The sequence below is a fragment of the Mustelus asterias genome, chromosome 1 (assembly GCF_964213995.1).
Source record: "Mustelus asterias chromosome 1, sMusAst1.hap1.1, whole genome shotgun sequence".
In the NCBI taxonomy this organism is placed as follows: Eukaryota; Metazoa; Chordata; class Chondrichthyes; order Carcharhiniformes; family Triakidae; genus Mustelus; species Mustelus asterias.
In genome coordinates, this window is record NC_135801.1 from 190,129,135 (window position 1) to 190,201,223 (window position 72,089).

General features: G+C 47.8%; 1 protein-coding gene across 2 annotated transcripts; it reads right to left on the bottom strand.

The window, feature by feature from the left end:
- Positions 1-13,777: 13,777 nt before the first annotated feature.
- Positions 13,778-52,815, bottom strand: LOC144500872 (RING finger protein 145-like). 2 transcript variants are annotated; one of them, XM_078224349.1, is made up of 10 exons: positions 52,368-52,815; positions 42,974-43,082; positions 39,213-39,304; positions 37,320-37,555; positions 35,952-36,130; positions 33,363-33,503; positions 29,097-29,279; positions 28,121-28,268; positions 22,291-22,647; positions 13,778-16,880 (listed from the first exon to the last, which is right to left on the bottom strand). In XM_078224349.1, the coding sequence occupies exons 1-10, from the start codon at positions 52,534-52,536 to the stop codon at positions 16,203-16,205; spliced, it is 2,292 nt and encodes a 763-aa protein (XP_078080475.1). In that variant the 5' UTR covers positions 52,537-52,815; the 3' UTR covers positions 13,778-16,202. The 2 variants fall into 2 exon arrangements, with proteins under 2 accessions (XP_078080475.1, XP_078080483.1); XM_078224357.1 differs by having other exon boundaries at positions 52,397-52,521.
- Between the last annotated feature and the right edge of the window lie 19,274 nt (positions 52,816-72,089).

The following is a 72,089-nucleotide window of genomic DNA, read 5'->3' on the forward strand; positions in this document are numbered from 1 at the left end:
GGATTAAACTCCATCTGCCACCTCTCCGCCCAATCTTCCAGCCTATCTATATCTTGCTGTATTGCCCGACAATGCTCTTCGCTATCCACAAGTCCAGCCATCTTCGTGTCATCCGCAAACTTGCTGATTACACCAGTTACACCTTTTTCCAAATCATTTATATATATCACAAATAGCAGAGGTCCCAGTACAGAGCCCTGCGGAACACCACTGGTCACAGACCTCCAGCCGGAAAAAGACCCTTCGACCACTACCCTCTGTCTCCTATGGCCAAGCCAGTTCTCCACCCATCTAGCCACTTCTCCTTGTATCCCATGAGCCTTAACCTTCTTAACCAACCTGCCATGTGGTACTTTCTCAAATGCCTTACTGAAATCCATGTAGACGACATCCACGGCCCTTCCTTCATCAACCGTTTTTGTCACTTCCTCAAAAAACTCCACCAAATTTGTAAGGCACGACCTCCCTCTTACAAAATCATGCTGTCTGTCACTAATGAGACTGTTCCGTTCTAAATGCACATACATCCTGTCTCTAAGAATCCTCTCCAACAACTTCCCTACCACGGACGTCAAGCTCACCGGCCTATAATTTCCTGGGTTATCCGTGCTACCCTTCTTAAACAATGGGACCACATTCGCTATCCTCCAATCCTCAGGGAACTCACCCGTGTCCAAAGAAGCGACAAAGATTTCCGTCAGAGGCCCAACAATTTCATCTCTCGTCTCCCTGAGCAGTCGAGGATAGATGCCATCAGGCCCTGGGGCTTTGTCAGTTTTAATGTTCCCTAAAAAACCTAACACTTCCTCTCTTGTAATGGAGATTTTCTCTAACGGGTCAACACCTCCCTCCGAGACACTCCCGGTTAACACGCCCCTCTCCTTCGTGAATACCGATGCAAAGTATTCATTTAGGATCTCCCCTATTCCTTTGGGTTCTAAGCATAATTCCCCTCCTTTGTCCCTGAGAGGTCCGATTTTCTCCCTGACAACTCTTTTGTTCCTAACGTATGAATAGAATGCCTTAGGATTCTCCTTAATCCTGCCTGCCAAGAACATCTCGTGACCTCTTTTTGCCCTTCTAACTCCCCGTTTGAGTTCTTTCCTACTCTCTCTGTATTCCTCCAGAGCTCCATCTGTTTTCTGTTGCCTGGACTTAACGTACGCCTCCCTTTTCATTTTAATCAGATCCTCAATTTCCCTGGTTATCCACGGCTCTCGAATCCTACATTTCCTATCTTTCCTTTTTACAGGCACATGCCTATCCTGCAGCCTTATCAATAGTTCCTTAAAAGACTCCCACATGCCAGACGCGGACTTACCCTTGAACATCCTCTCCCAATCAACATCCATCAATTCCGGCCTTGCGGACTGTCCGTGTGGAGTTTGCACGTTCTCCCTGTGTCTGTGTGGGTTTCCTCCAGGTGCTCCGGTTTCCTCCCACACTCCAAAGATGTGCGGGTTAGGTGGATCGGTCATGCTAAATTGCCTCTTAGTGTCAGGGCGACAAGCAGGGTAAATACATGGGCTTACAGGGAAATGATGTGGAGATGCTGGCGTTGGACTGGGGTAAGCACAGTAAGAAGTCTCACAACACCAGGTTAAAGTCCAAGTAATGGTCTTTGCATGTGTTGATGGACTTTAACCTGGTGTTGTGAGACTTCTTACTGTGCTTACAGGGAAAGGCAGGGAATAGGTCCTGGGTGGGTTTGTTGTCAGTGAAGGCTCAGTGGGGCAAATGGCCTCCTTCTGCACTGCAAGGAAGTCACCCTGTGTTTACCCTCCAGCCTCACTGTGCCTGACACTCTCATCACTCCTTCAGGAAGCGTAAAGGAGAACATGCCCCTGTCTACATCAATGGGGACAAAGTAGAAAGGGTCGAGAGCTTCAAGTTTTTAGGTGTCCAGATCACCAACAACCTGTCCTGGTCCCTCCAGGCCGACACTATAGTTAAGAAAACCCACAACGCCTTTACTTTCTCAGAAGACTAAGGAAATTTGGCATGTCCGCTATGACTCTCACCAACTTTTACAGATGCGCCATAGAAAGCATTCTTTCTGGTTGTATCACAGCTTGGTATGGCTCCTGCTCTGCCCAAGACTGCAAGGAACTGCAAAAGGTCGTGAATGTAGCCTAATCCATCACGCAAACCAACCTCCCATCCATTGACTCTGTCTACATTTCCAGCTGCCTCGGCAAAGCAGCCAGCATAATTAAGGACCCCACGTACCCCGGACATTCTCTCTTCCACCTTCTTCCGTCGGGAAAAAAATACAAAAGTCTGAGGTCACGTACCAACCGACTCAAGAACAGCTTCTTCCCTGCTGCCATCAGACTTTTGAATGGACCTACCTTGCATTAAGTTGATCTTTCTCTACACCCTAGCTATGACTGTAACACTACATTCTGCACTCTCTCCTTTCCTTCTCTATGAACGGTATGCTTTGTCTGTATAGCGTGCAAGAAACAATACTTTTCACTGTATGTTAACACATGTGACAATCATAAATAAAATCAAATCAAATTATCACATCACCCGCCACCTGTCCTGCGTTCTGTAAGGTGTGGCATGTGAGCATTATTCTTCCTTTCAGTGGATAGCCTGAAGCTGAGGTCACCGTGGCCACTGCCAGAAACTCAGGCACACTAACCAGCTGGTGCTGGTAAGGAATGAGTGGGAAATTGGCACTCCCGACTTTATTAATTTGGCTCTTGACACATCCACAAGTCGCAATGTAACACAGCACATTAAAAGCCCAGAAAGAGGCCATTCAGCCCAACTGCTCTCTGCAGGCATGCTAACTCTTGTGAATTCATGACTAGAGACACAAGACCTAGACAAAATTAAACTTAATTGGCAGTCTCACGAGAGGCCTTTGAAATCTCAGGATTTTTAAATATTCATTCGAGGGACATGGGTGTCACCGGCTGGCCAGAATTTATTTCTACCTGGTTCCGTCAGAATTGGAGAGGGTTTCGAGAATAACAGGTTCTTGAACAAATACAGAGGCAGGGATGGGAAAGGACAGAAGATAAGGTCTGTGATTGGGTAAAAGGCAGGATTGATTCAATGACAAACCGGGGGGGGGAGGTGTCGGAATCATCAAAGCAAAATACTGCGGATGCTGACAATCTGAAATATAAACAGAAAGGGATTCCCAGCTTGGGTCACTGTCTGTGTGGAGTCTGCACGTTCTCCCCATGTTTGCATGGGTTTCTTCCGGGTGCTCCGGTTTCCTCCCCCAGTCCAAAGATGTGCAGGTTAGGTGGATTGGCCATGCTAAGTTATCCCTTAGTTTCCTGGGATGCGTAGGTTACAGGGATTAATGGGGTAAATTTGTGGGGATGGGACCTGGGGTGGGATTGTTGTCGGTGCAGACTCGATGGGCCGAATGGCCTCCTTCTATGATTTCTATGAAGATGCCGGAAAGACTCAGCAGATCTGCCAGCATCTGTGGAGAGAGAAAGAGAGTTATCGTCGAGTCTGCTCCGGTTTCCTTCCACAGTCCAAAGATGTGCGGGTTGGGTGGATTGGCCATGCTAAATTGCCCCTTAGCATCAGGGAGAATTAGCAGGGTTAATACAAGATGGTGCTGAAGCGAGGCAACTTCTTGCAAGCTGTGCCCAGCATACTTTCTAATTCTATCTTTTACTCTCGTTCTATGCTTCTAAAACTTTATTCTGACTCTTTTAAACTCTCTAACAATGCTTTGATGCAATATCTTCCCTGCTGCTGTCAGACTTTTGAATGAACCTACCTCGCATTAAGCTGATCTTTCTCTACACCCTAGCTATGACTGTAACACTACATTCTACACGCTCTCCTTTCCTTCTCTATGAACGGTATGCTTTGTCTGTACAGCGCGCAAGAAACAATACTTTTCACTGTATGTTAATACATGTGACAACAATAAGTCAAATCAAATCAAATCCTGTATATTTTTCCCGACAGAAGAAGTGGAAGAGAGTATGTCCAGGATGTGTGGGGTCCTCGATTATGCTGGCTGTTTTTCCGAGGCAGTGGGAAATGTAGAAGGAGTCAGTGGATGGGAGGCTGGTTTACGTGATGGACTGGGTGAAAGAATGACTCGTAAGTTGCCGTTTGACCTGGCAGGAATGCTTGGACCTGTGCAGTGTGAGGAGGGAGGAGGCGAAAGGGCAGCTGGTACATCTCTTGCTCATGAATGTGCTGGGGAAAAGGGAAGGTGAGTGTTGGGGGTGATTGCAGAATGGACCGAAGTGTCACGGAGGGATAAATTTGTTTGTTCTTCAGAAAGTGGTGAGGAATGGGGTTGAGGGGGGAGGGGGGAGATTTGTTTGATGGCAGCATCACACTGGCAGTGTCAGATGCTGCCGGGGCGGCCGGTGAGAATGAAACCATTTGAAAGAGGAACAGGCGGAGGCCGTTTGGCCCCTCGAGTCTGCTCCTGCCATTCAACAGGATCACGGCTGATATTGAGAATTCGAGCCTAGACCTGGGAGAGGAAGGGTCGCGAGCAGAATGTGGGAAATGAGGGAGACAGGGTCAAAGGCTTGGCCAACCCACAGAGTGAGTGAGTGTGGTGGGGTGTGCAATAGGCAGGGCTGGGCCGGGCCGGAAGAGGGGGTGGGGGGGGGGGGGGGGGGGGGCAGCAGAGAGGAAGTCACATTGGGAACACTGCTGTAGATGGTTGCCTTGTCCAGAAAAATGTAACACAGACAGATTGTCTTTAGTAATGTTCATTGAGGGGTGAATATGATACAGGATACCAGGGCAAACTCTCCTGCGCTTCCTTTAAAAGTAACATTATTTAGACCTTCTTGGTAGGGCAGAAGGGTTCTCGGTTTAAAATCCCTTCCGAAAGGCGGATTCTTAGAAAGAACAGAGAATACTCAGTTAGGATATTGTATTATAACATTCCAAATTCCTTTAACAAAGAACAAAGAGAACGAAGAAAATTACAGCACAGGAACAGGCCCTTCGGCCCTCCAAGACTGCACTGACCATGCTTCCCGTGTGAACTAAAACCCCCTACCCTTCCGGGGACCATATCCCTCTATTCCCATCCTAAACATGTATTTGTCAAGACACCCCTTAAACCTCACCATCGTATCTGCTTCCACTACCTCCCCCGGCAGCGAGTTCCAGGCACCCACCACCCTCTGTGTAAAAAACTTGCCTGGTACATCTCCTTTAAACCTTGCCCCTCGCACCTTAAACCTGTGCCCCCGAGTAATTGACTCTTCCACCCTGGGAAAAAGCTTCTGACTATCCACTCTGTCCACGCCCCTCATAATCTTGTGGACTTTCTTGTAGACAATCTTGAAGACATAGAACTTTTCTGCATAACTTTAAATGCTGCGGGCATTTGTTGTGGAGGATCTGTATGAGGGATCTGCAAGTTGAATCAAACACCATTTTCTGGAAGCGAACCTCATCCTGGTTCAGCTGCACCATCTAGTGGATACAACAGAAACTGCAAAAACCATCAGCTCTGTGCAGGGTGGGAATGTATTCATTAGTCACTGACCAGGCTTTTATTGGAATGTTGTGTATGCAATGAGAATTTACACTGATGTATTCCAATGCCCCCTTTCCCCACTTCCTCACCGCCCCCCAACCCGCCTCCGATCCTTAGTGTCAGCCTGCCTCAGTTGGAATGTTTAGTTTTTTTAAGTTTACTTATTAGTGTCACAAGTAGGCTTACATTAACACTGCAATGAAGTTACTGTGAAAATCCCCTAGTTGCCAGACTTCGGCAACTGAGGGAGAATTTAGCATGGCCAATGCAGCTGACCAGCCTGTCTTTTGGACTGTGGGAGGAAACCGGAGCACCCAGAGGAAACCCATGTAGACACAGGGAGAAAGTGCGGACTCCGCATAGACGGTGGCCCAAGCCAGGAATCGAACCCAGGTCCCTGACGCTGTGAAGCAGTAGTGCTAAACACTGTGTCACCATGCCGCCACAAGTTTACAAGTGCCATTCCAAGACTGGCCCTCCCAGATCACTGTCTCGGACCACTCACAAACTCAGTGACTTAACTTGAACTCGGGGCTGAGTTTGCAACTCGACAAATTCTCCATCACTAAGACTGCCGACTTCCACCTCAATAACATTGCGCCACTCCACGCCTACCTCGACTGGTGGCACAGTGGTTAGCACTGCTGCCTCACAACGCCAGGGACCTGGGTTCCATTCCCCGGCTTGGGTCACTGTCTGTGTCGAGTTTGCACATTCTCCCCGTGTCTGCGTGGGTTTCCTCCGGGTGCTTTGGTTTCCTCCCACAGTTCAAGGACGTGCTGGTTAGGTGATTTGGCTATGCTAAATTCTCCCTCAGTGTACCCGAACAGGCGCCGGAGCGTGGCAACTAGGGGATTTTCACAGTAACTTCATTGCAGTGTTAATGTAAGCCTACTTGTGACTAATAAATAAACTTTAACTTTAACTCATCTGAGGATGGTCAAATGGCAGATGGAATTTAACCCTTTGAAGTACGATGTGATATAATTTGGAAGGAGTAAATTGACAAGGAAGTATTCAACCAGCAGCATGAGACTAGGAAGTTCTGAGGAATAAAGGGACCTTAGCATTCTTGTCCAGAAATCACTGAAGGTGGAAGGGGATGTCAGTAGGGTGGTGAAAAAGGCATATGGGACACTTGCCTTTATCAATCGAGGCACAGATTACAAAAGCAGGAAAGTCATACTGGAGTTGTATAGAATTTTGGTGATTTGATTTGATTTATTATTGTCACATGTATTAACATTCAGTGAAATGTAGTAACATACAGACAAAGCATACCGTTCATAGAGAAAGAAACGAGAGAGTGCAGAATGTAGTGTTACAGTCATAGCTAGGGTGTAGAGAAAGATACAAGGTAAGTCCATTCAAAAGTCTGATAGCAGCAGGGAAGAAGCTGTTCTTGAGTCGGTTGGTACGTGACCTCAGACTTTTGTATCTTTTTCCCAAAGGAATAAGGTGGAAAAGAAAATGTCCAGGGTGCGTGGGGTCCTTAATTATGTTGGCGGCTTTGCCGAGGCAGCGGGAAGTGTAGACAGAGTCAATGAATGAGTGGCTGGTTTGCGTGATGGATTGGGCTACATTCACGACCTTTTGTAGTCCCTTGTGGTCTTGGTCAGAGCAGGAGCCATGCCAAGCTGTGATACAACCAGAAAGAATGCTTTCTATGGTGCATCTGTAAAAGTTGGTGAGAGTCGTAGCGGACATGCCAAATTTCCTTAGTCTTCTGAGAAAGTAGAGGCGTTGGTGGGCTTTCATAACTATAGTGTCGGCATGGGGGGACCCGGACAGGTTGTTGGTGATCTGGACACCTAAAAACTTGAAGCTCTCGACCCTTTCTACTTCGTCCCCGTTGATGTAGACAGGGGCATGTTCTCCTTTACGCTTCCTGAAGTCGATGACAACCTCCTTTGTTCTGTTGACTTTGAGGGAGAGATTATTGTTGCCGCACCAGTTCACCAGATTCTCGATCTCATTCCTGTACTCTGTCTCGTCATTGTTTGAAATCCGACCCACTACGGTGGTGTTGTCAGCAAACTTGAAAATCAAATTGGAGGGGAATTTGGCCACTCAGTCATTGGTATATAAGGAGTGTAGTAGGGGGCTGAGAACACAGCCTTGTGGGGCACCGGTGTTGAGGATGATCATGGAGGAGGTGTTGTTGCCTATCCTTACTGATTGTGGACTGTGAGTTAGGAAGTTCAGGATCCTGTCACAGAGGGAGGAGCCGAGCCCCAGGCCACGGAGTTTGGAGATGAGTTTCGTGGGAATAATGGTGTTGAAAGCTGAGCTGTAGTCAATAAATAGGAGTCTGACATAGGTGTCCTTGTTATCGAGGTGTTCCAGGGTTGAGTGCAGGGCCAGGGAAATGGCGTCTGCTGTGGACCTGTTGCGGCGGTAGGCAAACTGTAGTGGATCCACGTAGTCCAGCAGGCTGGAATTGATTCGTGCCATGACTAGCCTTTCGAAGCACTTCATAATGATGGATGTCAGAGCCACCGGCCGATAGTCATTAAGGCACGCTGCTTGGTTTTTCTTAGGTACCGAGATAATGGTCATCTTCTTGAAGCAGATTGGGGCCTCAGATTGTTGTAAAGAAAGGTTGAAGATGTCTATGAATACCTCCGCCAGCTGATCCACACAGGATCTGAGTGCACGTCCAGGTACCCAATCCGGGCCAGTTGCTTTCTGTGGATTGACCTTCAAGAAAGCTGCTCTGACATCTCAATGGTGGCCCCAGATACAGGTTCATCCAGGGTGGAGGACATGGTCTCGCTGACCTCTTGCTCAAAACGGGCTGGAGTACTGTGTGTAGTTCTGGTCGCCAGATTATAGGAAGGATGTGATTGCACTGGAGATTCACCAGGATGCTGCCTGGGATGGAACATTTAAGTTATGAAGGGAGGTTGGATAGGCTTGGGTTGTTTTTGTTGGAGCAGAGAAGACTGAGGGGCGATCTGATCGAGGTGTACAAGATCATGAGGGACATGGACAGAATGGATAGGGAGCAGCTGTTTCCCTTAGTTGAAGGATCAGTCACGAGGGGACATAGGTTCAAGGTGAGAGGCAGGAGGTTTGGGGGACTGTGAGGAAAAACCTTTTTACCCAGAGGGTGGTGACGGTCTGGAATGCGCTGCCTGGGAGGGTGGTGGAGGCGGGTTGCCTCACATTCTTTAAAAAGTATCTGGATGAGCACTTTATGACATTCAAGGCTATGGGGTTGTGCTGCTGAATAGAATTAGGCAGGTAGATTAGGTGTTTCAATAGAACATAGAACATAGAACATTACAGCGCAGAACAGGCCCTTCGGCCCACGATGTTGCACCGACCAGTTAAAAAAAAAACTGTGACCCTCCAACCTAAACCAATTTCTTTTCGTCCATGAACCTATCTACGGATCTCTTAAACGCCCCCAAACTAGGCGCATTTACTACTGATGCTGGCAGGGCATTCCAATCCCTCACCACCCTCTGGGTAAAGAACCTACCCCTGACATCGGTTCTATAACTACCCCCCCTCAATTTAAAGCCATGCCCCCTCGTGCTGGATTTCTCCGAAGGGCCTCTTCTGCACTGTATGATTCTATGATTCGCTGCGGAGATCCTTACCCCAGAATTAGCTACCCCAAGATGCGACTTGTCCAATGCTCTCCTGGCAGACCTTCCCTCTTTTACGCTGCTTCAACTTGAAGTCACCCAAAACTCTGCTGAAGGCGTCCCAGCTCACTCCCATTCCATGAAAGTTAACATGAAGGTGCAGCAAGTAACTAGAAAGGCAAATGGTACAGTGGCCTGTATTACAAGAAGGTTTGAGTACGAGAGTAAGATAGACATGCACATGCATCTGTGCATGCTTCGATTCCAACCATTATTTTGTAAATTGAGTTTGTGTCTTTAGATGCCCTGTTTGTGAACAGAACTCCCACTTACCCGACGAAGGAGCAGCGCTCCGAAAGCTAGTGGATTTTGCTACCAAATAAACCTATTGGACTTTAACCTAGTGTTGTGAGACTTCTTACCATGCTTCAATTGTAGAGCCCCGGTGAGACTGGAGCATTGCATGCAGTTTTGGTCCCCTTACCCAAGGAAGGATGTTCTTGACACAGGGAGTGCAGCAGACATTCATCAGACTGATTCCTGGGATAGCTACAAGGAGAGATTGCCAGACTGGATCTGTACCCTTTGGAGTTTAGAAAAATGAGAAACAATCTCACTGAATCTTACAAAAAAAATCTTCTGAGCAGCGAGACAGGGTAGATGCAGAAAGGTTGTTTCCCCTCGCTGAAGAGATCCAGAACCAAGATTAAAAAAATCTCAGGATATAGGAGACAGAGGGTAACAGTCGAAGGGTCTTTTTCCGGCTGGAGGTCTGTGACCAGTGGTGTTCCACAGGGCTCTGTACTGGGACCTCTGCTATTTGTGATATATATAAATGATTCGGAAGGAGGTGTAACTGGTGTTATCAGCAAGTTTGCGGATGACACGAAGATGGCTGGACTTGCGGATAGCGATGAACATTGTCGGGCAATACAGCAGGATATAGGCTGGAAAATTGGGCGGAGAGGTGGCAGATGGAATTTAATCCAGATAAATGCCAAGTGATGCATTTTGGAAGAAATAATGTAGGGAGGAGTTATACAATAAATGGCAGAGCCATCAAGAGTATAGAAAGACAGAGGGACCTAGGTGTGCAAGTCCACAAATCCTTGAAGGTGGCAACACAGGTGGAGAAGGTGGTGAAGGCGGCATATGGTATGCTTGCCTTTTTAGGACGGGTATAGAGTATAAAAGCTGGAGTCGGATGATGCAGCTGTATAGAACGCTGGTAAGGCAACATTTGGAGTACTGCGTCCAGTTCTGGTCGCCGCACTACCAGAAGGACATGGAGGCGTTAGAGAGAGTGCAGACAAGGTTTACCAGGATGTTGCCTGGTATGGAGGGTCTTAGCCATGAGGAGAGATTGGGTAAACTGGGGTTGTTCTCCCTGGAAAGATGGAGAATGAGGGGAGATCTAATAGAGGTATACAAGATTATGAAGGGTATCGATAGGGTGAACAGTGGGAAGCTTTTTCCCAGGTCGGAGGTGACGATCACGAGGGGTCACGGGCTCAAAGTGAGAGGGGCGAAGTATAACTCAGATATTAGAGGGATGTTTTTTACACAGGGTGGTGGGGGCCTGGAATGCGCTGCCAAATAGGGTGGTGGAGGCAGACACGCTGGCATCGTTTAAGACTTACCTGGATAGTCACGTGAGCAGCCTGGGAATGGAGGGATAAAAACGATTGGTCTAGTTGGACCAAGGAGCGGCGCAGGCTTGGAGGGCCAAAGGGCCTGTTTCCTGTGCTGTACTGTTCTTTGTTCTTTGATAAGAGGTAGATCATTTAAGAGTGAGATGAGGAAGAGGGTGTATTCATGCAGAGGGTGTTGGATCTTTGGAATTCTCTACCTCAGAGGGTTGTGGAAGCTCAATCGTTGAGCTTGTTGAAGACAGAAATCGATACATTTCTGGAGGCTAATGGCATTGAGGGATATGGAGATAGTGCGGGAAAGATATTGGGGTAGATATAGATCAGCCATGTTTTAGTTGAAGGGTGGGGCAGGCTCGATGGGCTGAATGGCTACCCTTTTCCCATGATCCCTTCGCACTCCTGTGCTTGCTGAGCTAGACTGGCTCCTGGGGTAAGCAACACTGGGGTGACTGTGAAATTTGCACATTCTCCTCATGTCTGCGTGGGTTTCCTCCGGGTGCTCCGGTTTCTTCCCACAGTCTGAAAGATGTGCTGGTTAGGTTGATTGGCCACGCTAAAGTGCCCCTTATTATGAGATGTGTAGATTAGATGGATTTAGCAGCTAAATAAGTGGGGATATGAGGATAGGGACTGGGTAAGATGCTCTATCGGAGAGTCGGTGCAGACCCGATGGGCCAAATGGCCTCCTTCTGCACTGCAGGTATTCTATGATTCTAACAAATTTATTGATACATCTTTCTTTTCTTGGCGACTTCAAAATTATCTTAAAAATATATACAAGGTAAAGATTTAACACCCACTCAAGCCATGACTTGCACAGAATTTCAAGCATTCAGAAAATCACAGCAACCTTGTTATCTCTAAAGATGCACTAATACCCTTGCGACTGCAGATATTCCAAGGAAATGCATAAAGGCCTCTCTCCATTTCTCAGGCAAAGCCCTGGCCAACACAGATCATGGGGGCGATTCTCCCATCCCACTGCGCTAACATTTCAGCACAGCGGGTTGGAGATTCCAGCTGCACCCAATGAACGGGAATGGCACTGGGCATCCCAGCCTGCTCACGTCTCCCAGCACCGGATTTCCGGCGGCATCACATCTGGGCCGGAATTGAGCGGGGAGGCGCATAAATTATGGAAATGACAATTCCCATATATTTTAAATATCATTAGTGGGCCCAGGACTGACGTCTCCAGACCCGTTAACCTCTCCTCCCCCCCCCCGCCAGGAATGGTTCACTCCAGCAGGGTTTACAGTAGCTCCCCACTTTCTCACTGCAGTGGGGGGTGGTGGGGTTCGAGGCTGGACCGGGACATTTTTTTGGGGGGGGGGGGGGGGGGCGGGGCAGGCAACGATCAGGTGGGTGGAGAGCTGGCGTTGCGAGGATACAGGGGCTGGCCAGCGATCGAGAGGCCGCCAGTGCAGGGCTACCGCACTTGCACTGATCTCGGCGCTGACATGCGCAGTGGCCCACTCAGCGCTATGCTGCCAGCCTCTCCAGTGGGAATAGGCCCGCCTCCTTGTTTTCAATGATATACAGGCGTCTGCAGTGCAGAGTGGGAGATTTATTTCGCGAAACACGTTGAAAAAAACCAGCGTGATTTACTCCAGTTTTCACGCAAATTTGACACAATTCCGGCCGCTCTGTTAAGTTTATTTATTCGTGTCACAAGTAAGGCTTACATTAACACTGCAATGAAGTTACTGTGAAATTCCCCTAGTTGCCACACTCCGGCGCCTGTTCGGGTCAATGTACCTAACCAGCACGTCTTTCAGACTGTGGGAGGGAACCGGAGCACCCGGAGAAAACCCACGCAGATACGGGGAGAACGTGCAAATTCCACACAGACAGTGACCCAAGTCAGGAATCGAACCCGGGGCTCTGGTGTTGTGAGGCAGCAATGCTAACCACTGTGCCACCCGAGTGTCTGTCAGGACAAAGGGCCCTGAAACCTCTAGTAGACTTATTAACAGATGAACCATCTCAAACCATCCTGAGCAGGAATATACATCCTTGGTCCACGCCAAGGGGAAGAAGTGGGAGTTGTGTCACATGACCCCCAAGCTGCTAGAACCTGTAATATTGCCTTGAGAAGCTGAAGGAGGCAGTCTGGCATTTCCCATCAAAAGCAGCAGAACCAGAGCTCTGATAAATTACCTGCTCCCTCATTCACACTGGTTCTACTGACACTTCTGACCTTTTGTCCCAGTGCCTATCACAAGACTAATTTATCTCTATGTGCTGCTACCATCGTGGAAGCCATCACTACAGTAAAAGTGGATTATCCCTCATCAACTTCAGCCTTTTTTTTTTGATTCATTCATGGGACATGGGCATCGCTGGCTGACCAGCATTTATTGCCCGTCCCTAGTTTCCCTCAGAGGGCAGTTGAGAGTCAACCACATTGCTGTGACTCTGGAGCCACACGTAGGCCAGACCAGGTAAGGACAGCAGATTTCCTTCCCTAGAGGACATTAGTGAACCAGATGGGTTTTTCCGACAATCGTTTCATGGTCATTAATAGATTCATAATTCCAGATTTTTTTTTTACTGAATTCAAATTCCACCGTCTGCCGTGGCGGGATTCGAACCCAGGTCCCTTTTGAAAGAATACACCATTAGATTTTTGATTCTGGACGAGAAACAATAATTCTCCGTCTGTGATCTTTGCCCTGTACCTCATGGACAGCACGGCGACACAGTGGTTAGCACTGCTGCCTCACAGCGCCAGGGACCAAGATTCAATTCCTGGCTTGGGTCACTGGTGTGGAGTCTGCACATTCTCCCCAAAATAAATGGCGGGGCAGGCTCAAAGGACCGAATGGCCTACTCCTGCTTCTATTTTCTATGTTCTCCTCATCCACCCCACTAAACCTCAATTTAAAACGTTGATTAGATTCCCCCTTGAATTGTCCATCGTCCGGGGAAAGGTGGCCACGTTTATGCAAACGGCCCTCATAATTTAAACCGTTAAGAGCTTCAGGAGGCCCTCACGCAGGTCGTGCCCAATGCAATACACTGTGAGGTGTAGTCACTGATATAATTTAATTGTAGAAGCACAAGGAATTAGCACAGCAGGAATAAAATAACTTTCCAGTTACAATTCGACTCCCCCAAAAAACATGCACAGGTCAAAACATCCGGGTGAAACATTTTAAAATGCAGAATATAAGAAACTGTCGATCAAGAGAAGAACATTAACAATACAAAGGCACAAATCTGGTGTACTTCAGTAAATATGGAATCAACCATTGCATCTCGAAAAAAGAAATAACAGAACTTCCTTGTGCTGAATCAGGATGTCAAACGAGTGAGATTCCTGGACTTTCACTGGCTATTGCCGCCGTTTCCCCCCCTTGGCCTATTGGAAGATGGCATGAGAGATAAATAAGGGAATCTGCAAAGCACAATATCACTTCCTCCGCCATTTCCCCTGGCTACCAGTGGAAGGATCAAATGGGTTTTTAACCTGGCGGGAATGGGGTGGGGGTGGGGGGGGGTCTTAGGGTTGTCACCCCTATTGGACCCATCAATGGAGGTTTCATCACATGACCTCTAAACCGTGTGCGCACACAGATCCACCATTGGTAGTTTAACCTGTCAATCTTAACCTTCCCTCTCACAGATTGGTTAAGAGAATAGACCAATTTGAATCGTAGAATCCCTACAGTGCACAAGGAGGCCATTCGGCCCATCAAGCCTGCACTGACAACGATCCCACCCAGGCCCTATCCCCACAACTCCATGTATCTATCCTGCTAATCCCCCTGACATTAAGGGGCAATTTACCGATCAACCTAACCTGCCCATCTTTGGACTGGGAGGAAACTGGGGCAGCCGGAGGAAACCCACGCAGACACGGGGAGAACATGCCGACTCTGCACAGTCAACCAAAGCTGGAGTTGAACCCGGGTCCCTGGCGCTGTGAGGCAGCAGTGCTAACCATTGTGCCACCGTGCCGCCACTAATGACATTCCAATGACATCCAATGGAAACTCAGGGAACAGCACATCACCTGTTGGCCAGATACTCTGCTATCTTCTCGGTTTAACATTCAGTTTAACAATTTCAGATCATAAACACTGTTTGCGATCGCAAAAGCTGGTAAAGGTGCTGCTATTGTCATTTACACCTCCTCTAGTCCCATCTTTTCTCTATTTATCGTCTCCCTTTGCTCCGACACCATCACCTTTGACAATTAATCTCTCCTGCCTTCCTTCCACCCTATCCACAGAGTTTCCTTTTTGCGTCTCCCCCCGCCCCGCCTCACTTTCTCTGTCATTGTGCTTGCAGTTGTTCAAGAGGGCAGCTTGCCTCCACCTTCTCAAGGACCACTAGGGATGGGCAATAAATGCTGGCCTAACCAGTGAAGCCCACATTGTAAATGATTATTTAAAAAACCCTAATAATCTCTCACTTTTTCCGTTCTGACCATGGGGCATTCACTTGACACGTTCTTTATTGAGAAAGAAATGGAACCAGGTCTTTTTCTGCTTGTAATTCAGATTCCCATGTTAGTAGAGGTAAGTGTGGTTGTCCTGAGATATATTGATAAAAGGGGACTGTGCGTCAATGGATAGGAGATGCAGGAACAGGAGAAAAATGAAGGCTGATGCATACTATCTACAAGATACACTGCAGTAACTCATCAAAGCTCTTTCAACAGCACCTCCCAAACCCGTGACCTCTACCACTGAGAAGGACATGGGATAGAGTCATAGAGGTTTACAGCATGGAAACAGGCCCTTCGGCCCAACTTGTCCATGCCGCCATGCGTGGGAACACCACCATCTACAAATTCCTGTCCACATCACGCACCATCCTGACTTGGAACTAGAATCGCCATTCCTTCATTGTCACTCGGTCCAAACCCTGGAACTCCCTCCCTAAGAGCACTGTGGGTGTACCTGCACCATATGACTGCAGCAGTTCAAGACAGCGGCTCACCATCACTTTCTAAAAGGCATTTAAGAATGGGCCATAAACGCTGGCCTAGCCAGCAATGCTCACAACCCATGAATAAATAAATAAAAATTGGGGTGGCAGAGAGGGACACCTTATTTTCACTTTGTCATTCCTGGGTAGCTCAGGCTTCTGACATGGTGCCACCAGTGAGGTTCTACACGGCAGCAACCATGGTGAAATACGATACCTGGACAGGAGCCAACATACTCAATGTGTCATACTTAAGTGAGGCCATAGATAGGTTGGTTCAACTTTGACCCCTTCCTTTCCTGACTTCTCAGTAACCAAGTGACTTCCAAAATGGCTGCCACTGAATAATGGTCAAACTGAAATAAAGGTCAGCATTCAACTTTCCTATATATATATATATATATATAGAAATATATTGTGCATGGTCTGATTGCCAACAAAAGCCAATTGTGTTTTAACTGTAACACAAGTTCATATCTTTTTATCTTCTCCCTCATTTCCCAAGTTTTAACATGGTCAACTCTCTTCATCCTGTAAAGTTACTGCTATTCCTGAGGGGTCGTTGCTTTCGGAAATGGGTAAAGATTCCCCACTTTCTGTCGGTGTTCCTGTTGTGTCTGGAAATTGTTTCAAGTCCTGGTCGACAACTGGTGACTCACTGCACACAGTGTCCATTTTGTTCTCTCCGTCTGTGCTCAGTCTGCGGCCTAACGCCTCGGAAGGAGTCTTCTCGCAGTTGGGGCTCTCTTTTCCCGTTGCGATCTCCACTGAGTCCCTTTCCTCCAATTCTGGAATTCCGGATTCCCAGTCCCCACCCGAAGATTCGGCTTCTCCGGATTCTGTCCTGTGCGGGGATTCTCGGCCTTCGTGTTTGCACGTGGCATTCTCCTGACAACCGCACTGCAGTTTCCCGCCTCCGTTGGAATTGGGCCCAAAGCCTGCGACCTCGGCCTGCTCTTCGTCACCACCGGAAGGTGCAGCAATACCAGTTGGATCCCCGTCTTCTGGAAGGACCAGTTGCTGCTCATGACCCTGCTCCTCATCCCCAGCCTGTTGGGGAGGTTCTGGTGGAGGAGGCGATGGGTTTATGAGTTGGTGGCACATGGGGCATGTCTTTTGCACGTACAGCCACCGTCGCAGGCAGGAAGAGTGATAATAATGTCCACACACCGTCACAACAGCCGCTCTCATGGCCTGAGGGGGAAAAAGCAAAACCACAAGGGGCAAACACTATTATATATATCACAACCACAAATGCAAATACTTCAATCTCCATTTATTCCACTGCCAGTGTTCCGTGGCAGCAGTGTGTACCATCTACAAGGTGCACTGCAGCAACTCACCAAGGCTCCTTCAATAGCACCTTCCAAACCCACAACCTCTACCACCTAGAATGCCAAGGGCAGCAGATACATGGGAACACCACCACCTGCAGGTTCCCCTCCAAGTCATTCACCATCCTGACTTGGAAATAAGTCCCGTTCCTTCACTGTCGCCGGGTCAAAATCTTGGAACCGCACCACCCCTCCCTCCAGCAGCATTGTGGGTGTACCTACACCACATAGACAGCAGCCATTCAAGAAAGTCATAAGACCATAAGATACAGGAGCAGAATTAGGATGTTCGGCTCTTCAAATCTACTCTGCCATTCAATCATGGCTGATAAGTTTCTCAATCCCATTCTCCCACCTTTTTCCCATAACCTTTGATCCCTTCACCAATCAAGAACCTATCTATCTCTGTCTAAAATACACTCAATGACCTGGCCTCCACAGCCCTCCATGGCAATGAATTCCATAGATTCAGCACCCTCTGGTTGAAGAAATTCCTCCTCATCTCGGTTCTAAAGGGTCCTCTCTTTACTCTGAGGCTAAGCCCTCAGATCCAAGTCTCTCCCACTAATGGAAACATCTTCCCACATCCACTCTATCCAGGCCTCTCAGTATTCTGCAAGTTTCAATGAGATCCCCCCTCATCCTTCTAAACTCCATCGAGTACAGACCCAGAATTCTCAAACGCTCCTCATACATCAAGCTTTTCATTCCTGGGATCGTTCTCGTGAACCTCCTCTGGACCCTCTCCAAGGCCAGCACATCCTTCCTTAGATACGAGGCCCAAAATTACTTGCAATATTCTAAATGTGGTCTGACCAGAGCCTTATAAAGACTCAGCAGCACATCCCTGCTTTTGTATTCTTGTCCCCTCAAAATGAATGCTAACGCTCACCACTGCTTTCTCAAGAGCAATTAGGGATGGGCTATAAATGCTGGCCTAGCTGGCAATGCCTACATCCCATAAAGGAATAAAGATGTCTGTGGGAGCAACTTCACCGTGAATACCCCAATTGAGAACTACTTTAGGTTTCCCAAATCAGCAGAAATGGCTTCTCTCTATTCTGTTCCCTTAATATCCTGAAAACTTCAATCGAGTCCTCCTTTATCTTTCTAGAGAATACGACAATGTTTTGTGCAACCTCGCCTTGTAATTTAACCCTTTTGAGGCCAGGTTACTCGAGCTCGAATGGCCAGGCAGTGAAAGACGGAGCTCGAACCTAGAAGTCTATAAACTTAAGCAATTTTACTGGTCTTAGAGACACACCTCACATGTCATGCACCTCCAGCCTAACAGCCACACTTTCAGTCTCCCCCTATATAACGAGCACAGGAGAATTCCCAATAAATACCCATCATGTATTAGAATCCTTTGAGATGTTAATGGGTAGGATAGATAAAGGAGAGCCAGTGGATGTAATATACTTGGATTGCCAAAAAGCACACAATAAGGTACTGCACAAAAGGATATCAATAAGATAAGAGCCCATAATGTTGGGGGTAGCATGGATAGAGGACTGACTAACTAATAGAAGTCATGATGTGGAGATGCCGGCGTTGGACTGGGGTGAACACAGTAAGAGTTTTAACAACACCAGGTTAAAGTCCAACAGGTTTATTTGGTAGCAAATACCATTAGCTTTCAGAGCGCTGCTCCTTCGTCAGATGGAGTCATTTCCACTCCATCTGACGAAGGAGCAGCGCTCCGAAAGCTAATGGTGTTTGCTACCAAATAAACCTGTTGGACTTTAACCTGGTGTTGTTAAAACTGTTACTAACTAATAGAAGACAGAGTTGGGATTAAAGGGGCATTTTCAGGATGGCAACCTCGAACTAGTGGAGTGCCACAGAGATCCATGCTGGGGCCACAGTTATTTACATTATATATTAATGACTTGGATAAGGGAAGTGAATGTACGATTGCTAAGTTTGCAGTTGACACAAAAATAGGTGGGAAGGATAACGCAAAGAGTCGACAGAGGGGGAAAAAAATTAACAGGTGGAATGTAAGGGAGGAAAAGGTGAAGTTCTGCACTTTGGTCGGAAGAATAGAAAAGTTGAATATTATTTAAATGGAGAAAGACTGCAGAAAGCCGCAGCTCAGGAGGATTTGGGGAACCTTGTGCATAAATCACAAAAAGCTAGCATGCAATTTCAGCAGGTAATTGGGAAGGCAAATGGAATGTTGGCCTTTATTTCAAAGGGAATTGAGTCTAAAATTAGGGAAGCCTTGCTGAAACTATACAAATCACTGGTTATTTATGTGTGTCACAAGTAGGCTTACATTAACACTGCAATGAAGTTACTGTGAAAATTCTCCAGTCGCCACACCCCAGCGCCTGTTCGGGTAACACTGAGGGAGAATTTAGCATGGCCAATGCACCTAACCAGCACGTCTTTCAGATTATGGGAGAAAACCGGAGCACCCGGAGAAAACCCACACAGACACAGGGAGAACGTGCAGACTCTGCACAGACAAGTCGGGAATCGAACTAGTGCTAACCACTGTGCCACCCCTAGTTAGTGAGACCACACCTGGAATACCGTGAACAGTTTTGGTCCCCTTATCTAAGGAAAGATATGCTGGCATCAGAGGCAGTCCAGAGAAGGTTCACTCGGTTGATCCTGGGTATGGAGGGATTTTCTTGTGAGGAGAGTTTGAGTAGGTTGGGCCAGTACTCAGTGAAGTTTAAGAGAATGAAAGGTGACTTAATAAACCTACTGGATTCTCAGGGGGCCTGACAGGGTAGATGATGAGAGGTTGTTTCCCCTTGTGGGAGAGTCTAGGACCAGAGGGCATAATCTCAGAGCAAGGGATTTAGAGATGAGGAGGAATTTCTTCCCTCAGAGGGTAGTGAATCTGTGGAATTCTTTACCACAGAGAGCTGGGTTGTTAAGTATGTTCAAGTCTGAGACAGATTTTTGGGAATCAAGGGTTATGTGGACAAGGCAGGAAAGTGGAGTTTGAGGATTATTACATCAGGTCAGTCATGATCTCATTGAATGACAGATCAGACTCGATGGGCTGAGTAGCTTATTTCTGTTCCTATGTCAGGGTCTTATTTATGATCCTATTTATCCTTGTGGGAGGGAAATCTGCTGTCCTTACCTGGTCTGGCCTGCATGCAACTCAAGACCAACTGCAATGTGGTTGACTCTTAACTACCCTCTGAAATGGCCTAACCACACAGTTCAAAGGTAATTAGAGAGGGGTGACAAACACTGGCCTTGTCAGCAATGCCCGCATCCCATGAAAAACAAAAGCAAAAAGTGTGGGCTAACCCAGCCATTGTGCAGCAAAAGCATGATCTTTAGGCAAGTCCTCAGGGTGGCACAGTGGTTAGCGCCACTGCCTCAGCACCAGGCACCCGGGATCAATTCCAACTATGGGTCACTGTCTGTGTGGAGTTTGCACATTTTTCCCGTGTCTGCGTGGGTTTCCTCCGGGTGCTCCGGTTTCCTCCCAAGTCCAAAGATGTGCGGGTTAGGTGGAATGACCATGGTAAATTGCCCCTTAGTGTCCGGGGATTAGCAGTGTAAATACGGGGATAGGGTTGGGTGGGATTGGTGTCGGTGCAGGTTCAATGGGCCTCCTTTCATACTGATAAGTTTCTCAACCTCATTCCCTCCCCCCGCACCCACCCCCTCAACCAACAGCCCCAAGGTCAGCATTCAGCCCACCACTGCGCCAACTTTGCACCCTATAGGTGTCAGCTGGGACTTCATTGGCAGCTCTCTCACCTCTGACTCAGAAGGTGAGTTAGTGCAAACATGATGGGCCAAATGGCATCCTTCCACACTGTAGGGTCTCTATGGTTCTTTATTGATAGCTTGACAAAGGATTGTGGGTTCAAGTCCCACTCCTTGAGCACAATTATCCAGATGGACACTCCCAGTGCAGTACTGAGGGAGTGTTGCATTGACAGAGGTGCCATCTTTCAGGGGGGGGGGGGATATTTAACTGAGACACAGTCTATCCCCTGCCACCCCTCCCCCGGGTAAAAGATCCCGCAAAGAGGAGGTGCGGGGAGGGACAAGGTTTTCCCAATTGTTCTACCCCATGCTGATCCCTCCTCCATCCCTAAAGCAGATTATTTGAGCATTATCCAAAATTATTTTAGGGTCTGTAGCATCCAGGGATTTTACTCTTTAACCACAGTTTAAATTAAGTGGTTCAGTTTGAATTTCTGCTAGTTAGATTTTTTTTTAAACAGGAAGGCTATCGTTTATGAGAAACAACATTTTGTTAGAACCACAGAATCCAAACTGTGCAGGAGGCGGCCATTCAGCCCATCGAGTCTGCACCAACCACAATCCCACCCAGGCTCTATTCCCATAACCCCATACATTTACCCTGCCAATCCCCCTGACACTAGGGTCAGTTTACCATGGCGGGTTAGCACATCTTTGGACTGTGGGGGGAAACCGGAGGAAACCCACGCAGGCACAGGGGAAATGTGCAAACTCCACACAGACAGTGACCCGTGGCCATAATTGAACCCGGGTCCCTGCTAACCACTGTGCCGCCGTGCCGCTGTATGACTTAAATTGCCTGGGAGTAATGCTGTATGACAAAATGACTAAAAGTAGTTTGAATGATAATCTGGCAGCGATTCTCCCGAATTGGGACCGAGTGCTCACACCAGTGGGAAAGTTGGAGATCAAGATAGGTTCTTGATTGATAAGGGGATCAGGGGTTATGGGGAAAAGGCAGGAAAATGGGGATGAGAAAAATGTCAGCCATGATTGAATGGCGTAGCAGGCTCGATGGGCCGAGTGGCCTCATTCTGCTCCTATGTCTTATGGAGGGTTTCCCGCTGGTGTTAACAGTGTCCATTTCGGTGAGATTCTCCCATCTGATGGATGCTAATTTATGTATAGCGGACAACCCGTCAGCCAGCCCTGCTGTTCCGAGATGCGTCCCCACTTGAAAATGGCGACCCAATCCCTCCACGCTCAGAGACAGGCCCAACCACCCCTTGCACTGACTGGGGAGCACCAGCAAACCCCTCTCCAAAGATGCCGAATTGCTGTCTCTCGTTCCTTGATAACTTGCTACCAGTTATTGCTACCACCTGGAGATCAAGTTTGTGTCTGACTCCCGTCTTCATTACTTCCAAATGATACAAGTGCTTCCTCCTTGTGGTCATCATCTGGCATTCCCCCCCCGCCCCGCACCCAACCCACCCACAAGTAACAGGTAAACCCACCCCTCCACCCCCATCCCCACCCGCAACCACACACCACATTTCCTACAGAGACCGCGACCCTACCTGGTAACAAATGGCACAGACGTCAGCATAGTCCTGAAGCTGCTGTGGGGTGGCGCAGGGCAGCGAGCTGATCTTGCGCGCTGCCTCTCTGCGCAGGAAGAAGCTGTTCCAGCCAGCCTGCGCCCGCAGCCAGACGTTGAAGTAAGAGTGGACGACGATGACCGAGGCCCCCATCCAGCTCCACTCGCCGAAGATGGACTCCACCGCGCCGTACGCCACCACGCACACGGCCACGAGGAACTCCAGCACACGGCACGAGCTGTTCACGTAGTAGATAATGTCCTCCAGGTTCTCGATAGCCTCTCTCCGCAGATCCTCCGCCACAAACAGCCCGTAGATGAAGAGAGTCCCAGTCACCTGGAAAAAGAGAGGAGCGTTTCATTACTGGGACAAGGTGACCATTCTGCGTCCAGCAGTGTTGACCTCACAGGGCTCATCATTTATCCTTGCCCTTAGGACCAGCTTGATGGGCAGGTAAAGCCGATGAACATCTTATTATTGATCAAAATGCTAACCCAGCCCATTACCACAAGGCAGCACGGTGACACAGTCGTTAGCATTGCTGCCTCACAGCACCAGGGACCTGGGTTCGATTCCCAGCTCGGGTCACTGCCTGTGCGGAGTCTGCACCTTCTCCCCTTGTCTGCGTGGGTTTCCTCCCACAGTCCAAAAGACGTGCTGGTTAGGTGCGTTGGCCATACTAAATTCTCCCTCAGTGCACCCGAACAGGCGCCAGATTGTGGCGACCTGGGGAATTTCACAGTAACTTCATTGCAGTGTTAATGTGACTAATAAATAAACAAACTTTAAAACTTTACACGTAGTGCCCATGAGTTTGGTACTAAGAATAATTCACAATCAGAGTCGTATCAAAAGCATGTCATCTGTCAGGATCACCTCTGCATTGCATCTTTCTAAGATTGATCACAACTCCCTAACATCACCATGTACCCATAGTTCAGTTTTAATTCATTCTTGGGAGATGGGCATCTCTGGCTGGCCAGCATTTATTGCCCATCACTAGATGCCAGAGGGCAGTTGAGAGCCAACACATTGTTGTGGCTCTGGAGTCACATGTAGGCCAGACCAGGTAAGGACGGCAGATTTCCTTCCCGAAAGGACATTAGTGAACCAAATGGGTTTTTCCAACAATCGGCAATGGTTTCATGGTCATCAGTAGATTCTTAGTTCCAAATAATTTTTATTGAATTCGAATTTCATAGTCTGCCCTAGCAGGATTCGAACCCGAGTCCCCAGAACATTAGCTGAGGTTCTGGATTAATAGTCCAGAGATAATACCACTAGGCCATCGCCTCCCCAGTGTCTGGAGTTTAAAGGGATGGGAGGATCTAATCGGAATGGATAAGAATTCCCAGTGACAGACACTGAGAGCATTGGCAGGAGAGTCCAAAATCCAAGACTCAATCTCAGCATTCAGATTTAGGACTGAGTTGAGGAGAAATGTCTTCACTCGAATGATTGTGAATCTTTGGAGTTCTCTACCCTGGCAAGCAGTGGCAGCTCAGTCACTGAATACATTCAAGACTAACAGATTTTTGGGAATTAAGGGACGTGGGGATAGTGAAAGGAGTAGTTGAGTAGGTGATTAGCTCAAGGGGCCAAATGGCCTACTCCTCCTTTGTACTTGTAACATTATAGCATTACATCACCGCCCTTCTACCATTGATTAACAAAACAGTAAGCTGTCTGGCATCTAACTATGCTGCTGCTTAATCCATCCACTGAGTACACGTACAATAGGATCATTCTTGGTTCATTAATCTAAGCGAATGACCACATTTGTCAGATAATGTGGTTACTGTGTCATCTTGACGTTTATGATAGTAGAATCTGTTGATGTGTCACATTCTCTCACTACACACACACTATCAGCATCATCTCTATTCATTAAAATTCCTTTCTCACACATTGCCATTAAACACCCCCAGGACAGGTACAGCACGGGGTTAGATACAGAGTAAAGCTCCCTCTACACTGTCCCATCAAACACTGTAAGAAGTTTAACACCACCAGGTTAAAGTCCAACAGGTTTATTTGGTAGCAAAAGCCACACAAGCTTTCGAGGCTCTGAGCCCCTTCTTCAGGTGAGTGGGAATTCTGTTCACAAACAGAACTTATAAGACACAGACTCAATTTACATGAATAATGGTTGGAATGCGAATACTTACAACTAATCCAGTCTTTAAGAAACAAAACAATGGATTAGTTGTAAGTATTCGCATTCCAACCATTATTCATGTAAATTGAGTCTGTGTCTTATAAGTTCTGTTTGTGAACAGAATTCCCACTCACCTGAAGAAGGGGCTCAGAGCCTCGAAAGCTTGTGTGGCTTTTGCTACCAAATAAACCTGTTGGACTTTAACCTGGTGTTGTTAAACTTCTTACTGTGTTTACCCCAGTCCAACGCCGGCATCTCCACATCATGACCATCAAACACTCCCAGGACAGGTACAGCACGGGGTTAGATACAAGGCAAAGCTCCCTCTACACTGTCCCCATCACACACTCCCAGAACAGGTACAGCACGGGGTTAGATACAGAGTAAAGCTCCCTCTACACTGTCCCATCAAACACTCCCAGGACAGGTACAGCACAGGGTTAGATACAAAGCAAAGCTCCCTCGACACTATCCCCCATCACACACTCCCAGGACAGGTACAGCACAGGGTTAGATACAGAGTAAAGCTCCCTCTACACTGTCCCATCAAACACTCCCAGAACTGATAGAGCACAGGGTTTGACCTAAACTGAATCGCCACTGTACACACTCCAAGACTAATACATCATCCTGAGATACAATGCTTGGAGCAGATGGAGTCTGATCAAGGCTGTATAATACTGAAACATCACTTCCTTCTCTATTGTTTTCTAGTGGAATCGAGGTAAAGGCCAACATTCCATTCGCCTTTTTGATCATTCCTTGTACTTGTACACTGGTCGTCAGAGTTGTGTGTGTGTGGACACTTCTAGACTCTCCCCATTGAGAAAATGTTCCCATTGGCCCTTCTTAGATCCAAGTGGGAAGAATTGTAGCTCCCAGTGACAGGTCTAGTCCTGGTCCTGGGCTCCTGTCCCTGTGACACAGAGTGCACGGGGCAAGTGAAAAATGTGCATTGGGGATGAGGAATAATCAAATACCATCCTCACTGCTTACACGGATTTGCTCACAATACACAGTGGCCAGTGTAACTCCTCAACTACATAACAAGAGCGTTCCTTCTGCACACTTGCTATCCTAACTTGCAGCTGTATTTTAACTGTAGTCAGTGCTCAGACTGCAACCCCACACCTCGCTTTACACACACACACTCTACACACACGCACACACACAAATCAATTACAAACCTGGTGTTATTTACTGAGAAACTTCCAGCACAAAAGGTGGCCATTTGGCCCACTGTGTGTGTGCTTGCTCTTTGAAAGCAATTCCATTGGTCCCAATACCATAGAATCCCGACAGCGCAGAAGGAGGTAATTCGGCCTGTCGAGGCTGTCCCAACAACAATCCCACCGGGCCCTATCCCCATAACCCCACATATTTAACCTGCTAGTCCCCCTGACACTAAGGGGCAATTTAGCATGGCCAATCAACCTAACCCACACAGCTTTGGAGTGTGGGAGGAAACTGGAGCACCCGGAGGAAACCCACGCAGACATGGGGAGAATGTGCAGATTCCGCACAGAGAGTCAAGATTTCCCTCCTCTTTTACCCCAACCCCAGCAAAGCTTTATTAACCCTTCAAGAATCTATTAAATTCCCTTAGATGTTAAAATTGAATCTAGTTCAGTCATCCTTTCAGACAGTACATTCTGGAGCAGAATTAGTTAGATTTTTTAAAAATCTCATCTCTCCTCTGGTTCACATCCAAATTACCTTAAGTCCATCTCCTCTGGTTACCAACTCTGCTTTCATTGCAAACAGTTGCGCCTTATTTATTCTTTCAAACCGTTCATAAATTTGAACACCTCGACTAAGTCCTTGACCTTCTCTGTTGTGAGGAGAAGAGCCCCAGCTTCTCCAGTCTCTCCACCTAACTGAAGCCCCTTTTCCCCGTCATTATTCTGGGAAATCTCCTCTCTGCATCCTCTCCAAGGCCTTTCTAGATTACGGTGCCCAGAATTAGAGATAATTGGTTGGCTGAGGCCTAACCAGTGACTGGCAGAGTTCATCACAACTCCCTTGCTTCTGCACTCAATGCCTCCATATGACATTACAAAATGGAACAGGTTCAAGGTGAGAGGGGGATAGTTTAAGGGAGATGTGGGGGGAAGTTTTTCACACAGAGAGTGGTGGGTGCCTGGAACGCGCTGTCAGAGGAGGTGGTGGAAGCAGGAACGTTAGCAACATTTAAGAGGCATCTGGATGGGTGCAGGAATAGGGAGGGAATAGAGGGATACGGACCGAGTAAGGGCAGAAGGTTTTTTTTGTAGTTTAGTTGGGGCATCATGATCGGCACAGGCTTGCAGGGCCGAAGGGCCTGTTCCTGTGCTGTACGTTTCTTTGCTCTTTGACATTTTAAAAACAGCGTTCTCAATTAATTCCTCTACCGCCTAATATTTGCCTATATACTCCAAACCTTGCTGCTTTAGAATCACAGAATCCCTACAGTGCAGGAGGCCATTCAGCCCATCGAGTCTGCACCGATTCCAACAGAGAATCCCACCCAGGCTCTATCCCCTTAGCCCCATATATTTATTCTGGTAATCCACCTAACCTACACATCATGGGATACTAAGGGGGAATTTAGCACGGCCAATCCACCTAACCAGCATGTGGGAGGAAACTGGAGCACCCGGAGGAATCCCATGCAGACATGGGGAGAACGTGCAAACTCCGCACAGTAACCCGAGACTGGAATTGAACCCGGATCCCCGGTGCTGTGAGGCAGCGGTGCTAACCACTGTGCCACCAGAAATCTGTACTGTCATTAAAATCATACCACATACTTCCCATTGCTCCTCCTCATCATCATGCTAACTACAACCACGTTACAGCTCCCAATGTTGCCATGTGCTTGTCCATTCCACTAGCCTGTCTTCCTCAACTCTGCTGCCAGCCTCTTCATTACTGACGACATTCCTCTGTTTTGGCCTTCATTGCGAGAGATTTCGAGAACAGGAGCAGGGATGTGTTGCTACAACTATACAGGGCATTGGAGAGGCCACATCTAGAGTAGTGTGTGCAGTTTTGGTCTCCTTTTCTGGGGAAGGATGTTCTTGCTCTCGAGGGAGTGCAGTGAAGGTTAATTCCAGGCTGATTCCAGTGATGGTGGGACTGATGTATGAGGAGAGATTGACTAGGTTAGGATTGTTTTCGCTGGAGTTCAGACAAATGAGCGGGGATCTAAAAGAGACTTATAAAATTCTAACAGGACTAGACAGGGTAGTTGCAGGGAGGATGTTCCCGATGGTGGGAGAGTCCAGAACCAGGGATCACAGTCTGAGAATTCGGGGTAGACCATTTAGGACGGAGATGAGGAGATATTTCTTCACCCAAAGCGTGGTGAGCCTGTGGAATTCATTATCACAGGAAGTAGTTGATGCCAAAACATTGAATATATTCAAGAGGCGGCTGGATACAGCACTTGGGGCAAATGGGATCAAAGGTTATGGGGAGAAAGCAGGATTAGGCTATTGAGTTGGACGATCAGCCATGATCGTAATGAATGGCGGAGCAGGCTCGAAGGGCCAAATGGCCTCCTCCTGCTCCTATCTTCTGCTTCTGTCAACTGCAAATTTGGGAGATCTGTCCTAGAGCAACAAGCCCTGATTATTAATATGTACCAATGTGTCCTTTGACCCCACTCACCTGCAGAGAGGTCAGGGCGCTGCTGGAGATGATTATCAACAGCCAGAAGTCCATCTCGAAGAACTGTGCAATCCGATAGGCCATGAAACTGGGAAACAGCAACAGGAAAAGGCACATGGTGACGGCACGGAAATGCTTCCATAAGCTCCTGAGGTGGTGGAAAACACAACAAAAAGGTCAAATTCAAGTCAGAAATAGATGATTGGCCCCATTAAACTTCATTCATTTCATTGCCCATAATTGGGAATCGTGAACCAGTTTCTACATTGGGAAGTGCGATCAACTCCCACACTCTTCCAGGGGTGTGACTTCCCCCTCCCCCCAGGGGAGACTAGGGAGCACATCTCCACCCCCCCCCGCACTCCCCTGCAGCCAGGGTGTACGAGCCAAACATGTGATCGATACACAGCAACCCCTCATTAGCCCAACATGCCAGTCAACACAGGAGAGAATCAGGTTCAGTTGTGATGCCCCAGTGGTCAACCAGCTTCCCAATGAGCATTGGAGCTCAATGAAGAATAACAGGCACTTGAGAAGAGGTACAAGGAGATGGCTGGGATCCAAAACGCACTGAAGAATAAGGGGGGGGAGAAGGTTTTATTTAAGTTTATTTATTAATGTCGCAAGTAGGCTCACATTAACACTGCAATGAAGTTACTGTGAAAATCCCCCAGTCGCCACACTCCGGCGCCTGTTCAGGTACACTGGGGGAGAATTTAGCATGGCCAATGCACCTAATCAGCAAGTCTGCCAGACTGTGGGAGGAAACTGGAGCACCCGGAGGAAACCCACGCAGACACGGGGAGAATGTGGACAGTGACCCAAGCCGGGAATTGAACCGGGTCCCTGGCGCTGTGGAGCAGCAGTGCTAACCACTGTGCCACCGTGCTGCCCCGGTTGAGAAGAGGATGCTGGTGGGTCCTGATTCCAGAGTGACATCACGCAGGTTGCCACCCACACCCCCAATCTCACTCACCTGTTTCGGGAAGCTCCCAGTGCGAGGACAATGGGGTCAGTGATTTCCAGCATCGACTGCAGGATGGAGGCCAGGATGATGAAGAGGATGATGCTGAGCAGGAACGTCCGCTGCAGAGCATGCAGATCAATCAGGTCCGTCTGCAGGGCCAACAGCAGAAAGGTCACGCCTTCCGTCACACCTCTGATGCAAAGAATAGAATGACAGCGAGTCAGAAGCAGCATCACATGGAATTATTATTTAAATATATTAAAAGGAGATGTTGAAACTAAGCACAGCCCTCACTCATAGAATCCTAACAGTGTAGAGGGAGGCCATTCAACCCATCGAGTCTGCACCGACCACAATCCCACCCAGGCCCTATTCCCATAACCTCATGCATTTAGCCTAGCTCGCCCCTCTGACACTGAGGGGCAATTTAGCATGGCCAATCCTAACCCGCACATCTTCCAGACTGTGGGAGGAAACCAGAGCACCCGGAGGAAACCCACGCAGACACGGGGAGAATGTGCAAACTCCACACAGACAGTGACCCAAGCTGGGGACTGAACCCAGGTCCCTGGCACTGTGCGGCAGCAGTGCTAACTGCTGTGCCACCCCCTCCCATGTAACTTGCTTCACTGAGATAGGGTGATTAACTCAAAGGAGAAATAGTAGGAGGCCATTCGTCCCATCGAGCCTGCCCTGCCAGTCAATAAGATCATGGCTGACCCAATTTTTGTTTTAATTTATTTGTGGGGCATGGGCGTCGCTGGCTGGCCAGCATTTATTGCCCATCCCTAGTTGCCTGAGGGCAGTTGAGAGTCAACCACATTGCTGTGGCTTTGGAGTCACATGTAGGCCAGACCAGGTCAGGATGGCAGATTTCCTTCCCTAAAGGACATTAGTGAACCAGATGGGTTTTTCCGACAATCGGCAATGGTTTCATTGTCATCAGTAGATTCTTAATTCCAGATTTTTTGTAATGAATTCAAATTCCACCATCTGCCGTGGCGGGATTCGAACCAGGGTCCCCAGAACATTCGCTGAGTTTCTGGATTAATGGTCCAGCGATAATACCACACAGCCATCGCCTCCCCTATGCTGGCCTTAATGCCATTTTCTTGCCTCTTCCCCCTTCTCTGTCAACTCCCTTATCAACTAAAGATCTGTCGAACTCGGCCTTGAACATATTCAATGAACTTCCCCCGTTGCTGTCAGTGGAGGAGAATTCCAAAGGCTGACAGAAGAACATAGGACTTAGGAGCAAGAGTAGGCCATTCAGCCCCTCGAGCCTGCTCTGTCATTCAAAATGAAGGAACTTGCCCTCATCTGTCTACATGGGAGACTCAGTATCTTTAAACTATGCCCAATAGGTTTAGATTTCCCCATGAGAGGAACCATCCTCAAGGACAATTAGGGATGGGCAATTAATACTGATCTAGCTGGCAATGCCCACATCCCATAAAAATGAAAACAAAAAAATCCCTTTAGTATCCACCCTGTCAAGCCCCCTCAGAATCCTATATAATCGCTCTAAGATTGCCTCTCATTCTTCTAAACTCCAATTAATACAGGCCCAAACTGCTCAACCCTTCTTCGCAAGATAACGGACTTCCACCTCAATTCCCACCTGACTTCCTTCTGAGGTAGAGAATTCCAAAGATTCCCGAACCCTCTGAGTGGAGAAATGTCTCATCTCAGTCCGAAATGGCTGACCCCTTATTCTGAGACTATGCTACCCTTACCCTGTCTGGCACACACATGACACACATGACATGCCTGCCTTCATCAGATGGGGCATCGAGTATAAAAGATGGCAAACTATGTTACAGTTATATATATAAAACATTGGTGAGGCCACATTTGGAATACTGTGTCCAATTCTGGCCACCACACTACCAGAAGGACATGGAGGCTTTGGGGGGAGTGCAGAAAAGGTTTACCAGGATGTTGCCTGGTATGGAGGGTATTAGATATAAGGAGAGATTGAATAAACTGGGATTGTTCTCCCTGGAAAGATGGAGGCGGAGGGGCAACCTGATAGAAGTTTATAGAATTATGAGGGGCATAGATAAGGTGAACAGCTGGAAGCTTTTTCCCAGGGCAGAAATGACAATTACAGGGGGGCACAAGTTCAAGGTAAGGGGGGAAAGGTTCAGTGGAGATGTGCGGGAGAAGATTTTTTACACAGAGGGTGGTGGGGGCCTGGAATGCACTGCCAAGTGCGGTGGTTGAGGCCGACATGTTAGCAACATTTAAGATCTGGATAGACTCTGAACAGACGGGGAATAGAGGGATACAGGTGGTTGGTCTAGATAGGACAACGTGATCGGCGCAGGCTTGGAGGGCAGATGGGCCTGTTCCTGTGCTGTACTGTTCTTTGACTCCAGACTCTCAACAATGTGGTTAACTATTAACTGCCCTCTGAAATGGCCTGACAAGCCACTCACTTCAAAGGTAATTCAAGATGGGCAACAACTGCTGGCCCAGCCAGCGACGCCCACATGCCATGTAAGGAAAGAAAGAAAGATCTCTCTTGGTGATAGATCTTTCCTCCCATCTCCATTGCCCAACCCAGGCAAGTATCTTCCTGCTGAACTCACAACATGCAGTGCATATGACCTCCAGTTCCATCCATGTATCTGTTCACCTTCTCATTGCCACCCACAATCCTCCTACTGGGTTACAATCAGTGACACCCACCCTCACAACTCACTAGGGCAGTATGGTGGCACAGTGGTTAACACTGCTGCCTCACAACGCCAAGGTCCCAGGTTCAATTCTGGCCTCGGGTCACTGTCTGTGTGGAGTTTGCACATTCTCCCCGTATCTGCATGAGTTTCCTCCGGGTGCTCCAGTTTGGTCCCACACTCCAAAGATGTGGTTAGGTTGATTGGCCATGCTAAATTGACCCTAATGTCAGAAGAATTAACAGGGTAAATCTGTGGGGTTGCAGGAATAGGACCTGGGTGGGATTGTGGTTGGTTCAGACTCGATGGGCAGAATGGCCTCCCTCCATACTATCGGGATTCTATGACTATGTCTAACTTTGGATATTGTCACCACAGCTCATACAGCCGACTAACATTCATCCCTCAACCAGCATCACCTCAGAGCTCAGTCGTGGATATCAAGCCCCACGTGAACTCGGGCTGATGCTCCCAGTGGGGTTCTGAGGGAGTGCTGCATTGCCGCAAGCACTGTCTTTCAAGTTAGTCTTTAAATCAAGGCCTCATCTGCATCTCTCAGCAGGCGTGCAAGAGGCCACCATTTTGAAGAAGAGTAGGGCAGTTCTCGCGGGCGCCTCGTTCAATATTTATTGTCAACCAGAATCAGAAAATTATCTAGTCCTTATCAAGTTGGTTGTTGTGCAATCTCATTGTGTGAAAATCGGTTACCTAAATTATAACAGTATGAAATCTCACAACACCAGGTTAAAGTCTCACAGGTTTATTTGGAACCAACCCTGCCACGGCAACCTCTGCAAGACGTGCCAGATCATCGACACGGATGCCACCATCACACGTGAGAACACCACCCACTGGGTACACGGTACATACTCATGTGACTCGGCCAACGTTGCAGGAAAGGATGTCCCGAGGCATGGTACATCGGTGAGACTATGCAGACGACGGATGAACAGACACCACGCGACAATCACCAGATCTCTGATCTTCGGATAAGCGTTCTCCAAGGCGGCCTTCAAGACACACAACGCAGAATCGCTAAGCAGAAACTGATAGCCAAGTTCCGCACACATGAGGACGGCCTCAACCGGGATCATGCTTTCATGTCATACTACATGTAACCACCACCATTTGGTCTGGGTTTGCAAAATCCTAATAACTGTCCTGACTTGAGACAATTCACAGCTCCTTAACCTGTACTTAACCCTCTCTCCACTCACATTGTCTGCACCTGTAAAGACTTGATTACCTGTAAAGACTCGCATTCCAACCATTATCTTGCAATTGTGTCTTTGTCTATATATGCCGTGTTTGTGAAACCTACCTCTCCACCCACCTGAGGAAGGAGCAGCGCTCCGAAAGCTTGTGATTCCAAATAAACCTGTTGGACTTTAACCTGGTGTTGTGAGACTTCTTACTGTGCCCATCCCAGTCCAACGCCGGCATCTCCACATCATAAATCATGACAGTGACTATACTTCAAAACCTTTTGTTGTAAAATGCGTTGGGACCTCTGAGATGGTGAAAGGTGCCGCAGACGGGCAAGTTCTTTCCGTCGTAGATTGAGGAGTGTCCCAGACCATTGTACTCCCCTTACCTGTGCATGAGGTTTCCATTGACAAAGGCTGAATATCCCTGTAGGTAAAACTTGCACAGGGTGAGCATGCCCAGCGACAAGCGAGAGACTGCGAAAGTCAGGCCCACCAGCGAGTACGGAGTAATGCAGGACCCGGCCACACTGCAAGAGGTCAAAGGCAGGAGGTCAAAGGTGCATCAAACATCCAACAAGATCAATGCAGTTCTGCGCGATAGCCTGCACCTTCAAGTATGTTAAAGTGGAAAGAGCACAGGCGCACAAACCACAGGCGCACAAACCACAGGCGCACAAACCACAGGCGCACAAACCACAGGCGCACAAACCACAGGCGCACAAACCACAGGCGCACAAACCACAGGCGCACAAACCACAGGCGCACAAACCACAGGCGCACAAACCACAGGCGCACAAACCACAGGCGCACAAACCACAGGCGCACAAACCACAGGCGCACAAACCACAGGCGCACAAACCACAGGCGCACAAACCACAGGCGCACAAACCACAGGCGCACAAACCACAGGCGCACAAACCACAGGCGCACAAACCACAGGCGCACAAACCACAGGCGCACAAACCACAGGCGCACAAACCACAGGCGCACAAACCACAGGCGCACAAACCACAGGCGCACAAACCACAGGCGCACAAACCACAGGCGCACAAACCACAGGCGCACAAACCACAGGCGCACAAACCACAGGCGCACAAACCACAGGCGCACAAACCACAGGCGCACAAACCACAGGCGCACAAACCACAGGCGCACAAACCACAGGCGCACAAACCACAGGCGCACAAACCACAGGCGCACAAACCACAGGCGCACAAACCACAGGCGCACAAACCACAGGCGCACAAACCACAGGCGCACAAACCACAGGCGCACAAACCACAGGCGCACAAACCACAGGCGCACAAACCACAGGCGCACACTCACTCACTCTCAAGGTGAGAGGATAGTACATAAGGAGGCCACTCATCCCATCATGCCATTAGTCTCTTAGAAAGAGCTTACAATTAGTAGAGCCCCCCCCCCCCCCTCGCCCCAGCAACCCTATCATCTTGCAAATCTTCACTTCAAGTATAGAGCTGATTCCCTTCCCAAGGTTCCAGAGGCTACATTGCTCCGAATCAGTACCTGGCCTCAAACCCAACCCCACAACTGCCTGGTTTCAACCTTCCAAGGAGAGAGTGATCCACCCTCAACAAGTTGAGGATTGGCCATGGTCCCTGCTTGGCCAACCTCGATAGATGGGGCATTAGTGCCAGCCCCCAACATACCTATGGGAGAGAGCAAACTATACACCATGTCATAGAAGAGTGTTCAATCCACAGACTCAGCGGAGGCCTATCTGCACTCAACACAGCAGGACCAAAATAAACTGCTTGTCTTAGGGACTTTGCATTCGCCAAATAAATAAAAACCTAATCAGTCCATGTGGGTCTCGGGTGAGATGCCAAAAGGCAGTCTGGGTTGCCGCTGGTTGCTTATTCCTGGTGAATACAGAAACCGGGCCTCGCTATGTCGCTGCCTGCACTCGGTCAGATCACTGGTTCTCAGTGTGTGTGTGTAGAAGCACTCATTGCTCCAGGCACCACAACGTAGCCTGCACCCATCTAATTCCCATCAACCGCAAGGAGTCAGCTGTGGTTCAGTGGGCAACACCTGTGGGGTCAGAAGGGTTCAAACCCCATCTGAGCATAAAGCCCCAAGCTGTCACTCTGGTGCAGTACTGAGAGAGTGCTGCAGTGTCAGAGGTGCTGCTTTATTTAGATTGTTTGGCCACAGCAACTATTTTGAAGCAAAGTCTGGAAGTTCTCCACCGGTAACCTGATCACTATTTACCTCTCATCCAACGTGACTGTACAAAAAAAGTCAGTAATAAATTATTGCTTGGCAACACCAGAGTAGGTGGTAGAGTCGGGTACAATTACAACATTTATAGAAATCATAGAAACCCTACAGTGCAGAAAGAGGCCATTCGGCCCATCGAGTCTGCACCAACCACAATCCCACCCAGGTCCTATTCCCATAAACTCACATATTTACCCTGCTAATCCCCCTGATGCTAGGGTCAGTTTAGCATGACCAATCAACCTAACCCGCACATCTTTGGACTGTGGGAGGAAACCGGAGCACCCGGAGGAAACCCACGCAGACACGGGAAGAACGTGCAGACTCCACACAGATAGTCACCCGAGGCTGGAATCGAACCCGGGTCCCTGGCGCTGTGAGGCAGCAGTGCTAACCACTCTGCCACCAGACATTTGGACAGGTACATGGATAGGAAAGGTTTAGAGGGAGATGGGTCAAATGCAGGCAAATGGGACTCGTTCAGTTTAGGAAACTTGGTTGGCATGGACGAGTTAGGCCGAAGGGCCTGTTTCCCTGCTGTATATTTCTATGACTCTAACACCTCTACCAAGAGTCCAGCTGCCAACCAAAATCAATAGAAACAAAATTCCTTTCTCCTGGAATTGGAGAAACCCAAATTGTACATGAAAAACAAACAGGAACGTTGTCACATTTTAATTAAAGGTGGTCTGAGACTTTCTTTAACCGGAGACACAGCATCCCAACTGTACCTGGTGAGGAAAGCGAAGATCAGGCCCTCGTGGGAAGCCACTGGCTGGTTGCGAGAGCTCAGGTAGAAGTAGATTTCAGCAACAAACAGGACCAGCCAGAAGGTGGTGAAGAGCGCTGGCACGGCAAACTGGTTCCACAGCATCACCCCCAAGCCCAGGACGCCGTACAGCTCACTCTCCTGCACACAAACACACACACAAAGCAGACCCATCCATAAGGAGTCAACTACAACCATCGCACCCTCTATACAAGCTTAGCATTGCCTCACTAGTATTACAACAATCCGTTCAAAAACTATCACCTCTTCAGCGTCTTAACTTTGGAAAAGAGTTGGGGATGAGGGAATAAAGGAGGGCAAAATGGATAAAGAATTGCACTCAGCTACCATGTTGGGAGCCATGGGCGGCACAGTGGTTAGCACTGCTGCCCCACAGCGCCAGGGGCCCAGGTTCGATTCCCGGCTTGGGTCACTGTGTGTGTGGAGTTTGCACATTCTCCCCGTGTCTGCATGGGTTTTCTCCGGGTGCTCCGGTTTCGTCCCACAGTCCGTAAGATGCGCTGGTTAGGTGCAATGATCCGAACAGGCGATTTTCACAGTAACTTCATTGCAGTGTTAATGTAAGCCTACTTGTGGCATTAATAAAAAAAATTAAAAATACAAATAAATGATTCTTCAATCCCTGACTGGGAATTGAACCTGGGCTGTGGGTCAAATTCCAATCTCAGAACCAGCAGGGAGGTTTCCCTGCACTACACACCGTCTTCCAGTCTGAAAAGCTTCCATTAACCATCACTCTCTGTTTTCTACCATTCGGCCAATTTTGTTACCATGTTCCTTTCTTTCCCTTTTATTCTACAAACTGTAACTTTGCTCTCCGGTCTGGCGTGTGACACTGTATTAAATGCCTTTTGGAAATCCATGTGCACCATATCAGCAGCATTGCCCTCAGCAAACCTCCCTGACACTTCTTCAAAACAAATCTCCAGAGAATCAGTTGGAAAGGGTGGGCAGGATTTTCCACCCTGCCCCATTTCCGGTCCCGCTGCCACATCATCGGGTTTTCCCGCTGTTCGCACCCTGCACTGCAGGGGGGAACCTGCAGCGAGTGGTCGCAGTCGGCGGGACTGGAAGATCCAGCCGGCGGGACTGGAAGATCCAGCCGGCGGGAAAGGCCGGATAACTTCGACCGTGGCTTCCCCCCCCAAGCTGGATTTGCCGATGCTTCCTGGCATCAAACTCGAATGGCCCAGCGCTCGGGTTACGCCACCTCATTGTGCCACCTCATTGTGCCACCTAAAGGAAATCGTTCCTCCATCTACCCGTGAACTGATTTATTTAAGCGCCCCATGGTTTGGAGCAGTCCTACCTGCACGACCTCTCGGTAGGCAGATCTGACCAGGTTGTAAGGTACAAATATATTGCACAGCAGCAAGTAGAGCGCCCCGAGGCCGGTGAAGACCATGCTTAACTTGTTGAGGGCCAGAAGCATGGTGAGGGGGACCATGCAGAGCCTGGCCAGCAGGGGGAGCAGGTGGGCCGAGAACAACCAGAACGGTTTGGGCTTCATGAAGAAAGCACAGAGAGACGAGACCAGGAGCTGACCTGCAGGTACGCAAAACGTTGAGTTTAGTGCAAGGAGCGTCTTACAACCCCAACACCTCCAAAAGCTACTTCCTCACAACTCAGATTGGGGCGGCACGGTGGTGAGCACTGCTGCCTCACAGAATTCAGCACAGCCAATGCACCGAACCAGCATGTCTGAAGCTCAGTTGAAAGTTCTGTACAAAACTTTGGTGAGACCACAGCTGGTCTACAGTGTGCAGATCTAGTCACCTCACCGTAGGAAGGATGTGACTGCACTGGAGAGAGAAGGTGCAGAGGAGATTCACCAGGATACTGCCTGGGATGGAGCATTTGAGAATTGAGCTATGAAGAGTGGCTGGATAGGGTGAGCTGTTTTGTTTTCTTTACAGCAGAGAAGGCTGAGGGGGGACATGATTGAGGTGTATAAGATTTAAAGAGGTATGGACAGGGTGGATAAGAAGCAGCTGTTCCCCTTATTTGAAGGGTCAATAACGAGGGACATCATTTTAAGGTGATGAACAGGAGGTTTAGAGAAGCTCTGAGGAAAATGTTTTTCACCCAAAGGGTGATGGGAGCCGGGAACTCTGGGAGCATATTAGAGGCAAGAAACCTCACAACCTTCAAAAGGCAGGTGGATGAGCACAGATCCTTAAAGGTGGCAGCACAGGTGGAGAGGGTGGTGAAGAAGGCCTATGGCATGCTTGCCTTTATTGGACAGGGCATAGAATATAAAAGTTGGCATATGATGTTGCAGCTGTATAGAACGTTGCTTAGGCCACATTTGGAATACTGCGTCCAGTTCTGGTCGCCACACTACCAGAAGGACGTGGAGGCTTTGGAGAGAGTACAGAGAAGGTTTACCAGGATGTTACCTGGTATGGAGGGCCTTAGCTATGAGGAGAGATTGGGTAAACTAGGGTTGTTCTCCCTGGAAAGACGGAGGATGAGGGGCGACCTAATAGAGGTGTATAAAATTATGAAGGGCAAAGATAGGATGAACAGTGGGAAGCTTTTTCCCAGGTCGGAAGTGACGAACACAAGGGGTCACGGGTTCAAGGTGAGGGGGGCAAGGTTCAACACAGATGTCAGGGGGATGTATTTTACACAGAGGGTGGTGGGGGCCTGGAAAGCACTGCCAAGCAAGGTGATTGAGGCGGGCATGCTGGGATCGTTTAAGACTTATCCAGATAGCCACATGAACAGACTGGGAATAGAGGGATACAAAAGAATGGTCTAGTGGGCACATGAGCGGCGCAGGCTTGGAGGGCCGAAGGGCCTGTTCCTGTGCTGTATTGTTCTTTGTTCTTTGAAATGTCATAACATTCAAGGTTCAAGTGCTGGAAAGTGGGATTAGTGTAGATTTATCCGTGCAGACCCGTTGGGCCGAAGGGCCTCTTCTGGACGTTGTGACTCTGTGACGGTCAGAGGTCATGACTGGAAACCTGACTGTCACGCCCTACTGCATGGGGAGTGGGCCTAATTGGGAAGTTCTTGCAAAAGTCCAGTCCAGGCGCAATGGGCCAAATGGCCTCTTTCTATGCTGGACAATTGTGACCTTCGCAAAACAATAAATCCGATCTACCCAAGGGAGATAGCCCACCCCCCCCCTCCCCCACAACCACCACACCACCCCCCCTCCCCTTGTTTAAAGTTGATTCAATAACTCCTTCCCTACCTGTTAGTGCACTGAGAAAGCGCTGCATTGCCATAAGGTCCAGATACACAGTCCCATCATAACCAGATTCAAGCTCTCTGAGAACATAGCTCCTGTGAAGAGAAAACACCAGAGGATTAGTCGACTGTTTCATGTCTTATGGACTGAACCCATAAGACATCCACTTGCCTGAATGAATGTAGCTTCAAAAACATTCAGATAACTGACCACATTCAGAAATGACTTGGAGAAGTTAGGACTTTCTTCCTTGGAGAAAAGGCGGCTGAGAGGAGATTTGATAGAGGTCTTCAAAATCATAGAACAGAATTATAGAATCACTGCAGTGCAGAAGGAAGCCATTTGGCCCATCAAGCCTGCACCGACAACAGTCCCACCAAAGCCCTATCCCCGTAATCACAGGTATTTACCCTGCTAATCCCCCTGACACCATTGGGCAATTTCTCATGGCCAATCGACCTGACCCGCACATCTTTGGACTGTGGGAGGAAACTGGAGCACCCGGAGGAAATCTACGCAGACATGGGGAGAACGTGCAAACTCCACACAGACAGTGACCCAAGCCGGGAATTGAACCCAGGTCCCTGGCGCTGTGAGGCAGCAGTGCTAACCACTGTGCCACCGTGCCATGAGGGGTGCAGGCAGCGTAGAGAGGGAGAAACTGTTCCCACTCATGAAAGGATGGAGGACAAGAGGGCACAGATTTAATGTAATTAGGTTTAAAGCAAAGGCGAGTGTTTAGGGTTTAGATTGCGCTGCCCGAGAGTGTGGCGGAGGCAGGTTCAACCGAGGCATTCATAAGGGAACTAGGTTATTATCTGAAAAGGAAGAATGTGCCGGGTTAGGGGGAGGAGGAGGAAGAATGGCACGAAGGGAACTACCCATTCGGAGAGCTGCTGCAGGCACGAGAGGATCTAGAACCGGGGGTCACTATTTAAAAATGAAAGGTCTCTCCTTTAAGACGGAGCTGAGGAGAATTCTTTCTCTCTCAAAGAGGGTCGTGAGTCTCGGGAACTCGCTTCCTCAAAAGACTGAGGAAGCAGAATCGGAATATTTTTAAGGCAGAGCGAGATAGATTCTGGATTATCAAGGAGGTGAAAGGTTATCGGAGGTAAGCAGGAATGTGGGACTGAAGTTACAATCAGATCAGCCATGATCTTATTACTCCCCACTTGCCTGGATGGGTGCAACTCCAACAACACTCAAGAAGCTTGACACCATCCAGGGCAAAGCAGCCCCGCTTGATTGGCACCACATCTATAAACATTCAATCCCTCCACCACCGATGCTCAGTGGCAGCAGTGTGTACCATCTACAAGATGCGCTGCAGCACGGAAGCACAGGGCAGCACGGTAGCACAGTGGTTAGCACTGCTGCTTCACAGCTCCAGGGACCTGGGTTCGATTCCCAGCTTGGGTCACTGTCTGTGTGGAGTTTGCACATTCCCCCCTCGTGTCTGCGTGGGTTTCCTCCGGGTGCTCTGGTTTCCTCCCACAGTCCAAAGATGTGCGGGTTAGGTTGATTGGCCATGCTAAAATTGTCCCTTAGTGTCCTGAGATACGTAGGTTAGAGGGATTAGTGGGTAAATATGTAGGGATATGTGGGTAGGGCCTGGGTGGGATTGTGGTCGGTGCAGACTCGATGGGCCAAAATAGCCTCTTTCTGCACTGTAGGGTTTCTATGATTCTATGAGCAATTCACCAAAGATCCTTGGACAGCGCCTTCCAAACCCATGATCACTTCCATCTAGAAGGACAATGGCAGCAGATACATGGGAACACCACCCCCTGCAAGTTCCCCTCCAAGCCACTCACCATCCTGACTTGGAAATATATCGTCGTTCCTTCACAGTTGCTGGGTCAAAATCCTGGAATTCCCTCCCTAACAGCATTGTGGGTCAACCCACAGCATGTGGGCTGTAGCGATTCAAGAAGGCAGCTCACCACCACCTTCTCAAGGGCAACTAGGGATGGGCAATAAATGCTGCCCAGCCAGCGACGCCCATGTCCCATGAATGAATTTTTAAAAATGGTAGAGCAGGCTCAAGGGTCCGAGTGGCCTACTCCTGCTGCTAATTCATATGTTCAGGGGAGGTGGGACTAATGAAATATTCCTCTGGAGAGGTGACAGACAGGGTAGAGTAGACTTTCTCCCTCTAAGCTGTGACCAATCTTTGAATGTATGGAAAGAGTCCGTTGTGAAGCATAGACACTATCACAGGCCAGACTTTCTTCCTTCCTTTGTGGGATGTGCGCATCACTGGCTAGGCCAGCATTCACAAAGGACAAAGAACAATACAGCACAGGAACAGGCCCTTCGGCCCTCCAAGCCTGCGCCGCTCATGTGCCCAACGAGACCATTCTTTTGTATCCCTCTATTCCCAGTCTGTTCATGTGGCTATCTAGATAAGTCTTAAACGATCCCAGCGTGTCCGCCTCAATCACCTTGCTTGGCAGTGCATTCCAGGCCCCCACCACCCTCTGTGTAAAACGAGTCAGGATTTTGACTCAACGGCAAGTGAAGGGACGGGGATACAGTTCTCACTGAGGGCAGTGTGCGACAGCAGATGGTGGTGTTCCCAAGCTAGAAGATAGAGGTCGCAGTTTCTGGAGTGCATTTCGCAGATGGCACGCATTGGGGCAGCGCGGTGGCACAGTGGATAGCACTGCTGCCACACAGTGCCAGGCACCCGGGTTCGATTTCCAGCTTGGGTCACCGTCTGTGTGGAGTCTGCACATTCTCTCCGTGTCTGCGTGGGTTTCCTCCGGGTGCTCCGGTTTCCTCCCACAGTCCGAAAGACGTGCTGGTTAGGTGCATTGGTAATGTAAATTCTCCCTCAGTGTACCCGAACAGGTGCCGGAGTGTGACGACTAGGGGATTTTCACAGTAACTTCATTGCAGTGTTAATGTAAGCCTAGTTGTGACATTAATAAACTTTAAAAACTGTATGTCGGTGGCGGAGGGCATAAATGTTTAGGGTGAGGGATGGGGTGCTAATCAAGGTGGGCAAATTGGCTGTTTCCCTGCTGCAGATATTATGTAATTTTGACAGGGGAAGACATTATGTTGATGTTATCAGTCCCATTTTATTGAACTTTGCTTTGAGAAGCGAATCTGTGACAATAAACCTCAAAGTCCACCTTTCAACGCACTCAGAACCAACGGCAAAAATCATAGAATCACTACAGTGCAGGAGGCCATTCGGCCCTTTGAATCTGCACCAACCACAATCCTACCCCAGGCCCTACCCCCATAACCCCACACATTTACCCCCTCTAACCTACACATCCCGGGACACTAAGGGGCAATTCGGCATGGCCAATCAACCTGACCAGCACATCTTTCGGACTGTGGAAGGAAACTGGAGCACCCGGAGGAAACCCACGCAGACACGTGGAGAATGTGCAAACTTCACACAGACAGTGACCCAAGCCGGGAACCGAACCCAGGTCCCTGGCGCTGTGAGGCAGCAGTGCTAACCACTGTGCCACCGGTGTTGCCCGGTGGTGGTCACATTGTGCCGAAGCCAAGAGCTCACATGAATAAACTGCAACTGGGGTCCGAGTCTCAAGATGGTGATTCCATCTGTAAAACAACCAACCCCGCCCCGCACATCAGAAAGCCCTCCCACTGCTCCTCCCACTTGCTGAGATTAATCTGCAGGGACCCTGGGTTACTCCACTGAAACAAGGGGGTGGGGAACAGGAACGGCTGAACTACAAGGTCCTCTCGCTCGGCTGTTACCAAACCCGTCTGGCACTCACCTGCAGGTTTGATGGCCCATGTACAGCAAGGAGGCAGTGAGCAAATACAGGTACAACTTCACCAAATGCTGGAGAGGCAACAGCAGCACCAACACACTGACCAGATGACCTGCAGAGCAGAAGTGCGACATGCGTCAGCCCAAACGCTGGAGTTAAATTACTGTCTTACATTTTAAAAAAATTAATTCGGGTGTACACAACATCTCAGCTAACAGTTCAGTGGCTGGAGCCACTGCTCATTCTGACACAAGGTCTCTGCAGTTGCTAGAAATGTCAGCACGAGGAGGAGGCCGTTCGGGCCATTGCAGTTATGCCTGCTCTTTCAAGGGAGCAATCAAAAACTGCTCCATGCTCTCCCCATGGCCGCGTATCTCAAATAGTTACCCACTTTTCCCTCAAAAGGTGCAACGGTGCCTTTAAGGACACCCTGCAGCCAATCAGTCCTCGTTGCAATAAGAGAGATTGAACAGTTTAGGCCGATACTCTCTGGAATTTAGAAGAATGAGGGGAGATCAAATTGAGGTATACAAGATGATAAAAGGTCTGGATAAAGTAGACATGGAGTGGATGCTTCCTCTTGTGGAACATTCTAGGAGGAGAGGCCATAGTCTGAGGATAAGGGGCAGCAAATTTAAAACAGAGTTGAGGAGAAACTACTTCTCCCAAAGGGTCGTGAATCTGTGGAATTCACTACTCCAAAGTGCGGTAGATGCTGGGACAGTGAGTAAATTTGAGGAGTTAGACAGATTTTTAATTGGCAACAGGCTGAAGGGTTATGGGGAGAAGACAGGAAAATGGAGATGAGGAGCATATCAGCCATGATCGAATGGCGGAGAGGACTTGATGGGCCGAATGGTCTAATTCTGCTCCGATGTCTTATGAGCTATCCCCAGCCCTCACTCCTTTAGTGACCAGTTTGCAATGATGGCCCATCACCGCTGACTCCCCAGCCATACTTCACGTCCCAACCCTTTGGTTCCCCAGACTTTCACTCACCTCTTAAGGCAGAATTTTTAAAGTTCAAATCCTATTCCAGAAACCGAAGCACAAAATCTAGGGTGGCGCAGTACTGAGGGAGTGCTGCAGGGTGAGAAGTGCCGACTGAGACTTTGACCCCAGGGCCAGTCTGCCCTCCCAGGTGGGTGTAAATGATTCCAGTGTCGCTGTTTAGAAAGTGACCACCCCCACTCCATTGGGATCATGGTCAATATTTAGCCCTGAACAGTGCTGAAGCAGATTCTCAGGCCCTCCTCACATTGCTGTTTGAGAGAGCTTGCTGTGTGCAAATTGATTTCCGCATCTCCTGCAACAGTTGTCCAGCTCAAAGCGTGCGGGATTGACCATAAAGCAATTTGGGACATGCCGAGGCTGAGAAGGGCACTGTATAGAACAAAGAACAGTACAGCACAGGAACTGGCCATTCGGCCCACCAAGTCTGTGCCTTCACAGATGCCTCTCTAATCTATTATCTTACCTCTCCATGATCCATATCCCTCTATTCCCTGCCTATTCATCTGTCTATCCAGATGACTCTTGAACATTGTTATAGAATCTACTTCCACTGCCTTCTTCCAGCAGCGGGTTCCAAGCATTCACCACCCTGTGTGAAAACCTTGCCCCTTACATCTCTTTTAAAAACTCTCCCCCTCTCAACCTATGCCCCTGAGTAATTGATCCTTTGACCCTGACTATCCACTCTATCCAAGCCTGTCATAATCTTGGAAAACCTCTATCAGGTCCCCCCTCATCCTCCAACACTCCAATGAAAACAATCCAAGTTTGTTCAACCTTTCTTCATAGTCCATATCCTCCAAACCAGGCAACATCCTGGTAAATCTCTTCTGCACCTTTACCAATGCATCAGCATCCTTCCGGTAGTGTGGCGTCCAGAATTGTACACAATACTCCAAATGCAGCCTAACCAAAGTCATATACAGCTGTAACATGTTTTTCCAATTCCTATACTCAACACTCCGACTGGTGGAGGCCAGCATGGCATCTGCCTTCTTGACCACCTTGTCCACCTCAGTTGCCACCTTCAGGGAACTGTTGATCTGCACGCCTAAATCCCTCTGTATGCTGATATTTCTAAGGGCTCTGCCATTTACTGTATACTTTCCTTCTACAGTAGGTCTTCCAAATTGCATCACCTCACATTTGTCCGGGTTAAATTCCATCTGCCATCTTTCAACCCATTTTTTCTTCAAATCATTGATATATATTCACAAACAACAGAGGCCACAGCACTGATCCTTGTGGAACACCGCTTGTCACAGACATCCAGTTAGAAAAGTACCCTTCCACTGCTACTCTCTGCTTTCTATGCCCAATAAGAAGTTTAACAACACCAGGTTAAAGTCCAACAGGTTTATTTGGTAGCAAAAGCCACACAAGCTTTCGAGGCTCTAAGCCCCTTCTTCAGGTGAGTGGGAATTCTGTTCACAAACAGAACTTATAAAGACACAGACTCAATTTACATGAATAATGGTTGGAATGCGAATACTTACAACTAATCCAGTCTTTAAGAAACAAAACAATGGGAGTGGAGAGAGCATCAAGACAGGCTAAAAAGATGTGTATTGTCTCCAGACAAGACAGCCAGTGAAACTCTGCAGGTCCACGCAACTGTGGGAGTTACAAATAGTGTGACATGAACCCAATATCCCGGTTGAGGCCGTCCTTGTGTGTGCGGAACTTGGCTATCAGTTTCTGCTCAGCGACTCTGCGCTGTCGTGTGTCGCGAAGGCCGCCTTGGAGAACGCTTATCTATGCCCAAGCCAGTTTTACCAGCTCATCTCAGATCCCATATGACTTCACCCTTTGTATCAGCCTGCCATTACTTCTGTTAACTTGTCGAGGTCTTTGTGGTCAAGCACTCGCTGCTGTAGTTTGTAGAAAGCTGAGCTGGTGCAGCTGATCCAGTGTTGGATCCCCATCAATGGTGGATTTTTCGGAGCGGTGGCTGCCAAGGTACGGGAAACGCTCAACAAATTCTGGAATCACTCCTTCAACATATATCGGAGATGGAATATTTGAGTTTTGTTTCAGCAACATTCAAGGGCAGTCCAAGTTTCTTCTATGCAGAATTGCAGAGATTGAGAGTGTTTGCAAATCTGGTGCGGAGTGAACAACTCCGGGAATCATTGCAAACTTTAGACTTACAGGCCATTCAGCCCAGCTTGGTGCTGCTGCCCTACGTGAGCCTCATCTCACCCCATTAACCCTCCATTTCTTAGTCCCTCATGAACTATTCTCACTGCACTTGAACACAGAAAAAAGAAAAGTACAGCACAGGAACAGGCCCCTCGGCCCCCTAAGCCCAAGCCGATCATGATGCTCTAACTAAACTAAAAAAAACCTTCTGCCTTCAGTCCATATCCCTCTATTTCCTCCCTATTCATGTACCCATCCAGATGCCTCTTAAATGTTGCTAATGTGCCTGCTTCCACCACCTCCTCTGGCAGCGCGTTCCAGGCACCCAAAACTGTGTGTGAAAAACTTCCCCCGCACATCTCCCTTAAACTTTCCCCCTCTTATCTTGAACCTTTGCCCCTTGTAATTGACGCTTCCACCCTGGGAAAAAGCCTCTGACTATCCACCCTGTCCATGCCTCTCATAACTTTGTAGACCACTATCAGGTCTCCCCTCAGCCTCTGTCTTTCCAGGGAAAACAATCCTAGTTTATTCAACCTCTCCTCATAGTCAACACCCTCGAGACCAGACAACATCTGGTGAACGTTCTTTGCAATCTCTCCAAAGCTTCCATGTCCTTCTGGTAGTGCGGCGACCAGAACTGCACACAATACTCCAAATGCGGCCTAACCAAGGTTTTATATAGCTGCAACATGATTTGCCAACTCTTGTACTCAAAAATGTACATCTACTCATCTCACTATTGCATATAGTCACAAGTTCCACATTCTTACCATTCTCTGGGTGACGCTGTTCCTTCACAATTCCCATATTAGTAATTAATGACTATCTTATAGTTATGCCACCTCGTTCACTTCTATAGAAACCAGTGTCAGAATCTGAAGGATCCTATTATTTTAGCTTTTTCTTCCCAAGAGAAAAGAGCCCTTGTTCAGTCTCCCATTTCGGGTATCATTTTTGTACTTCTTCCATATTTTTATTCTATATAATTTCTGTAATATGGAGAGGGTACAGAAGAGGTTTTCCAGGATGTTGCCTGGTCTGGAGGGTTCTCACGTGAGAACACCGTCTACCAGGTACACGGTACATACTCTTGCAACTCGGCCAAAGTGTCTACCTGATACGCTGCAGGAAAGGATGTCCCGAGGTATGGTACATTGGGGAAACCATGCAGACGCTACGACAACGGATGAATGAACACCGCTCGACAATCACCAGGCAAGACTGTTCTCTTCCTGTGGGGGAGCACTTCAGCAGTCACGGGCATTCAGCCTCTGATCTTCGGGGATCAGGTAAGCGTTCTCCAAGGCAGCCTTCATGACACACGACAGCGCAGAGTCGCTGAGCAGAAACTGATAGCCAAGTTCCGCACACGAGGACGGCCTAAACCGGGATCTTGGATTTATGTCACACTATCAGTAACCCCCACAGCTTGCCTCCTGGACTTGCAGAATCTCACTGGCTGTTCTGTCTGGAGACAATACACATCTCTTTAAACTGTGCTTAATGCTCCCTCCACTCACATTGTCTGTATCTTTAAGACCTGGTTGGTTGTAGAGATTCGCATTCTAATCAGTATTCTGTTACTTGATTTTGTGCCTCTGTATGCCCTGTTTGAGAGCAGATATCCAATCCATCTGACAAAGGAGCAGCGCTCCGAAAGCTAATGGCATTTGCTACCAAATAAACTTGTTGGACTTTAACCTGGTGTTGTTAAAACTCTTACTGTGTTTACCCCAGTCCAACGCCGGCATCTCCCCATCTGGAGGGTATTAGCCATGGAGAGGTTGGAGAAACTCGGTTTGTTCTCACTGGAATGACGGAGGTTGAGGGGTGACCTGATAGAGGTTTACAAGATTATGAGGGGCATGGACAGAGTGGATAGTCAGATGCTCTTTCCTAGGGTAGAAAAGTCAAGTACTAGGGGACATAGGTTTAAGGTGTGTGGGGCAAAGTTTAGAGGAGACGTGCGAGGCAAGGTTTTTTTACACAAAGGGTGGTGAATGTTTGAAACCTGCTGCCGGGGGAGGTGGTGGGAGCAGGTACGATAGCGGCATTTAAGGGACATCTGGACGAATACATGAATGGGATGGGAATGGAAGGATATGGACTCTAAGTGCATACAGTTTTAGTTTAGGCAGCCATCGTGATCGGTGCAGGTTTGGAGGGCTGAAGGGCCTGTTCCTGTGCTGTACTTTTCTTTGTTCTTTGCTATCGAGACCAGAAGTATTTGGTTTTGTTCTTTCATGGGATGTGGGCATCGCTGGCAATGTTGCCCATCCCTAATTGCTCTTCAACCGAGTGGCAATTAAGAGTCCAACCACGTCGTTATGGGTCTGGAGTCACATGTGGGCCAGACCAGGTACAGATGGCAGATTTCCTTTCCGAAAGGACATTAGTGAACCAGATGGGTTTTTATGACAATCGACAATGGTTTCATGAACTTTTAATTCCAGATTTTTTTTTTATTGAATTCAAATTCGGACCCGGGTCACGGATCTGGATTACAAGTCCAGCGAACATATCACTACACCAATATGTGGTCTAACCAAGATACTTGGTAAGTTTAGCATTATCTTCTCTGACGAGAGACACTGGTGCTTTGTGATGGCAGGGGCGGACAGTCTGCTGTGAAGGAAAGACAACTTGTAAAGGAACAGGAGGAAGAAAGTGTCCCCTTGAGCCTCCTCCCCCATTCTATAAGATCACTGCCAAACCTCCAAAGCAGGCCGTTTCCATACACAATGGTTATCCCACCATTCGCGTGTGGCATCAATAACATCCCAAAGCAAATTATAGCCAACAAGGTCCCTTTTCAATCTGTAGCCTCTGTTACAATGTAGAAACACAGCAGCCAGGTTACGCACAGCAAGATCCCACAAAGAGCCATGAGGCAATAGCCAAATAATCTGGTTTGCAACAATGTTGCCGAAGGGATAAGACGTTGGCCAGGATACTGAGGAGAAACAGCCCCTGCTCTTCTTCCAAGTCGCTTGCAGGGCCAGCTGTGACCTCTCTCGAAAGGTCTCAGCTGAAAAACAGTACCTCTGACTGAGCAGCACACCCTCACTACTGCACTGGGAGTGTCAGCCGAGGTTCTGTCCTTAAATCTCTGGAGTGAGACTTGAGCCCACGAGTCAGTGACTCAAGGGGCAAGAAGATTAAGATTCATGGGATCCACGGTGACTTGGCCGCTTGGATTCAGAATTGGCTTGCCCATAGAAGTCAAGGTCGTGGTGGAAGGGTGTTTTTCTGGTTGGAGTTCCGTGACTAGTGGTGTTCCACAGGGATCCATACTGGGACCTCTGCTGTTTGTGATTTGGATGAAAACGTCGATGGGTGGGTTAGTAAGTTTGCAGATGACACAAAGGTAGACGGAGTTGTGGATAGTGTAGAAAGCTGTCAAAGGATACAGCGGGATATGGATCAGTTGCAGATATGGACAGAGAAATGGCAGATGGAGTTTAATCCAGGCAAGTGTGAGGTGCCGCACTTTGGAAGATCAAATGGTAAGGGTAAGTGTACAGTTAATGGCAGGACTCTGAACAGCATTGATGTACAGAGGGATCTTGAGATTCAAGTTCATAGCGCCCTGAAAGTGGCCACACAAATAGAGAGAGTGGTAAAGGCAGCAAATGGCAGCTTGCTTTTACTGGTCAGGGCATTGAGTACAAGAGTCAGGATGTCAAGTTGTAGCTTTATAAAACTTTGATTAGCCGCACTTAAAGTAATGCATTCAATTCTAGTCGCCACTTAACAGGAAGGATGTGGAGGCTTTGGAGAGGGTGTAGAACAGGTTTACCAGGATGCTGTCTGGATTAGAGGGTGTGAGCTATAAGGAGAAGCTGGACAAACTAGGGTTGTTTTCTCTGGAGTGGCGGAGGCTGAGGGGAGACCTGATAGAAGTCTATAAAGTTATGAGAGGCAGAGAAAGGGCTGACAGTCAGAATCTCATATTCAGAGTTCAAATGTCTAATACTTGGGGCATGCACTTAAGGTGAGAGTGGGAATGTTCAAAGGTGATGTGAGGGGCAAGAGAGTGGTAGGTGTCTGGAACACGCTGCCAGGGGTGGTGGAGGCAGATACGATAGGGGTGTTTAAGGGGCTTTTAGATAAGCACATGAATATGCAAGGAATAGAGGGATATGGACCAAGGGCAGACAGAAGGGGTTAGTTTAATTTGGCGTCATTTTTGGCACAACATCGTGGGCCGGAAGGCCTATTCATAGAAATGAGAAGCAGGAGTAGGCCATTCGGCCCTTCGAGCCTGTTCTGCCGCTCATTTTGATCATAGCTGATCACCGAATTCAATATCCTGATCCTCCCTTCCCCCACATCCCTTGATCCCTTTAGCCCCAAGAGCTATATCTAATTTCTTGAAATCAGACAATATCTTGGCCTCAACTACATTCTGGGGTAGTGAATTTTACACATTCACCATTCTTTGGGTGAAGAAATTTCTCCTCACTTCAGTTCTAAAAGGTTTACCTCTTATCCTCAAACTATGACCCCTCGTTCTGGACTTCCCCACCATCGGGAACATTCTTTCTGAATCTACCTGTCTAATCCTGCTGGAATTTTATAAATTTCTTTGTGATCCCCTCTCACTCTTCTAAACTCCAATGAATATAATCCCAACCAACTTGGTCTTTCCTCATACGGCAGACCTGCCATCCCTGTTCCTGTGCTGTCCTGTGCTATGTTCCATAAGTGAAACTGAGAAATGACCTTTGGCCAGAATTGCTTCAAGTTTTTAAGTGTCTCCTTTCAATCAACTCACGATCTTACTGAAATCAGCTTGCAAGCAAATTTCCATGCTCATTTTAATTTCTCAGGTGGGGAAGGAGCAGAATCAACAAGTCGAACTCATGTGGTGCCACTGATATAGATAAAACTCCCAGTGGAGCTTGCTTTGAAAAGCTGTGCCCTTCAAGGTTGGGCAGCTTAGTGTTTTACTGGGTTTATGTTACTGGAGCTGTAACCTGGTCACCTGGCTGAACGAGCCCGAGAATCCGAGTTCAAATCCCACTCTCGCCGTTTGGAGATTCGAATTCAGTTCTGAAAGACCCGGTGATGAAAAGCTGGCCTCAGTAAACGTGACCGTCGGATTGTCCCGAGGACACAACTGGTTGACCACTGTGCTTCAGGGAGGGAAAGCTGCAGCCCTCACCCCCTCCTGAGCCTATATGGGCACTACAGTGACACAGTGGTTAGCACTGCTGCCTCACAGCACCAGGGAACCAGGTTCGATTCCTGGCTTGGGTCACTGTCTGTGTGGAGTCTGCACGTTCTCCCTGTGTTTGCATGGGTTTCCTCAGGGTGCTCCGGTTTCCTCCCACAGTCTGAAAGACGTGCTGGTTAGGTACACTGACCCGAACAGGCGCCGGAGTTTGGCAACATGGGGAATTTCACAGTAACTTCATTGCAGTGTTAATGTAAGCCTTACTTGTGACTAATAAACAAACTTAAATTTACGTGACTCCAGTCCCACATGGTCGACTCACTGCTGTCCTTTGGTTTACTGGTGCACTCACTCAGTTGTATCAAATTTACCTATTTTTAAAAAAAAGCACGGTGGCACAGTGGTTACTGCTGCCCTCCTTTTAGGTCAAACGAAATAAACAAACTCAGATTAAGTCGGGACAAAGTAAAAGGGGCAGCTCCCCAAAAGGAGGGGGAACAGCCTGAACAGAAATCAAAGTACAAAGGAAACTTAAAAACATCAAATTAAAATGTGATTGTCAGTTTCATAGCGCCAGAGTGTGGCGACTAGGGGACTTTCACGGTAACTTCATTGCAGTGTTAACGTAAGCCTACTTGTGACACTAATAAATAAACTTAAACTAGTTTGCCTAAAGCCAATTCTCTGAGAATGGTGACTGTATTTAACCCCTTTCCCAGTATGTTTTACTATTTCCTCTTGTAGGAAAATCTAGAACTAGAGACCACTGTTTAAAAATAAGAGGTCGCCCATTTAAGACAGAGATGAGGGGGGGTCATGAGTCTCTAGAACTCTCTTCGTCAAAAGGCAATGGAAGCAGAGTCTTTGAATATTTATAATGCAGAGCAATATAGATTCTTAATTATCAAGGGAGTGAAAGATTAATCGGGGGTAGGCAGGAATGTAGGGGTGAATTTACAATCAGATCAGCCATGATCTTATTGAATGGCAGAGCAGGCTTGAGGGGCTGAACGGCCTACTCAGGCTATGTACGACAGAAGAAATGTCAGAAATCCTTACCCAGATAGTACGCATTCCACAACACGTACTTATATTTGATGAGCATTTCCTCATTCCTAGCACGGATCTGTTCAACAAAGTGACTGACATCCCACTTATACAGCAAATCCAGCACCATGACACTGGGGACCCGCAGAGCCACATTGGCCACTGTTTCTGCAAAAGGCATTCTGGCCGATTTATCACAATCTTTCACTTTATCACTGTGACAACATGGGTGACAGTCAGGCTGGGCAGCCCGGGGTGCACAGGAAGCCTGCAATCCCCAGTGCTGCAGATGTCAGTAAGTAACATGCACTCTCTGTCGAGTCCCTCCCTATATATACCCCACACTCACTGCCCAGTCCTGTCCTGTATCTACCCCACACTCACTGCCCAGTCCTGTTCTGTATCTACCCCACACTCACTGCCCAGTCCTGTCCTGTATCTACCCCACACTCACTGCCCAGTCCTGTCCTGTATCTACCCCACACTCACTGCCCAGTCCTGTCCTGTATCTACCCCACACTCACTGCCCAGTCCTGTCCTGTATCTACCCCACACTCACTGCCCAGTCCTGCCCTGTATCTACCCCACACTCACTGCCCAGTCCTGCCCTGTATCTACCCCACACTCACTGCCCAGTCCTGCCCTGTATCTACCCCACACTCACTGCCCAGTCCTGTCCTGTATCTACCACACGCTCACTGCCCAGTCCTGTTCTGTATCTACCCCACACTCACTGCCCAGTCCTGTCCTGTATCTACCCCACACTCACTGCCCAGTCCTGTCCTGTATCTACCCCACACTCACTGCCCAGTCCTGTCCTGTATCTACCCCACACTCACTGCCCAGTCCTGTCCTGTATCTACCCCACACTCACTGCCCAGTCCTGTCCTGTATCTACCCCACACTCACTGCCCAGTCCTGTCCTGTCCTGTATCTACCCCACACTGCCCAGTCCTGTCCTGTATTTACCCCACACTCACTGCCCAGTCCTGTCCTGTATCTACCACACGCTCACTGCCCAGTCCTGTCCTGTATCTACCCCACACTCACTGCCCAGTCCTGTCCTGTATTTACCCCACACTCACTGCCCAGTCCTGTCCTGTATCTACCCCACACTGCCCAGTCCTGTTCTGTATCTACCCCACACTCACTGCCCAGTCCTGTCCTGTATCTACCCCACACTCACTGCCCAGTCCTGTCCTGTATCTACCCCACACTCACTGCCCAGTCCTGTCCTGTATCTACCCCACACTCACTGCCCAGTCCTGTCCTGTATCTACCCCACACTCACTGCCCAGTCCTGTCCTGTATCTACCCCACACTCACTGCCCAGTCCTGTCCTGTATCTACCCCACACTCACTGCCCAGTCCTGTCCTGTATCTACCCCACACTCACTGCCCAGTCCTGTCCTGTATCTACCCCACACTCACTGCCCAGTCCTGTCCTGTATCTACCCCACACTCACTGCCCAGTCCTGTCCTGTATCTACCCCACACTGCCCAGTCCTGTCCTGTATTTACCCCACACTCACTGACCAGTCCTGTCCTGTATATACCCCACACTCACTGCCCAGTCCTGTCCTGTATCTACCCCACACTCACTGCCCAGTCCTGTCCTGTATCTACCCCACACTCACTGCCCAGTCCTGTCCTGTATCTACCCCACACTCACTGCCCAGTCCTGTCCTGTATTTACCCCACACTCACTGCCCAGTCCTGTATTTACCCCACACTCACTGCCCAGTCCTGTCCTGTATTTACCCCACACTCACTGCCCAGTCCTGTCCTGTATTTATCCCACACTCGTTGCCCAGTCCTGTTCTGTATATACCTCACACTGAGTCCCTGTTTTGAGTCAGTTTTCCTCCCTTCCACTTTGCCTGTGGTCAGTGCCTTCTTGTCCTCTCTTCGTTAAGTTCTTCTTCTCCTACTCCCTCTCTCCTCCACTCCCTCTCTCCTCCACTCTCTCTCTCCTCCACTCCCTCTCTCCTCCACTCCCTCTCTCCTCCACTCCCTCTCTCTCTCCCCCACTTCACACACACACCGGGAACTCAAGCTCCAAATCCAGCCATTTCCTGCATCTTCTCTGAACTTTTACCCCGTCCAGGAAGTGCCCGCCTAGCCCCGCCCAGCCCAGCCCACTGCTGATTGGCTGCCCCGCTCTGTATCCACGTTCCAAAGTGTATCAATCATGGGCAGTGACATCATCGTGGGCGGGGCTTGGAGCTGAGGGCGGGGCTTGGAGCTGAGGGCGGGGCTTAGGAAAGTACTTGGGAGAGAAAGACTGGAAAAAAGGGATAAGTAACAAGAGAGTGAAAGAGGAGGGAGAGAGACTGAGGGGGGAGAGGGGATAGTGACAGAGAAAGAGATTGAAATAGAGAGGAAATAGAGAGACTGAGATAGAGAGGGAATAGAGAGACATAGAGAGGGAATGGACTGGGATAGAGAGGAAATAGAGAATCTGAGATAGAGAGGAAATAGACTGCGGTAGAGAAGAAATAGAGAGATTGAGATAGAGAGGGATTAGAGAGACTGAGGTAGAGAGGGAATAGAGAAAGAGACTGAGATAGAGAAGAAATAGAGAGACTGAGGTAGAGAGGAAATAGAGAGACTGAGATAGAGAGGGAATAGAGAGACTGAGGTAGAGAGGGAATAGAGAAAGAGACTGAGATAGAGAAGAAATAGAGAGACTGAGGTAGAGAGGAAATAGAGAGACTGAGATAGAGAGGGAATAGAGAGACTGAGGTAGAGAGGAAATAGAGAGACTGAGATAGAGAGGAAATAGAGAGACTGAGATAGAGAGGAAATAAAGAGACTGAGATAGAGAAGAAATAGAGAGATTGAGATAGAGAGGGATTAGAGAGACTGAGGTAGAGAGGGAATAGAGAAAGAGACTGAGATAGAGAAGAAATAGAGAGACTGAGGTAGAGAGGAAATAGAGAGACTGAGATAGAGAGGGAATAGAGAGACTGAGGTAGAGAGGAAATAGAGAGACTGAGATAGAGAGGAAATAGAGAGACTGAGATAGAGAGGGGATAGATAGACTGAGATAGAGAGGGAATAGAGAGACTGAGGTAGAGAGGAAATAGAGGGACAGAGATTCACAGGGAATAGAGAAAGAGACTGAGATAGAGAGGGAATAGAGAAAGAGACTAAGATAGAGAGGGAATAGAGAGACTGAGATAGAGAGGAAATAGAGAGACTGAGATAGAGAGGGAATAGAGAGACTATGGTAGAGAGGAAATAGAGAAACTGAGATAGAGAGGAAATAGAAAAAGAAATAGAGAGGAAATAGAGAGACTGAGATAGAGAGGGAATAGAGAGACTGAGATTGAAAGGGAATAGACTGAGATAGAGAGGGAATAGAGAGACTGAGATAGAGAGGAAATAGAGAGACTGAGATAGAGAGGGAATAGAGAGACTGAGGTAGAGAGGAAATAGAGAGACTGAGGTAGAGAGGAAATAGAGAGACTGAGATAGAGAGGGAATCGAGAGACTGAGATAGAGAGGAAATAGAGAGACTGAGATAGAGAGGGAATAGAGAGACTGAGATAGAGAGGGAATAGAGAGACTGAGGTAGAGAGGAAATAGAGAGACTGAGATAGAGAGGGAATAGAGAGACTGAGATAGAGAGGGAATAGAGAGACTGAGATAGAGAGAAAATAGAGAAAGAGAATGAGATAGAGAGGGAATAGGGAGACTGAGATAGAGAGGAAATAGAGAGACCGAGGTAGAGAGGAAATAGAGAGACTGAGGTAGAGAGGAAATAGAGAGACTGAGGTGGAGAGGAAATAGAGAGACTGAGATAGAGAGGAAATAGAGAGACTGAGGTAGAGAGGGAATAGAGAGACTGAGATAGAGAGGAAATAGAGAAAGAGACTGAGATAGAGAAGGAATAGAGAAAGAGACTGAGCACAAGCTTTCGGAGTGCAACCCCTTCATCAGGTGAGTTCAACATTCACCTGATGAAGGAGCAGCGCTCCAAAAGCTCGTGATACCAAATAAACCTGTTGGACTTTAACCTGGTGTTGTGAAGACTTCTTACTGTGCCCACCCCAGTCCAACACCAGCATCTCCACATTGAGAGAGATATTGAGAGAGATAGACTGAGGCAGAGGGGTTGAGAGAGATTAGGAGAGATAAACTGAATTAAAGAGATGCTGAAGTGCAGAATCTAAAGAGGGATAATATGCTGACAGTGGAATATAATGTGCCAAAAAACTGAGTGATCGAGATTGAAGGAGCGATGTATTGAGGAGCGGGAAACATTGAGAGGCGAAGATCAAATTAGAGAGAGATATTCAGGACCAGACTGAGGGACAGAGGTGGAAGAGGGATAGAGTCCGAGAGAAACAGACAGACAGACAGACTGAACGACCAAGTCTGAGGGGAGGAGAGGGATTGCAGGGAAGCGAGAGGGAAGGAGACAGTGTGAGATAGATATTGTATACCAAGCAGTAGACACGAGTGACTCACCTGATGAAGGAGCAGCGCTCCAAAAGCTCGTGATTCCAAATAAACCTGTTGGACTTTAACCTGGTGTTGTGAGGCTTCTTACTGTGCCCATCCCAGTCCAACGCCGGCATCTCCACCTCAAAGCAGTATACAGTTGAGAGGGAGTTGCCTGGGCATGCTTAATGAATCCAGAGCCTATGCATGAAGTCCATTGGCATCAGGTCAAAAACAAACAAGGAGACATCCTGCTGATTACTCCCTACCACCCTCCCCTCAATACTTCACCGTGTTGAATACCACATAAGTGAAAAACGGAGTCTGGTACGGGCACAGAATGTTCTCTGGATAGGAGACCTCAACATCCATTACCAAGGGGGGCTCGGCAGCACCAACATTGACCAATCTGGCCGAGTGCTGAAGGATATATCTGGGGCAGGTGATGAGACAAACAAAAGAGGGGAAACAAAACTACTGGACTTTGCCCCTATCAATCTACCTGTCTCAGGTGCTTCTGTCCATATTAGAAGTGAGGGCTTCCTCCATTGCTTTGTAAGGCATTGCCACTGTTCTAAATGAGATAGATTCAGAGCAGATCTATTGCTCAAAACTAGGCATTCACGAGGCACTATTGGCAGCAGAATTGTATTGTTACAAATATCTAATTCATGGTTCATGGTAATATCTTAGAGATAGTTTTTAGTAGTGAGAAGTTTACAGTTTTACTGTAGAAGAGTGGCTGGCATGGTGGCACAGTGGTTAGCACTGCTGCCTCACAGTAGCCGGGACCCAGGTTCGATTCCAGCCTCAGGTGATTGTCTATGTAGAGTTTGCATGTTCTTCCTGTGTCTATGTTGTTCACTCCATGGGTCTCCTCCGAATGTCATGCTAAATGACAGAAGTATCATGCCTGAGTGATGTAAAATTCTGACCAATTGTTAAGTGACTTTTTTAGTTTATTACTGTCACAAGTAGGCTTACATTAACACTGCAATGAAGTTATTGTGAAAATCCCCTAGACGCCACACCCGTTCAGGAACACTGAGGGAGAATTTAGCATGGCCAATGCACCAAACCAGCACGTCTTTCAGACGGTGGGAAAAAACTGGAGCACCCGAAGGAACCCACGCAGACACGGGGAGAACGTGCAGACTCCACATGACAGTGATCCAAGCCAGGAATTGAACCTGGGTCCCTGGCGCTGTGAGGCAGTAGTGCCAGCCACTGTGCCACCATGCCACCTACAAGGAGGAGATTATTGTATGCAATCCTAGAGAAAAATCATCCAGACATTAAAAAACTGGGTTTTGTTTGTCATTTTATTAGAATATTTCTCTATCAGATATAAAACTGTTGAAAATTGGAGAAAAAAATCTGTATAACTGACAGTCAAGCATCATCCAGCTGGGTGATTAGTCACTTTGTTTTCCGAATGGCACAGGGAGGCACAAGAATGGATGTGTCAGCCAACTAATGGCTGGACCTCTCGGGGAAGTGATGTGATGAAACCTCCAGGATTATCTCTAATCACAGTTCGGAAGGATAATCATACTTGTTTCTGCTGGATGGGACAGGGGTCTACAACTTAGGTCCACAGAGGATTTTACAGGGGTGGCACGGGTGGCACAGTGGTTAGCACTGCTTCCTCACAGTGCCAGGCACCTGGGTTCGATTCCCAGCTTGGGTCACTGTCTGTGCGGAGTCTGCACATTCTCCCCGTGTCCGCGTGGGTTTCCTCCGGGTGCTCCGGTTTCCTCCCATGGTCCGAAAGATGTGCAGGTTAGGTGCATTGGCCATGCTAAATTCTCCCTCAGTGTACCCGAACAGGCGCCAGAGTGTGGCGACTCGGGGATTTTCACAGTAACTTCATTGCAGTGTTAATGTAAGCCTACTTGTGACACTAATAAATAAACTTTAACGTTAAACTTTTTAATTGATTTTCTTAGTGAACCGGGTCAGGTACTTCACATTGGATTGTTCTCCAAACCAGCAGTAGATGGCAGTGTATAATCACAGGACCATGTCGGGCCCTTCCAGAAGCATCAATCTCTCCTAATCACTTTATTTCCTTTTTTCTTACAAGGGGTGAGTTTGCTGTTCATTAGCTTGTTATTCACCCACAAGAAATTCGAGAAGAGCCACAGTGATAGGTGAGTGGATGGTTTGGGGAACAGGTCTGTAGGCGCAGACATGAGTCCATACTATCACAGCTTGGTATGGCTCCTGCTCTGCCTAAGACCGCAAGGAACTACGAAAGGTCATGAATGTAGCCCAATCCATCACACAAAGCAGCCTCCCATCCATTGACTCCGTCTACACTTCCCGCTGCCTCGGCAAAGCAGCCAGTATAATCAAGGACCCAACGCACCCTGGACATTCTCTCTTCCACCTTCTTCCGTCGGGAAAAAGATACAAAAGTCTGAGGTCACGTACCAACCGACTCAAGAACAGCTTCTTCCCTGCTGCTGTCAGACTTTTGAATGGACTTACCTTGCATCAAGTTGATCTTTCTCTACACCCTAGCTATGACTGTAACACTATATTCTGCACTCTCTCATTTCCTTCTCTGTGAACGGTCTGTTTTGTCTGTACAGCACGCAAGAAGCAATTCTTTTCACTGCATGGTAATACATGTGGCAATAATAAATCAAATCAAATCAAATCTTTCGCCACTAAGGTGCAACTTAGCATGGACAATCCACCTACCTGCACATCTTTTGCCACTAAGGGGCACCTTACCACGGCCAATCCACTTAACCTGCACATCTGCACATCTTTGGAATCCTGGGTGATGTGTTGTTGCCTCTCTGGTGCCCGGGTCAAGGATGTCACTGAATAGCTGCCGAGAGCTGGGGGTGGGGGGGGAGGGGGGGGGGGGGGGGGGGGCGTGAAGGGGGGTGGGGGGTGTGGTGAACAGCCAGCTGTCGTGGTTGACATCAGTACCAATGACACAGGTGGAAAGAGAGATATGGTCCTGCAGTCAGAATTTGGGAGAGCGGAGAAGAAAATCTCTGGGATGCTCTCACTGCCACGCTCAGGTGAGTATAGAAACAGGAAGGGAAGACAGGTGAATGCGTGGCTGGAAAGATGGTGCAGGAGGGAGGGCTTTAGATTCTTGGGACATTGGGACTGGATTTGGTGAGATGGGATCTGTGCAGGTTGGATGAGTTACCCCTGAAATGAGCCAGTGCTGAATTCCTTGCGAGCGTTGTTACTAAACTAACTCAGTGGGGGTATGAAAGCCAGGAGATAATATCAGAGACAAATAACAAGGGAGACAGAAATATTGGGAAAGATAGATAGCAATAGGGTTGGGAATAGTAAGTTAATGTCTGCGGTCAGAATAATAGAGAAAGCAGGACCAGGATTATATTGTGTGTCCGTGAATGCATAGAGCGTGGTAAATAAGTTTGGTAAGTTACAGGCGCTGATTGCCCTGTGGAATTGCAATGTTGTGGTTATAACTGAGAGCTGGCTCAAAGAAAGGCAGGACTATGTGTTAAATATTTCTGGATACAAGGTGTTCAGGAGAGATAGGAAAGCAGGAGCTGTGATGGTATTGATTAAGGAGAACATTGTATTGCTGGAGAGAGGAGATTTCCCAGAGAGATCAAGGACAGAATCTATTTAGCTTGAACTAAAGAATAAAAAAGGTGCAATTAAATTGCACAGTGTAGTCGACAAGTCACCAACTAGTGCCAAGGTTGCAGAGGAACAAATCTGCAAGAAATTACCGAGAAGTGCAAAAATGATAGAGTAGTTATTTTTTTAATTTATTCATGGAATGTGGGCATCATTGGGCCAGTATTTATTGCCCATCCCTAATTGCCCTTGAATCTTGTGCATTTAAGAATCAATCACATTGCTTTGGATCTGGAGTTACATGTAGGCCAGACCAGGTAAGGTTTTTTACAGTTAAAATCTCCTAGTCGCCACACTCCGGTGCCTGTTCGGCTACACTGAGCGAGAATTTAGCATGGCCAATGCACCTAACCAGCACATCTTTTCAGACTGTGGGAGGAAACCAGAGCACCCAGAAGAAACCCACGCAGACAGGGGGAGAAGGTGCAGACTCCACACAGACAGTGACCCAGGAGAGCAGATTTCCTTCCCGAAAGGTAACCAGATGGGTTTTTACAACAGTAGACGATGGTTTCATGGTCAACATTAGACTTTTAATTCCAGATTTTTATTGAATTCAAATTTCACCATCTGCCTTGGTGGGATTTGAACCCAGGTTCCAGAGAATTACCCTTGATCTACTGGATTACTAGTCCAGTGACAATACCACGACACCACTGCCTCCTCCAGGAAGAACGTGTAGGGGAGAAGGCAGGGAAACAGAACAAGGTGAGCTGCTCATTCAGAGAGCTGTCACGATGGGCCAAATGACCCTCTATGCCATAACAATTCTGTCATTCGATGGTCAACTATGATTAATGAAAAGGTTTGTGAAGTCTGGCTGAAAACTACCTTCACTCAGTCCCCTTTTGCCTCTGCATCAACACGTTTTGCATTCAAGTCCAAAGACTTGTCTGCAGAAATCTTGGCTGACAATCCAGTGCGGTACTGAGGCAGAACTGCACCTCCAGACTATGTCTGCACTTCTTTTGAGATATTAAACAGAAGCCCTTTCTGGTCTCTCATGGATGGCCAACTTTTACAGATGCACCATAGAAAGCATTCTTCCTGGTTGTATCACAGTTCGGTATGGCCCAAGACCGCAAGAAACTACAAAAGGTTGTGAATGTAGCCCAATCCACCATGCAAACCAGCCTCACATCCATTGACTCTGTCTACACTTCCCGCTGCCTCGGAAAAGCAGCCAGCATAATTAAGGACCCCACGCCCCCTGGACATTTTTCTCTTCCACCTTCTTCCGTCAGGAAAAAGATACAAAAGTTTGAGGTCACGAACCAACAGACTCAAGAACAGCTCCTTCCCTGCTGCCGTCAGACTTTTGAATGGACTTACCTTGCATTTAGTTGATCTTTCTCTACACCCTAGCTATGACTGTAACACTACATTCTGCACTCTCTCCTTCTCTGTGGTTTGTCTGTATAGCGTGCAAGAAACAATACTTTTCACTGTATACTAATACATGTGACAATAATAAATCAAATCCACTCAACTCAAACGATTGCACAGCATAATCTTGAAGAGCCAGGTGGGAGCCCCCCACTACCACCCCCCTCCTACCCACATTCCACCCCTCACCAGCACACTGGTGTTCTGGTGAATATTTACACCTTAACATCACAAAAAATAGATTCTCTGGTTATGGTCACATTGCTGTTTGTGGGAAGAAATTGTGCACAAACTGGCTGCTGTGTTTCCTACATAACACCATAGAGCAGATACGATAGTGAGTTTTAGGGGGCATCTGGAGAAATACATGAATAGGAGCGGAGGAGGTTGAGAGGAGACTTGATAGAGGTTTATAAGATGATGAGGGGGATAGATAGAGTGAACGTTCAAAGACTATTTCCTCGGGTGAATGGAGCAGTAACTAGGGGGCATAACTATAGGGTTCATGGTGGGAGATATAGGAAGGATGTCCGAGGTAGGTTTTTTACTCAGAGAGTGGTTGGGGTGTGGAATGGACTGCCTGCAGGGATAGTGGAGTCAGAAACTTTAGGAACATTTAAGAAGCTATGGGATAGGCACATGGAGCACTTCGGAATGATAGGGAGGAAATAGCTTGATTTGGGTTTCAGACAAAGCTCGGCACAACATCGTGGGCCGAAGGGCCTGTTCTGTGCTGTACTGTTCTATGTTCTAGGATGGGAATAGAGAGATATGGTCCCCGGAAGGGTAGAGGGTTTTATTTCAGCTGGGCAGCATGGTCGGTGCAGGCTTGGAGGGCCGAAGGGCCTGTTCCTGTGCTGTAATTTTCTTTGTTCTTTGTTCTCTGTTTATAACAACACTTCAAAAAACACTTCAGTGATTAGGATGGCTTAATGTTTGGAAAAGCATTATATAAATTTGAGACTTTCTTCATTTCTTTTAACTTCTTTCTCATTTTCTAATTGTTATCCCTCTCTCTGGAGACACCAATAACTTTGCTGTCCTAGCTCAGGCTTCCCTATTGTTTCCCAGTTAGACTGTCGTATCGTCACTAGCTAATCTTTCAATCACTATGTCTGCACCCTGCGTGATTATCTCGCTACCTCACCATTTCACCATTTCTTTTTTAAGTTTATTTATTTGTGTCACAAATTGGCTTACATTAACACTGCAATGAAGTCACTGTGAAAATCCCCTAGTCGACACACTCCAGCACCTGTTCGGGTACACTGAGGGAGAATTTAGCATGGCTAGTGCACCTAACCAGCACGTCTTTCGAATTGTGGGAGGAAACCGGAGCACCTGGAGGAAACCTCAGGAGGTATTCCGGAGAGAAATGGGTCAGATAAAAGGGGTTAAAGCTAAAGTGTACTTAAATCTTGCAGCTACGCCTAGGTTTTTCAAATCTCGCCCCATACTTATTGCATCAGAAAGTGGAGATCGAAATGAAGAGACTGGAAGACCTGGGCATCATCAAACCTGTGCAGTTTTCAGAATGGGCCACTCCCATCGCCCCCGTCCTGAAACCAGACCATACAGTGAGGATCTGCAGGGACTTTAAACTGAAGGTCAACAGAGGAGCCCAGCTAAGTTGTCACCCCATTCCGAGATGGAGGACCTGTATGCTAAGTTAGCAGGGGGCCTCAAATACACTAAGCTAGACCTAAGTCATGCTTATCAACAACTGGAACTGGAAGAGGACTCCAGGAAGTTAGTTACAATAAATATCCACAAGGGGGTTATATCGGTACACCAGACTGCCATTTGGTGTCTCGTCAGCCTCTGCCATTTTTCAACGTACTATGGAGGACCTGTTACAGGGAGTCCCCAAAGCGGTGGTATACTTTGACAATGTCCTAATTACAGGTGTGTCTCCTGAAGAACATAATGCAAACCTAAAAGAGATCCTCAAGAGGTTTAAGGAAGCCGGCATACGTTTAAGATGTGAGAAGTGTACTTTTCAAGCTGAGGGGGTTACGTACCTTGGGTTCAGAGTGGATGCAAAGGGATTGCATCCTCTCAAAGATAAAGGGAACTTTATTGAAGGAGCACCAGAGTCTAGGAATGCTACGGAACTGAAGTCTTTCCTAGGAATGTTCAATTACTACAGAAGCTTCTTGCAGAACGTATCAACAATTCTGGCCCCCTACAGCAGCTTTTACAAAAACATCAGCGATGGGAGTGGGGAGACGTGCAGAAAGAAGCTTTCGTCAAAGTCAGACAGGCTTTACAGTTGTCAACATTGCTCGTACACTTTGACCCAAGCAAACCATCAGTGGTGACTTGTGACACCTCACCATATGGAGTTGGAGCAGTTCTATCCCACAGAATGACAGATGGGGCTGAGAGGCCAATTGCATTTGCTTTGAGGACTTTGTCAGACGCTGAGAAAAAGTACTCACACATCAACAAAGAGAGCCTAGCAGTCACTTAAGCTGTGAAGAAACTTCACCATCCTGTCAGATCATAAGCCATTGTTGTGGCATTCCGGGAGGATAAGCCAGGGCCACCTAATGCCATGGCCAAGGTGCAGAGATGGGCCTTGCTGTTGGCAGCTATACTTTCCAACAAAGGACGGCAACACAGATTTTAAATGCAGATGCATTGAGCCACTGTTCCCTACAACAGACTATACCGTTACCGCCTGTTCCGCAGGAGATAATATTGGCCCTGCATCTTTTGGACACACCTGTTTCAGCAGCCGACATTAAGTCATGGGCAGATAGAGAGACCTGTTTTTATTGAAGGTCAAGAAAATGGTACTGACAAGATGGCACTTCAACAAGGTAGAGCAAATGAAACCGTATTTGCAACGCAGGGACGAGATAACCTGTAAAGATGGAGTGCTGTTGTGGAGGCCCCCCGCACCCCCCCCCCCCCCCCGAGGTAATAGCTACTGCTCCATGACTTACATGATGCCCATCTTGGTCAGAGCAGAATGAAAGCGTTGGCAGAAGCTACGTCTGGTGGCCTGGCATTGACAGAGGAATTGAACAGACGGTGGGGCATACAGTTTAAATCTTTATAAATGCATCTTATAAATAAATGAGATGCAATAAATAGAAATGTTTCAACAATAAATAAAAGCTGAAGCGGTTCAGAAACAAAAGAACCGCTCATGTCTGTTGCTCCAGCAATAGGATTAGACGGATTGGAGAGTGGCAAATGTTGTGCCTTTGTTTTAAAAGGGCTGCAGGGAAAAGCCTGGGAACTACAGGCCAGTGAGCCTCACATCTATGGTGGGTAAATTGTTGGAAGGTATTTTGAGAGACAGGGTCTACAGGCATTTAGAGATGCAAGGACTGATTAGGGACAGTCAGCATGGCTTTGTGAGTGGAAAATCATGTCTAACAAATTTAATTGAGTTTTTTGAAGGGGTAACCAAGAAGGTAGATGAGGGCAGTGCAGTTGATGTTGTCTACATGGATTTTAGCAAGGCCCTTGACAAGGTACTGCATGGTAGGTTGTTGCATAAAGTTAAATCTCACGGGATCCAGGGTGAGGTATCTAAATGGATACAAAATTGGTTTAGAACAATAACATAGAACAGTACAGCACAGAACAGGCCCTTCGGCCCACGATGTTGTGCCGAGCTTTATCTGAAACCAAGATCAAGCTATCCCACTCCCTATCATCCTGGTGTGCTCCATGTGCCTATCCAATAACCGCTTAAATGTTTCTAAAGTGTCTGACTCCACTATCACTGCAGGCAGTCCATTCCACACCCCAACCACTCTCTGCGTAAAGAACCTACCTCTGATATCCGTCCTGTATCTCCCACCACGAACCCTATAGTTATGCCCCCTTGTAATAGCTCCATCCACCCGAGGAAATAGTCTTTGAACGTTCACTCTATCTATCCCCGTCATCATTTTATACACCTCTATTAAGTCTCCCCTCAGCCTCCTCCGCTCCAGAGAGAACAGCCCTAGCTCCCTCAACCTTTCCTCATATGACCTACCCTCCAAACCAGGCAGGATCCTGGTAAATCTCCTCTGCACTCTTTCCAGCGCTTCCATATCCTTCTTATAGTGAGGTGACCAGAACTGCACACAATATTCCAAATGTGGTCTCACCAAGGTCCTGTACAGTTGCAGCATAACCCCACGGCTCTTAAACTCCAACCCCCTGTTAATAAAAGCTAACACACTATAGGCCTTCTTCACAGCTCTATCCACTTGACTGGCAACCTTTAGAGATCTGTGGATATGGACCCCAAGATCTCTCTGTTCCTCCACAGTCTTGAGAACCCTACCTTTGACCCTGTAATCCACATTTAAATTTGTCCTACCAAAATGAATCACCTCACATTTATCAGGGTTAAACTCCATTTGCCATTTTTCAGCCCAGCTTTGCATCCTATCTATGTCTCTTTGCAGCCTACAACAGCCCTCCACCTCATCCACTACTCCACCAATCTTGGTGTCATCAGCAAATTTACTGATCCACCCTTCAGCCCCCTCCTCTAAGTCATTAATAAAAATCACAAAGAGCAGAGGACCAAGCACTGATCCCTGCGGCACACCGCTAGCAACCTGCCTCCAATCCGAAAATTTTCCATCGACCACCACCCTCTGTCTTCGGTCAGACAGCCAGTTACCTATCCAATCGGCCAACTTTCCCTCTATCCCACACCTCCTCACTTTCATCATAAGCCGACCATGGGGGACCTTATCAAACGCCTTACTAAAATCCATGTATATGACATCAACTGCCCTACCTTCATCAACACACTTAGTTACCTCCTCAAAAAATTCTATCAAATTTGTGAGGCACGACTTGCCCTTCACGAATCCGTGCTGACTATCTCGGATTAATCCGCATCTTTCTAAATGGTCGTAAATCCCATCCCTAAGGACCCTTTCCATCAATTTACCAACCACCGAAGTAAGACTAACCGGACAGAATGTGGAGATGCCGGTGTTGGACTGGGGTAAACACAGTAAGAAGTTTAATAACACCAAGTTAAAGTCCAACAGGTTTATTTGGCAGCAAAAGCCACAAGCTTTCGGAGCCTGAAGCACCTTCCTCAGGTGAGTGGGAATTCTGTTCACAAACAGGGCATATAAAGACACAAACTCATTGACACAGGTCAGTTTGTGTCTTTATATGCCCTGTTTGTGAACAGAATTCCCACTCACCTGAAGAAGGAGCTTAAGGCTCCGAAAGCTTGTGGCGTTTGCTACCAAATAAACCTGTTGGACTTTAACCTGGTGTTGTTAAACTTCTTGACAGAAGCCAGAGTGTGGTCGTAGAGAGTTGTTTTTCAAACTGGAGGCCTGTGACCAGCGGTGTGCCTCAGGGATCAGTGCTGGGCCCACTATTATTTGTCATTTATATTAATAATTTGGGTGAGAATATAGGGGGCATTGTTAGTAAGTTTGCAGGTGATACCAAGATTGATGGCAGACTGGACAGTGAAGAAAGTTATCTCCAATTGCAACGGGATCTTGATCAATTGGGCCAGTGGGCTGACGAATGGCAGATGGAGTTTAATTTAGACAAATGCGAGGTGATGCATTTTGGTAGATTGAACCAGGGCAGGACTTACTCAGTTAATGGTAGGGCATTGGGGAGAGTTACAGAACAAAGAGATCTAGGGGTACATGTTCATAGCTCCTTGAAAGTGGAGTCACAGGTGGACAGAGTGATGAAGAAGGCATTCGGCATGCTTGGTTTCATTGGTCAGAACATTGAATACAGGAGTTGGGACATCTTGTTGAAGTTGTACAAGACATTGGTAAGGCCACACTTGGAATACTGTGTGCAATTCTGGTCACCTATTATAGAAAGGATATTATTAAACTAGAAAGAATGCAGAAAAGATTTATTAGGATGCTACCGGGACTTGATGGATTGAGTTATAAGGAGAGGCTGAATAGACTGGGACTATTTTCCTCTGGAGCATAGGAGGCTGAGGGGTGACCTTATAGAGGTCTATAAAATAATGAGGGGCATAGACAAGGTAGATAGTCAATATCTTTTCCTAAAGGTAGCAGAGTCTAAAACTAGAGGGCATAGGTTTAAGGTGAGAGGGGAGAGATACAAAAGTGTCCAGAGGGGCAATGTTTTCACACAGAGGGTGGTGAGTGTCTGGAACAAGCTGCCAGAGGTGGTAGTAGAGGCGGGTACAATTTTATCTTTTAAAAAACATTTTGATAGTTACATGGGTACGATGGGTATAGAGGGATATGGGCCAAATGTGGGCAATTGGGATTAGCTTAGGGGTTTTAAAAAAAAAGGGGGGCATGGACAAGTTGGGCCGAAGGGCCTGTTTCCATGCTGTAAACCTCTATGACTCTAAGGCTCTAAGAAGGATGTTTTAAAGACTGGAGTTAATGTGGAATCCCACAATCACTTTTGGTTTCAGAAGCCAGTCCCAAGCTCTCTTGCAATGGGTTTCCCGATGCTTTTCCAGGTGATCTGAAGGTATTAGAACTCCCAAACATGTGAAAGTTGTCAGACTCAGCAAGCGTTAACTCCATCAGCGAGTATGCTCCCCTGGGAGTGGCCGGGCTGTCCGTGATTGTGGCTTCATGTAGATTTTGCTTGGCCTTTTTAAGGCAGATATTCTGAATCCTAGTTGATGCCCATTCCAAGTGGCTGGACGCTCAGCTCATGAGATCCACCACTGCTACATCTACTTTGAAAAGAACAAAAAACAAAGAAACATCCAGCACTGTAACAGGCCCTTCGGCCCTCCAAGCCAGTGCCAATCATGATGCCCTAACTAAACTATAAAAAACCTTCTGCCTTTACTCGGTCCGTATCCCTCCCTATTCATGTATCCATCTAGATGCCTCTTAAATGTTGCTAATGAGCCTGTTCCACCACCTCCTCTGGCAGCGTATTCCAGTTAAAAACTGAGGCAGATCTTTGCAATCGATGATCTTTAAAAAGTGTTATCATCAGACAATGGAACAGCACTCATAGTTTAAGTTGCAATTTATTTATTAGTGTCACAAGTAGGCTTACATTAACACTACAATGAAATTACTGTGAAAATAGCTGTCGAATTTCAGACTTTCATCCAGACTAATAGCATTCATCATGTCACATCAGCCCCCTCCTACCCTGCCTCAAATGGGTTGTCAGAACGAGCCACGCAGATGTTCAAGGCTTCCATGAAGAAGATGCCCATAGGCCATTGCCATTGTGATTGGCAAGTTTTTTGCTGCCCTACAACTCTACACCTCATGCCATCACTAGGGTCGCGCCTGCAGAGTTACTAATAGGTCAGCGCCTGCTTACCCATTTAGAATTAGTGTTCCCAAATTTGAGGGAAGGGTGGAGGCGTGGCAACCCTCTCAGAATGGGTATCATGACACTCAGAAAGGGGACAGATCCTTTCATGTGGATGACCTCATTTTGGCAAGGAATTTTGGTGGGGGCTGCCTGGGTGCCAGGGAGGGAAGACAGGGCCAGTCTCATCAGTGGGGGAGGCACAAGGTCGCTGTAAAGAAACATGTTGACCACTTGAGCAAGAGAGTAGAACTGACTTCAGAAGATGAGCAAGTGGGTCCCACATCCAGTTCGTACATCCCAGCCTCAGAACTAGAGAATCCAACACCTGTGGTGGGGCCAAGGTCACTCATGGTCTTTGGTGGCTGAGGCAGAGGAAGGGGCCGGCAAGGGCCCAGATCCTGCAGTGGTTAGCACATTCATTCCATTAGTGGATCCTGTCGGCTACTGAAGAACCCCTGACAGAGGTACAGCATTCCGCATGGGTCCGGAAGTCTGACATTATGAACTGTTTTTCCCTGATGTATTGTAATATTGTTGTTTGCTTGCCTATGTGTTAACTGCTTTTCTTTTTGTTTTACTATAGGTCGCCCAAGGAGTTAGGGAGGGAGGAAGTGTGGTAGCGTGGCCCCGTTAATGGGCCATGTGACTGGGCTGGAGCCAATGGAGCGCACAAACCTGGACCTATCAGAAGCGAGGGTGCCTATCTCTAGGGCTGAAAGCTGCAGTTGGAGTCAGAGTGTTGTAAAGAGTAGCCCTGTAGAGTTGTGATGTTAAACCCTTCAATGTATATAGTTTTCTAAATCAATGAATCCTTTAGTTTGAAAGTTGCCATATCGAGTCGCTTCGGGTTACAACAGCAGGAAAGTGCAGTTGAGGACTATCACATCACATGAGATCAGATCAGTCATGATCCCATTGAATGGCAGACCAGACCCGATGGGCTGAATGGCCTATTTCTGGTCTTACAAAAACATAGAAACATAGAAGATAGGAGCAGGAGGCCATTTGGCCCTTCGAGCATTTTCCTCCATTCATTACAATCATGGCTGATCATCCAACTCAATAGCCTAATGCTGCTTTCTCCCCATAACCTTTGATCCCATTCGCCCCAAGTGCCATATCCAGCCGCCTCTTGAATACATTCAATGTTTTGGCATCAACTACTTCCACAGGCTCACCACTCTTTGGATGAAGAAATGTCTCCTCATGTCTGTCCCAAATGGTCTATCCTGAATCCTCAGACTGTGACCCCTGGTTCGGGACTCCCCCACCATCGGGAATATCCTCCCTGAATCTACCCTGTCTAGTCCTGTTAGAATTTTATAAGTCGCTGTGAGATCGCCCCCTCATTTGTCTGAACTCCAGCGAAAACAATCCTAAATTAATCAATCTCTCCTCATACATCAGTCCCACCATCCCTGGAATCAGCCTGGTAAACCTTCGCTGCACCCCCTCGAGAGCAAGAACATCCTTCCTCAGAAAAGGAGACCAAAACTGCACACAATACTCTCGGTGTAGCCTCACCAAGGCCCTGTATAATTGCAACAACACATCCCTGCTCCTGTACTCGAAACCTCTCGCAATGAAGGCCAACATGCCATTTGCCTTCTTTACCGCCTGCTGCACCTGTATGCTTACCTTCAGTGACTGGTGCACAAGGACACCCAGGTCCCACTGCACACTCCCCTCTCCCAATTTACGGTCATTCAGATAGTAATCTGCCTTCTTGTTTTTACTTCCAAAGTGAATAACCTCACATCTATCCAAATTATACTGCATCTGCCATTGATTTCCCCACTCACCCAACCTGTCCAGATCATTCTGAAGGATCTCTGCAGCTTTGTCACAATTCACCCTCCCACCCAACTTGGTATCATTTGCAAACTTTGAGATGTTGCATTTTGTTCCCTCATCCAAATCATTAATATATATTGTGAATAGCCGGGGTCCCAGCACCGATCCCTGTGGCACCCACTGGTTACTGCCTGCCAATTTGAAAAGGACCCATTAATTCCTACTCTTTGTTTCCTCTCTGCCAACCTGTTTTCTATCCATCTCAATACACTTCTCCCAATCCCATACGCTTTAATCTTGCACGAAAATCTCTTGAGCGGGACTTTGTCAAACGCTTTCTGAAAGTCCAAATATACCACATCGACTGGCTCCCCCTTGTCAACTCTACTAGTTACATCTTCAAAGAATTCCAACAGATTTGTCAAGCATGATTTCCCCTTCATAAATCCATGCTGACTCTGTCTGATCCTGCCACTGCTTTCTAAATGCTCTGCTATAAAGTCCTTGAGAATGGATTTGAGAATTTTCCCCACTATCAAAGTTAAGCTTAAGCTTATGTTCTTCCTTCAAAAGGTTAATCCTTCAGCCATCTGCAACATTAGAATCTATGTCCCTGCTCACTGGCAGTTAGATGTTGCAATGGGAAAACCATGATTTTCTATGGAAATAGGAGGTGGGTGGGTTGAATGGCCTCCCTCATTGGCCATAGTCCTTGAGGGACTGTAGGGAATACTATTCACCAAAAGAGATATGTAGTTATAGCCCATTTTTGGTTTTTTCTTTCATGGATGTGGGCATCGTTGGCAAGGCCAGCATTTGTTGTCCATCGCTAATTTCCCTTGAATTGTGTGGCTTGCTCAGCCATTTCAGAAGGCAATTAAGAATCACATATGTTGTGGGTCTGGAATCACATGTAGGCCAGATCAGATCAGGATTATCACCCCACATGGATGCATCAGGAGCACCTCCTTCCATGGCCAACAAATCCTGGAGTAGGGCTTGAGCCGAGATCTTCTGGTTCAGAGGTGAAAGGTTATCCACTGAGCTACAAGACCTCTGTCCCTCACATGTACAAAAGCAAAGTACAGCAAATCTTTGATACAGCTTTAGAGTTTAACCCCTTACATATGACACTGGGTCCCCCAGATAAAAAGGTCAGTGATGCAAATGGGAAAA

Coding starts and splice junctions, on each gene's coding strand:
- LOC144500872 (XM_078224349.1), bottom strand. CDS start 52,536: ATGCCTTTTGCAGAAACAGTGGCCAATGTGGCTCTGCGGGTCCCCAGT. Junction 39,305..42,973: donor ATGGGCCATCAAACCTGCAG/GTGAGTGCCAGA, acceptor TTCTCTTCACAG/GAGCTATGTTCTCAGAGAGC. Junction 29,280..33,362: donor AATGGAAACCTCATGCACAG/GTAAGGGGAGTA, acceptor TCTTTGCATCAG/AGGTGTGACGGAAGGCGTGA.